The sequence below is a fragment of the Balaenoptera acutorostrata genome, chromosome 5, assembly GCF_949987535.1.
Source record: "Balaenoptera acutorostrata chromosome 5, mBalAcu1.1, whole genome shotgun sequence".
Lineage (NCBI taxonomy): Eukaryota > Metazoa > Chordata > Mammalia > Artiodactyla > Balaenopteridae > Balaenoptera > Balaenoptera acutorostrata.
In genome coordinates, this window is record NC_080068.1 from 76871934 (window position 1) to 76944022 (window position 72089).

Sequence of the window (72089 nt, forward strand, 5' to 3'; positions counted from 1 at the left end):
GCTTTTTTGTCTCCTTGCCAGTTGCCTTCCTCCCCTTGGAAGTCCCGAACTACTACCCCCAGCATCCTCTTTTTTCTTTAGCTGAAGATGGTATTCAGGGTGAGGGTTTTGGCCGTTTTGGAGAGTTAGTCAGTTTTCCTGGGTCTCTCCCATGTATACATGTTATTAAACTTTTGTTTGATTTTCTCCTGTTAATCTGTCTCGTATTAATTTAATTCTTAGACCAGCTAGTGTAACAGGGAAGAGCCAATTTTGACTCCATGTTGGATCTGTTTCTTTGACTTTAGCCTTTGCTTTTCGTTGCTTTTGTTATTAAAATCGTACATGATGGCCTGCCTCAGGGAACCTTACCCACCTGTGAATGGCTGCAAGAAAGAAGAAATTAACACATCCCCTCCCCGAGGCTGGCCATTCCAGGAGAAGTTTTGCAAGACTGATGGCCCTTTTTACTTTACTTCCTTCCCACCTCTCCCTCTCTATTCTGCCTTTTTACTTTACTTCCCTCTCTGACTCTATAAAAGAAACTGACATCCAGATGCCATAAGGTGGTTATTTTGAGGCACTAGTCTGCCATCTTCTCCGTCTGCCAGCTTTCCGAATAAAGTCGTGTTCCTTGCTTCAACACCTCATCTCTGATTTATTGGCCTGTCGTGCGGCGAGCAGAGAGCGAGCTTGGACTCGGTAACACTAGAACTTAGAAGGGTAGAGGAAAATTTCTTCCTCCCCGACGCTATAGTAGGCCTGTTTATTCTCTACCCTGTTGCCCTGTATACTCTTCTTCAAAATGTCTATAGATATTTGAAATTATATATGTATTTATTTTTTTATTTTCTGTCTCAATAAAAAATAAGCATCATGATGCTGGAATCTTGTGTTTTGCACACTGCTGTTTTACAGGGGATAAAACAGTGCCTGACACAAATAAATTAATCGAATGGAATGCATGGTGGTTTGTTTTAAAATTAATGAGTCATTTAACTGTAGTATTACTGTTGTCGAACCCAAGTTTGTGTGTCCGATGCACAAAGAGGCCAAGCAAACCAAGACGTAGGAGTTTGGAGCAGAGAAAGGTTTATTGCAGGGCCAAGCAAAGCCCAAACTCCCTGAAGGTTTTCAGGGAAGAGTTTCTATGGGCAAAATTCAGATGAAGGTCTGCAGGGTGTGTGACCTTCCTCTGGTTGGTAGTGAGGTAGCAGGTTGAGATTTCAAGAATCTCAATCATCAACCTTCTGGTTCCAACCAGTCTGGGGTCCACATGGTTTGTGCTCAACCTGAAGTTACCATACTCCGCCTGGGTGGGGAGCCTTAGTTCCTGTAGAAGAACTCAGAGATATATTGTTATGTATATCTACTGAGGAGGAACCAGGACCCTGCTTTATTGTTGCATTATTGTTTCTTGACTGCTCCTCCTTTGTTTCTGCATTCCCTCACTTCCCTAATTAGTAACTGTTTGAATCTGCCCTTCCTAACTCGGAGAGGGTCTGGGAGGCTGTAGCCTTTTTCCTATAAGTAAGAAACGGGGACATGGAAAGGCCCCACAGGGTCCTGCTCAGTTTCACTACAAAATAACTAATTCAACGGGAAATAAATTAGTATGTTCCCAATTTTAAGAGAATCAACACAGTCTTTTATGCTGATTGAGAAAGTACAACCAGATTAGTGAGGTCATAGTGATTAAATTATCACAAGAATGGAAAGCAATTTAACTTCCTATGACAAACATAGATTAAAACATTAAGTGGTTAAACATTAAAAAAAATGCTGTTCCTGGGCTTCCCTGGTGGCGCAGTGGTTAAGAATCTGCCTGCCAATGCAGGGGACACGGGTTCGAGCCCTGGTCTGGGAAGATCCCACATGCCGCGGAGCAACTGGGCCCGTGAGCCACAATTACTGAGCCTGTGCGTCTGGAGCCTGTGCTCCGCAACAAGAGAGGCCGCGATAGTGAGAGGCCCGCGCACCGCGATGAAGAGTGGCCCCCGCTTGCCGCAACTAGAGAAAGCCCTCGCACAGAAACGAAGACCCAACACAGCCATAAATAAATAAATAAATTTATTTAAAAAAAAAAATGCTGTTCCTTAAATATTTATAACCTCAAGATTACTGAAAAATCTGAATATTACTGGAAAGTTCTTATCCTTTCCTTATAAGTAGATTTTAGCAGAAATCCAGCTGTATGATATAAAATACATAAAGGCTTAACTTCGATTTTATGGTAACTATATGTTGCATTAGCCTTTACTATATTGCTAACTTAAATGCTTTGGATTCTTAAAGTTGGCCCCTAGTTTCAACTATCATTTTAATCAAGACTGGTCAAAACTGCATAGGATTTACTTTTATGTACAATAGGATTTTAATTTTTGTTTATATGTATTTTCTAATAATTCTTAGAGGAATATTCATTCCTTTTGTGATAAGAAACATTTTTTAAATACATTTTTTTGCAGGGTTGTTAAAATAATTTTAATAACAGCTGTGTGATGTGAAGAACATAATGCTGGTGTATAGCACAATTTCACCATGTGCTAGTTTTTTCCTACCCTCCTTTCCCCTGATATAGCTGGGCAATATGCCATAGTAATATAGCATTGTATAACTTGACTTAGACACTGTATTAATTTTAATAAACCTCTAGAAGACTTGCCAAAAGTTTCAAGAATAAAGTGAATCATGCTGTGTTATCTTTTTTAACCCTCACAATGCTGTATCACATAATAAGTTCTCCATGGACTTGTATTAAAATACTTCTGCACTTGTCTTGGTATTTACACCTATATTGTCATCATATATTTGTCTTGCTGGATAGGCTCCAAAATTTCCCCAAGTGCTGAAAATTGAGGCAATGTTTTAAGCAGTTAGGGTCGGGGAGCCCCTGGAAAAAGAGAATCAGGAATGGTTTTCTTGACATAAGAGATGACATTTTTGGCCTAAGCCACGGTGTGCTCTAAGCCTGGTCACAATGTTTGACCTTAAACAGGTCTTAGTAATTAATGATCTCAAGGGAATGCAGAAACAAAAGAAAAGCAGTCAAAAAACAATAGTCCAGTGATAGGGCTTCCCTGGTGGCGCAGTGGTTGAGAATCTGCCTGCTAATGCAGGGGACACGGGTTCGAGCCCTGATCTGGGAAGATCCCACATGCCGCGGAGCAACTGGGCCCGTGAGCCACAATTACTGAGCCTGCGCGTCTGGAGCCTGTGCTCCGCAACAAGAGAGGCCGCGATAGTGAGAGGCCCGCACACCGCGATGAAGAGTGGCTCCCGCTTGCCGCAACTAGAGAAAGCCCTCGCATAGAAACGAAGACCCAACACAGCCATAAATAAATAAGTAAATAAATTTTAAAAAAATTAAAAAAACAAAAAACAAAAAAACAATAGTCCAGTGATAAAACAGAGTCCTAGTTTCTCCTCAAGGGATATATATAACAATCTGATACTTATCTTTGAGTTCTGTAGGCACTAAGGCCTCACCTAGGTGGAGGATGGAATGATGATGAACTTTCCTGACCCTCGTGACTTCAATCAACTAAAGTTTGGACTCTGTCAACCTTTGCCCCAATTCTATACTGAATTCTCCTCTGCTCAAGCCCCTTCATGAACATGCATGTACCCTTAGCTAAAAAATTCCCCAATTTTGCTGTTCAGGGAGACACTGCTTTGGAAAGGATCCTCAGTGTTCTCCTTACTTGCTGCAAGTAATAAATCCTTCCTTCTCCCCCTCTTTGGCTTGGTTGTGTCTCTTGGATGGACACCCACCAAGAAGCAAACCCAGTTTTCAGGTACTGAAACAGAAGGGAAGGGGGCAGGGCACAACTTTTAAAAGAATGACATAGCCCGACGACACGACATAAAGTGATTAGAACCAAATAGGTCCAAGATGGCAGACAAGTTGATTTCCACTAGACCTTGAGCCTCAGTATACAGACGCTCATTGTAACACACCCACAGGCGCCATGACAGTTCCAAGGCCAACCATAAAGGTCAAAAAGTAGGCGGTGGCCCAATTCCTGGAAATCCCCACCCCTTCCCCAAAATAGCTGGAATACTCCTCCCACTCATTAGCCTATGCAATTACCCACCCTTATAAAAACTGACAATCCCATACCCTGGTGCTGCTTTCACCTTCTGAGATGGCCCACACTCTGTCTGTGGAGTGTGTTTCTCTCTAAATAAATCCACTTCTTACCTATCACTTTGTCTCTCACTAAATTCTTCCTGCGATGAGACATCAAGAACCTGAGCATCATTAAGTCCTGAGACCAGGTATGCGATCTCAGTTAAAAGATCATGGGTTCAAGTCCCAATCTGGGTTTTGGCTGGGTTTGAGTCCCTGCCCGTGGGTTCAAGTCCCAATCTGAGTTGTATGGTTTCAGTAACAGCATCAGTTTTAGAGTTCCTTAGGGGAATTTCCACTGACCCTAAATTCTTTGAGAAATCTCATCCTTCCTTTACTTTAATGCTCAAATTGAGACACATTCAGCAGGTGCCTATATGTACTAAACAGGTAAGCATCATGGAGCTTATTTTCTACTGGAGGAGACAGAAAATTTAAGAATAAACACATATAATTTCAAATAGTGATAGTAGTAGTAGCAATATTGATCATTTACTAATTGCCACACCCTCTATTTGCATTATCTCATTCATAACACCTTAGCAAGTTATAGATGAGGAAACTAAGGCACATCTCTCTCTTAACTACCAAACTTTACTTTCTAAGCCAGTGGGTTTTGTCCTTTGGAAGAAAATATAAGGTCTTTTGCTGTTTTCTGAACATTAGGTCAAGAGAGAGCATTTCCCCAGATTTTATATCCCATTTTTTTGTGTGAGCAACATGATATTAATTTGTCTGTTTCATGAGAATTTTTGATATAAATAGATGCCTAAATATAGGGAATACTAAGTCAGATAGATGGAACTAGAAGTAGGAAAATGGGAAGTGTCATTTGATTATTATCATTAACCACAACTCCTGCAACATTTTCCATTAACTCTGAAGAAGTTCCACATCTTACAGAAATTCCACATCTTACAGCTTCTATAGTTGAGCTGACTATTCCCTGGTTTCATCCTGTCTATAGCGTTGGGAAAATAGTGATTCTGATCATGAGACCAACTTAACTGTTTATCTGGAAAACTTAGATAATCCATTACAAGATAAAGTCAGTGGCTTTATCCTGAGGCTTACTGAGAACACAAATTTAATTTTGAACACGGATATATTTGTTGGTGTCATGATGTTTTTCCCTGTGAAGTTGAGAAAGGAGGGAGTTTGCCTATCTGAACACTTCAAAAAGAAAATGACCACACCAAGGGTGTCATTGCCTGCTATACAACCAAGGTCAGAAGCAATGGGGGTCTGCACAGACACACGTTGCGTGTATAGGCAAACCTCCTGTGCCAAAGCACAGGAAGTGAAATGTTGAATTGACATAGTTTCTGACCAGTTTGCTAACTTTCATCTCCATTTTTCAGAGAAGGTGACTGATTTTCCCAAGATCACTCAGCAAGGATGTGCTAGAACCTGGAGTCAGACTCAGGCCCTCCGACTCCAAGTCTGTGTTATACACTTCAGTGAAGGTGGTGGAGGGACAGAGGTTTATGGGTTTTCCCCCAGCATTATTCTATGAAGTTACTTGTGGGTTTTTTTTTTTTCTCAATTATTTGTGAAATAACCATAGAGTACTCCACTACCATTAAACTTAGGTTCACTCTTTGCCACTTCCATGCAAGAATAAAATGTCTTCTTGGGTGTCTTCAAGAAGAGGAGACATATCTCCATCGCCATTTGGATGTTTGCTTAGCCACCAAGCTTACTGACCTGTCCCAATGCTATGAATTTGGAGGAAACTTTTGAGCATTGAAGGGAGATGGTACAGCGACTAGAAAGAATTTCTGTGATATGTAGACTATGGGTCCCGTCTGATCCTACAGACCTCAGAGTTGGAATCACTGAGAGTAAATGAGATTGAGGCCTGCAGACTTGCCATGGAACACAACATGGGGCAAGAGGTATGTATGTTTCAGATGAATGTAGCTCACCGCTGCCAGCTGGGAGTGAGCTGACAGATACAGCAAGTCTTGCAAGGAGCTACCAAAGAATAGGGGCCTCTTGGGATCGAGTTTCTCCCCAGTGGGGCCTTTTGGGATCCCCATTCATCCTGACAGTGAGCAAGATAAGCCACACTGACCTACATAAAGGGGACAGCAACCTTACCACAGTTAGGCAATACTTAAGGTATTGCCCTTTAGTCTTCTTGACCTCCTGACCCCACCATCAGAAGAGCAAGCAGGCTTTCCCCTTAAATGTTACATGACTTTTGGTTACATTCCTAAAAGGCTCTCTCAGCCTCTAGGATATTTTCCCTCTCATTTAGGAAACTACTTGCTCTGTCCCCAGCATTCCACTCAATTTCCTCATCCACCACCTCCTCCCATCTTTCACAATTCTGCCCCTCCAGCCTTACCAGCCTGCCCGCCCCAGCTCAGTCCCGTGTTCTCCCGCCTAACCACATCATGCTGGCTTTGCAGCAGTCATTCTCAACCAGTGGCAACTTTTGGCAATGTCTAGAGACATTTTGGTTGTTACAACTGGTAACTACTGGCATCTAGTGGGTAGAGGTCAAAGATGCTGCTAAACATCCTACAATAAGCAGGGTAGCCTGTCACAACAAAGAATTAGACTCCTCGAAATGTCAACAGAGCTGCTGTTGAAAAACTCTACTTCTGCGTCACAATTCAAAATTACATATTAAAGGCAATGCCCACCAGCTTCTACCAAATGTGCGTGTGTGTGTGTGTGTATTTTCTTTTCTACAAAGATGTCCTTTTTCTTTTTTTTAATTTATTTATTTTTATTTATTTATTTTTGGCTGTGTTGGGTCTTCATTGCTGCATGCGGGCTTTCTCTAGTTGCAGCGAGCGGGGGCTACTCTTCGTTGCGGTGCATGGGTTTCTCATTGCGGTGGCTTCTCTTGTTACGGAGCACGGGCTCTAGGCGGGCAGGCTTCAGTAGTTGTGGCGCGTGGGCTCAGTAGTTGTGGCTCACGGACTTAGTTGCTCCGCGGCACGTGGGATCTTCCCAGACCAGGGCTCAAACCCTGGTCCCCCGCATTGGCAGGCGGATTCTTAACCACTGCGCCACCAGGGAAGCCCCTGTGTGTGTATTTTTTTAACTCCTAAATCCTCACATATGCATCTTGATACTGACAGGTTTTCCCATCCACCAGCTCTGTCCATGTCTGAAGCCACTTCCCCATTTCAGCATCACTGGTGGGAATTAGGGAGAGAGGAATAGGGAGTACTCCTCATCTTCTTGCCTCCAATATCTATGCAAGTGGGGATGGGAAGGTAAAAAGATACACGGGACTAGATTCTTGCTCTGTTTTATTCTCAGCCTCTGTGAACGCATCCTCCAAATATTTCAGCAGCGTGGGCATGCTTCATTACAGCTGCTTTGTTCCCATCAACTTCACTCCACTATCTCCTAACACCTCCAACATTTGTTCTTTCGTCTTTCAGTAGCTTGCTGGAAATACTTTTGCGTGACATCAATCTATATATATCAGATTTCTGTGAAATTTGACACTGATTATTTGATCTTTCTAAAAATATCCAGGCCTTTATTTTTAGCCTTTTTTTTAAAAGAGGTTGGATTGAGTCAATTCTGGTATTAATTTTGGCTATGCCATATTTACTTCTGGACACAGCAGTTATAGAGAAACTGAAATGGGAAGAAAAGGATCCTGTCCCTGCCCTGTTTCCTGGTTAAGAAAGAGCCGACTTTGAAGAAGGGAAGCCAAAGCATGGTTTGTAACAAGCTGAAAATATGCCCTTGAGAGCTGAAGCCTAAACTGTGCCCATGAAATGGTAAATAAGCTTGACCCTGGCTTTGGCTTATTTACAATAAGAAAAAAATCAATTGAAGAATTTCACATTCCTCTTTATACTTAAACAGAAGTAGACCATAAAGAGCCACTACACTTTCTAAAGAATTAGGACAAATGGAAGAATTTAATAAATAGAAAAGAATTAAACAAACAAAAGCAAAATTTAAAGACTGCAGCAAAACATTAAAAAAAAAGTTTGTTTTTTTTTTTAAAGCTGAAAACATTTTAGATGACTTCCTTGGCAGTCCAGTGGTTAAGACTCCGTGCTTCTACGGCAGGGGGCGCCGGTTCCATCCCCGGTCCGGGAACTAAGATCCCGCATGCCGCTCGGCTCCGCCAAAAAAAAATTGAGAAAATGTCAAAAGAATAATTACTAAACCCACATGGTTGTGACAGATGTTACAGTCAGAGGCCATAGTACAAAAAATAATTATTCATTAATTTGCACTGTAGCATCTGCTACATGTTATTTCAGCAACTGAATTGTGCAGAAATGACAGTGAATTCTAAACTTAAATATATAATAATTTAGCAGAGTCATTCCTGCTTTCAAAAAAAAAGGAAAAGGAAAGAAAAATTAAAGGTTATCGAAAAAGTGGTTATGTGGTGTCAAGACCAGTCGTAGAATCTAATATACCATTTGAACTGGGCAACAGGCTGCTCACCGACCTTGCTGCTGGATACTGTGGATTTCATGGTAATAGGCAAGACGCTCTGAGATGGCCCAATATCTTACACCCCTGCTGTTTTTTTGATAATGGGCTCACACTCTTATTCCTCTTCCATAAGTGAAGCATCACGTTGTTTACTCACTCCACCCCCCAGCCAAGGAATACAAGTCCATGATGAAACTGAGGCAATGGGTTTTGGCTGTTAGTTACCAGCATGTCAAATGAGAAAATATGCAACTGATAAAGCTTAGAAGCAAGGTCAGGAATAAAGAAAAGTAAATTTGAAAGCAGACAGATTGTTTAACAGTTGCTATTGGAAACAAATTCTGGATTAAACAAAGTTTTTAAAATTAAATTTAGGCCTCTTGACCTGGAATTTTTTTTCGAATGATAGAACTCAGTGCCAGTGAAGGACATTTATATTTTGTGGCTGCCCAGCATATTTTGAACACACTTCCAATATCTGGAGAATCTCCCACCTTGTGGGTTTACCTACCTCCCCAAGGTGGAAGGCTGGCACTTGCTTTCCCAGGCTCCTTTCCAGCTAGGGCCCACAGATGTGACAGAGGCTCCAACCAACCATCAGAAATCTGTGAGAGGCCTCAATTTGCAAGAAAATAATGGGAAGAACATGGCATCTCATGGAACACGTTTTGACGAGGGAAGAGATGTGAGGCAGAAATACACAAATTCAGAGGCAGTAGGGACAGAAGTCCAGGGGCGTGTCCCAGCAATAGTGACGACCGTGTCAATGGAAACTGAAATAGGAAGCTGCATCGTTCCTGGTTATAGAGCTTCCAAGCCTGAGTCTCCCCTCCTTTTAAAAAATGCTGTTAGCTGCCCAATATCCTTTCAAAAAAATCCTCTTCTGTTTAACTAACTGGGGTGGATTTTGTTCAAATTTTTATGTTAAAGTCCTACTCCCAATGTGACTGTATTTGGAGACAGGACCTTTAGGAGGGGATTAAGGTTAAATGAGGTCATAAGGGTAGGGCCCTAAGCCAATAGGTGGCTTTATAAGAGGAGGAAGAGAGAAATAGCCTTCTCTGTCTCCCTCCAAGTACACACATCAAAGAAAGGCCACCTGACCATACAGTGAGATGGTGGCTACCAAGAGGCCTCAGAATGAAGTCTACTTTGCTGGCACCTTGACCTTGGAATTCCCAACCTGCAGAACTGTGAGAAAATAAATTTCTGTTGTTTAAGTCACCTAGTTTGTGATATTTTGTTATGGCATCCTGAGCAGACTAATACACCATATAATGGAAGAGAAAGGTGGTTTACTCTATAATAAAGCAGTCTTAATGTTGGTCAATTTAACATACACACAAAATCCTAAAGGATGTTCAATCGCAGCTTCATTTTCAGGCCATGCAATCCAAACAACACAAAGTCCACAAGTACACAAGCCAGTGGAGTGTTTTCATCAGTTCAACTTGCCCCTAAGCTCCATTCACAGCCATGGAGTCTTAGTCCCAGACTCTTGGGGACCAGCATGTGGTAACACCAAGGTCACCAGAGAATCTTTGACAATCTCCTTCATACCTTCCATATCTGTGTTGTTGAATACACTAACCGGTAGTCATATGTGGAGAGTGAGCCTTTGATATATGGCTAGTCTGAATTGAGATGTGCTGTAAGAATAAAATATATATTGAAGGCTTAATATGAAAAAAAGAATGTAAAATTATTAATAATTAATAACTGTTGATAATGTTTTAGATATAGTGGGTTAAATAAAACATATTACAAAAATTAATTTCACCTGTTTCTTTTTACTGTTTTAATATGCTACTAGAACATTTATTTTATTATTATTATTTTTTAAATATTTATTTATTTAGGCTGCACCCCGTCTTAGTTGTGGCATGCGGGATCTTCATTGTGGCATGCAGGATCTTTAGTTGTGGCAGGCGAACTCTTAGTTGTGGCATGTATGTGGGATCTAGTTCCCTGACCAGGGATCGAACCCAGGCCCCCGGCATTGGGAGCAGGAAGTCTCAGCCACTGGACCACCACGGAATTCCCAACTACTAGAACATTTTAAATTATATATGTGGCTTGCATGTGTGCCTTGCATTATACTCCTATTGGACAGTGCCGCTCCATACACACATGCAGTCTCTTGGCTGCGTTGGGTCTTTGTTGCTGCGCGTGGGCTTTCTCTAGTTGCAGCGAGCGGGGGCCACTCTTCGTTGCAGTGCGTGGGCTTCTCATGGTGGTGTCTTCTCTTGTTGCAGAGCACAGGCTCTAGGCGCGCAGACTTCAGTAGTTGCAGCACGCAGGCTCAGTAGTTGTGGCTCACGGGCTCTAGAGCACAGACTCAGTAGTTGTGGTGCACAGGCTTAGTTGCTCCGTGACATGTGGGATCTTCCCAGACCAGGGCTCGAACCCGAGTCCCCTGCATTGGCAGGTGGATTCTTAACCACTGCGCCACCAGGGAAGTCCCTTAGTCCTTTTGATACATTCACTCTTTCCTTAAAGGCTCAGCTCCAGTTTTTCCTGGGTCTTGCCTTCAAAGGACGTTGTCAGTCTTTCTCTGCTCCAAGTGGTTCTGCTTTTGATAGTGATCAGGTTTCAAAACTTGAGTATGCTTGAGGTGGGGGGGTAGTCCTCACGGGGGCAGATTCCCAGATAAAATATCTACTGCAATTAGATCTTTCCTCATTCCACTGATACTTGTTCTCCTTCACTGCCTTAGGTAACATTTTAAAAACACTCTTCTACAGAAGAAAAAAAAATGATGAACTTTATTTGGGGAAATAAACTAACAACAAAAACACAAAAAACAAAAAACCTTAACCCTTCTATTAATGTAGGCTTTAGAATTCAACATTCTAGAAAAATGGAAGGAAGTGGTAGGGAAGAAAACCCAGTCAGTCCTGTCGTACATACATTAGTGATCTGGATCCTATATTACTCTCTGTTCTTCAAAAGTGGTTAAATGGATTACCCAAGGTCATAGGCCTGTATGAAGTAGTTAGTACTAAAACCTGGGTTCTGAGCTTTATTCTGTTCTCTTACCATTATATCACAATATCATGTAATCTCCAAAATTTAGTGACAATTCAAAATTTTACAGTACCTGGGTAGGGGAGAAAATGGGAGGCGGTCATTGTTACAAACATCAATTATTACTAAACAGTACCTGGAAAATAATTATAGTTATTTTCTGACTATTTGGGATATAAATAAGTGGGAAATTATGTTAACAACTATTCAATTTATTCAATATAGCACTCCACAGAATTGTCCTAAATTATAGATGACGACAATGACAGCCACAATGTTTTGAGCCCTTTATGTGAAGTACTATGCTAAACACTCTATATGCTTGAGCTCATTTTATCATTTCACAATGGATAGGATATTATTATCCCCATTTTACAGGAGAAACAGAGATCACACAGCTAAGAAGTGACTGAAACCAGATCTGTCCGATCTCAGAGCCCTACATCCTGGCCGTGCTCTACTGCTTTCCAGTGATCTTATCTCTGCTACTTCCTATGTGTCTCAGGTCATACCCATATCTAAAGAAAATAGAATTGTAATTCTGGGCATCATTCTCTGCACATTAACAGATAAATTTAGTTTCGAGCATTTCTTAGACTATTTTTGCATCCTTCTTAAGAATTCATTTGGGATCGTTTAGAAAGAGCATGTTTTGGAGAGGACTTTCAATCATTTACTGATTTTGAAGAAGTACTTCTGGAGAGAACTCTTACAATTACAGAGGCTGATCTGACTTTGCCAAGTAATAGCACTTTTGCTTTCTGTCCCTTGCATAAACTTTTATGTCCCTGGAATTGTGAGAGTTAAAAAAAAAAAAAATCCACCAGTCAACATAAGGCTTTGTACTTTAATAAGGGAAAAAGAACAACATTCTCTTAAAGGATCCAGAGTTTCTTTTTTGCCCTGAAAGGTGCTGACTTAAAACATGGCAATATAAATTTTAATCAACACTGACTCATCAAGTAGGACTTTGAAGGAAGTTCTTTAAATTCCAGGAGTCCAGAATCTCCTAAGGTAAAATGAGAAGCATAATATAAAATGTAGCTATTTGTACAAAACTTCACAGTGTACAAATATGTTCACCTCAAACAATCCACAAAATAATTCTCTACTGGCCATATTATACAAATGAGGAAACTGAGGCCCAAGGAAATTAAAGGAATGTCTGTCAAGATTGGAACCACCGTGTGTGGACTTTTTGACCTTTCTCCTGATGTTGTATGTATTTGTAACTCCTTGATTATGTTTTAACATGTGAGCTAGTATGTCACCTGAATCCATCACCAAAAAGAAAACCAGAGACATCCTGAATAAAAAAGAGCCCAGAATATGTGGCAAAGCCTTTATTTACTTTTCCCATGGAGTCTTTTATCCTATCATAGCACAGATTCTACCTCTCCACCATCACTTTCCCTCTCTGTTCATCCCTTCTCCCAGATCTTTCGCTATCTCCTGCCTCCCATTATCTTGGACTGGCAATAAAGGAGCCTTTAGTTTCCATCTATCTGGGAAGGAGGCTTTGGGTTCTTCAGATTTTTCAGAATGCAACACCACCAAAGGAACCTTTTTTTCATTTTTCTCTTGTTAATGCTGACTAGTTCTCAAATCAACCTAAAAAAATCATATTAAGCAGGAAAAAAAATTCCCCCCCTCACACACACCTTAAAATTTAGCAACCCCAAAATGGCAAAATGTAAAGAATTTTCAGAATGAGTGAATACACACAGGTAATCTATTCCAGCTCCTGGTAAACTTAGGGTAAGGGGTGGGAGCCAGAACAGGACACTGAAGGCAGGAGGTAAAGAAGAGGCCCCACCCAAGGAGGGGAATCTAACAGAAGTTTGCATAACAAACAACTGCATTTGAAGTCTAGAGACAGCTAGGAAAGTTGCCTTTTTCTACCTTGGTGCCAGGTGGAGGGAAGAAAAATTTTCCCTAAGAATTCATAACCACAAGCCAGTATTCATAACATTTGTGCCCTAAATTTACACTTCCTGTGTGGGGAAAAAAAACCTAGAGCTAAGAATTGAGTTTAAAGTGGTCCCACTGTGTTATGCCCCAAGGCACCTGGCAGAAGCAAATTTAAATCCTTTTAACCCAAAACGTTGTTGCATGCTCGAATTTCTAAAGTTTAATGGGGGAAAAAAAAAAGGCAGCAAGTGTGTATAAATTCCAAAATGGTAGAGTGGGAAAAATAGGTTGAAAAAAAAAAATCTAAGGGAAAAACCACACAAACAAAGACACAAGCAAGAAAGGAGGCAAAAAGAAACAGAAAAGGCAGAACAAATAGCACAAAATAAGACTCTAGAAATAAACCCACATATGTCAGTAATAACAGTAATTATAAGTGGACTAAACTATGCAGTTAAAAAACAAAGTTATCGAACCATTTTTAAAAGTTTAGCTATATATTATTGCTAGTCAAGTTTCAGTCAGGGAAGCAGAACTTTGTGTTATGAGACAAGGAATTTATATTGAAAGTAGATTTTATACAATTGTGGGAGGAGGTGGAGACCTCAATATCCAGAAAGGGGAGATAGATAATCAAAGATACTGACTAGTATATCCCATCTATCACGAAGTGGATATGGAATAGGAATTTGTGGAGAGTTCTATGGGAAGTTATTGCCCCTGTGAGTCTACCATCTCTCGGTCCACAGCCAAGCAGTGGAGGCCGACCTGGAGCAGCCTTCAGGAGGAAGAGCTGTAAGACGCACAAAGAGAAAAACAGGCTGGACCCTGCTGGGCATCTGTTGCAGTTACTCATCACCCTGTCTACAAACCTTCAAAGTAAAGGCCACTCCTTCACATCTACCTGTCAATTCTCACACAAATTCCTTTTGGGAGCCAAGTCTAACCCAGAAAAGGAAATTCTGGGAAAATGTAGTTCCCAGCTTGATTGAGCTGACAATAGAACAATCCAGAATAACTGTTTATAAGAGACACATCTAAAGCATAAAGAACAGGAGTGGGAAAAGACACATCAGGCAAAAACTAAGCAAAAGAAACCTGGTGTACTTGATTAAAATCAAACAAAACAGATTTTAAAGCAAAAGTCGTTTTCTAGAGTTAGAGGGCCATGATATAAAACGTTCAACTGGAAGATAAAATTCTAAAGTTACCTACACCTAATAATATAGCCTTAAGATACATAAGGCAAAAATTGAGAGGATTACCAGGAGAAATTGACAAATTTGTTATCATAGTGAGAGACTCTGACATACCTTTCTGAATAATAGTAAAAGCAGATGAGAAGAAAGAATATACGAGATTTGAACAACACTAATAAAAAGTGTAAAGGAAAAACAGTGTGCTGTGAAAGAGAAGCTGGGGAGGTATTAGGCATCATTTTAGATTAGAGGTTAAGGTTTTGCCAGGTGGATACAGCAGGACCATGGGGCAAGTGTTGAGGACACTGCCAAAAGAAAGGTTCAAATGATGTCAAGGTGCTTGGAGAAAAGGGAAATAAAGACAAGGATAAGGTGAGGAAGAGGGAAAAAGTAGGACTGCCTATGAAATGATGTTTCGCCCATTGGCTTTCCAAGTGTGCTGCTGGGCTTTTCACCTAAGCTGAGCTCTAGGCTTAGAGAGAAGTTCTTTCTTCTGGATTTGTCTTTCTGTGTCTCAGAGTATAGAGAGGAAAGGTGTCATCGAGTCACTCAACTAAGCCTTAGGCCACAGGGGCCTGAGGATCTCTCCTTACTTAAGAGGTGCCTACTCTCCTTTCCCTTCCCCTCCCCTCTCTGGTCAAAATTGAGAATTATTGGCAAGAGAGTATGAAGAAGATTGAAGCATTATAGGGTTCAAACCTAGGTATTTTCTCTCACAAAAGACATCTGAGTTGGGACAAGGCCTGTGACAAGGATGGAGCACAAAGGAAAGAGATAGAGAAGATCTTTAAGCCTGTTTTCGTCAGCAAAAGGAATGAGTCCTTGGGGTTAATGTAATCCAGCCCAACTCACCAGGCCCTGAAACCAAAAGGGTCTAGTACAGAACCCGTTACTATTAACAGCGTGAACTGGCCCAGGAAGAGACCACAAGCTGGTGGCCGATAGCTAGAGTGGGTCCACAGTGTGAGACTGGCAGTGCTTAGAACATTGTCTTACCTTGAACTTGAATGTCTTTAGGGGAACCTTCTGTCTCAGTTCAGTCTTCCCACTGCTCCTGACACTCCTGTCACAGGCCAATTCCTATTCTCGTTAGGAAACCTAAATACACTGGTGTTTGTGGCATTATCCCTTCAGTTTATTTTCCTTGGGTAACAGTAAATACTGAGCTGAAAACCTGGGATCCTGGCCATCTGTTTCTTTTTAAGAGCCTTGATCAACCTCAATAGCAACAATAAAAACCAAAACCAAACAAAAAATCCTCAAAAGATTCTACGTGACTTTGCACTGTGATTTACAACCAGATTTACTAAGTGGTTCATTACAACCCAAATTAATTTTGCATTTTTCAAAGGGCTTTTTTATATTCCATTTAATGGTAAGAATAAACAGTGAAAATATAGGGGATGGGCTACACACAATCTTAACTAAAAGATTATACGGAAATGACACTAAAATAACTAACCAGTGTTAAGTTCTACTGATGTCTGTGAGTGATACGTATTATTTCAAGGTTAAAAAAAAAGGGTATTTGGTGTAATTAATATGCAATACTTTTTTCTTGGCATGGTAGTTAGGAGATCCATTTATAAGAGAATCCTATGACAACCAAAAACAGTTCACTTATAGGAGAAGAGTATCTACCTCCTCTTATCCTTGCTCAAAACTTTGAAGACATGTAAGAGTGTCCAAGATGACCTCCTTAAGGTCGGACAAACAGCACATGTATGAGGCATCTCCTAAGTATCGAATCATTTATTCTATAAATTTTTGTTTTATTTAAAAATATATATTTATTTACTTTGGCTGCGCTGGGTTTAGTTGCGGCATGCAGGATCTTTAGTTGCGGCATGCTGACTTCTTAATTGTGGCATGTGGACTCTTTTTAGTTGCGGCATGCCTGCGGGATCTAGTTCCCTGACCAGGGATTGAACCTGGGCCCCCTGCATTGGGAGCGCAGAATCTTACCCACTGGACCACCAGGGAAGTCCCTATTCTACAAAATTTTAAAAAAGAAAGAACTAATCTTATGATACCCAAATTATGATGGTATCCCAAAGAACATCCATAAGCTGTCATAAGACTGTTTACTTAGACTATAAAAATGTGCACTCACTCAGTGAACGTGGGCTGAATGAGGGCTCTAATGATTTCCTTCACAAATTATCAGTCAGGAATTCCCGCTGACCTGTCTGTGGAAATTCGGTTTCTCAGTCATAAAACAGAGATAAAAAGTCTACTTGTTTCATAAATATAATGGAAAAATTCATTAGCTCACTTAGGCACCTTGGAAACAAAGAGTGATTATTAACCAATGAAAATGGTCTAAAAACTTTTTTTAACATTAAAAGGTAGAAATCATTAGTAAGAAGGCTTTTATATCCTTGATTGGATGTTTAATGTAAAAACCACTGGAAGTAAAATCAAAAGTCAAGCAATGTTTCTCTCCCTCCACCCCTTGCTCATGGCTTTTTATTACAGGCAAAATGAGAGCCAATAGAATTATTTTTCCAAAAACTTGCCACCAAGGGGCACTTTGCTTGTACTGCAATTAAAATGATTCTAACGTTTTAAAATTTGAGAATCTGATAACTACCATTATATAGAAAAGTGTAGGAATGATTTTATAAACTAACTTCAAAGTTGCTTGTGCATTTTATTATAGAAAGGTTAAAAGATATGGATGTTATCAAAAGCATTTCAGGGACTTCCCTGGTAGTCCAGTGGTTAAGCCTCCGTGCTCCCAACGCAGGGGGCCAGGGTTTGATCCCTGGTCAGGGAACTAGATCCCACATACCGCAGCTAACAGCCTGTACATGGCAGCGAAGATCTTGCATGCCGCAACAAAGATCTCGCATGCTGCAACTAAGACCCAGCACAGCCAAATAAATAAATAAATAAATAAATATTTAAAAAGGCATATCAGTACTATATAAATATGTATAGTTAATTATAGCTGCACAAAACCACTTTAGAGCAAGTATAATGAACATAAAAGTTCAAATGGAGTTGTAATAAACCTTACAGATTCTTGATTTTTTTAAGTTAATATTCTTTCTGTTAAGAAAAAAAAAGAAAGAAAAAAAGTCCTCTGGTAGGTTCTAATTATAAGGGTAAATGTTTAATTACTCACTTTGAAAGAATATTTTATTCCCAGCAATATATCCATATAACTAAAAATATCAGAGCCCAAATTATTTTTCTAAAAACTGTTCCAATATTTTTGTAAGAAATGTTCTGCTTTTATTTTGAAATTGAAGATCATCCTCAGGAAAGGAAAATATAAAGTTCATATTAAAAACATCAGTTCAAAATAAGTCTAATAATACAGTAGGCCCTAAAGGGAAGTTTTTAGCCTTTCAGACAAAGGGGTAAAAGGTAATTTCTAAATACCTCAAAAGATGAACTATATACTTTGTATATTACTAAATGGAACTGTAAAACATGAACGTGAGAATTCACAGTATCAAGGACCATTATTTCAGATCAGAGAAACCTGCATATACAACTGTATTTTTTATGAGTTAATGACAAAAAAAGATACCCATTTTATTCTGGATCACTTCAAGTTTCATTTCTTTGTCTTGAGGGTTTGTGGTTTGTTACTTAAATGAAATGGCCTATTACTCTTGGAAGTCTAGGAATAAATAATTGTAGAGCTCCAAATTTAAATAATTTAAATGAAAAAAATACTATAAACTACTCTTTTCTTTTTAAAGGCTATCTTTTTTTTTTTTTTTAAAGGCTATCATTTTTTAAAAATTGGGAATAAATTGACCTGAATTCCACTATTTAATTATTTGGAAATATCTATAGTTTTAAAGGCAATTTAATAAGAACAATGGTTCTAATGTTATTTATCTCCATCTTTGGTTAACAGCACTCCCTTCCTTTGAAGCACTGACCTAACCCCTCTCTGTTTCCGGTAAGACTGCCAAAGTCCCACACTCTCCATGTTTTCAAGGAAAAAATCCTTGGATACACTATCTCCTTTAGGAGGGAGAAAGTGAAGTGAGAAGGGAAAATCTTCCCTACCTCTTTCCCTAAAGGGTGGTGGTCTCTGTGTCTTTCTCTGAGGGCAGCAACACAGGGGAAAAAGTCTTCCTTTTACTGAAAAACACTAGAATTTTCCCTTTCCCTCATGTTATGCTTATTGTTATAAAACTGTGTTAAGCCTTTTTCATGTCAGAGCGTTACTGTTAGTCAATCACTTCTAGACACCCAGTCTAAAAGACCTATGTTAATTACTGTTAATTTTTTAATACTGATCTTAAAAAGGATCCTTATCTTTTAGAAACACAATGTAATTTTTACTTAGTGGTATAGAATAATGTGAATTATTTAAACTAGAAGAAAAAGTAAATAGAGGTGAAAGTAGACCGGGGTAGCCATGGTGGAGGATTTAATGAGGGCTGGGTGATAATAATATGGAGGTTCATCATACTATTCTATTTTTATGTATGTTCAAAACTCACCATAAGAAGTTTAAAAAAAACCAAACCTTTGTTGACAAATCGCCTGTTTAGACTGATAACTCTCGAGGATCTTGGCTGACTTTTTTTTTTTTAATGTTTATATTACTTTTATTAAATTTTATTTGCCTATAATGTATACATCAGTAGTATAATGCATGATGGAAAATTCATGATTTATAAAATGGTACATAATGAAATTACCCTCACCTTAGTCCCCAGGGTAGCTAACAAATCTATACACAGACATGCAACTATACATCTGCTTCTCTCTTAATTTTATATCTCAAAGATTTTTCCATGTCAGTACATCACAGAGCCTCCTCATTCTTTTGTATTGTACTCTGGATATGTTATTTACCTATGCCATTACTTAACCGTGTCCACTGAAAGGAAAACAAACACTATTTCTTCCTTTACTCACACTCATAATACTTAAGATGCCAGATGTGTGGGTTTTCCTACACCAAGCAATGCTGCGATATTCAGCAGACACCAATTGGGTGTCCTACAGTTCAGTTCAGTCTGACACTATCCATCTGATCCCACAAGTTACGGGCTCAGGCTCATGGTGCTGCCCCCACTTCAGACGCCAATTGCAAGTCCCAGGTTGTCACCTACCTACTCTTCTGACTGGCTGGCTATAAATCAGCATTCCTATAATCACCACCTCAGGTTTGATCCTTTGCTAGAACAGCTCACAGAACTCAGGGAAATGTGTTTACTGGTTTATCATACAATAAAGGATATAGATGAACAGCTAGATGAAGAGACATCAGGAAAGTCCAGAAGGGTTCCAAGTGTAGGAGGTTCTGTCCCCATGGATTTGGGTTGCACTGCCCTCCCAGCACGTGAGTTCGTTCACCAATCTGGCAGCTTTCCAAAGCCCACAGTTCAGGGATTTTCATGGAGGCTTCATTATATAGGCATGATCAATTATTAACGCCATCTCCAGCTTCTTCTCCCAGGAGGAAGGTGGTGGTGTTACAGAACTCAGGTTCTGCTGCTCGCCGCTGGAATGCCAATACTCAAGAGATGAAAGTGCTGGTTGGAAAGGAAAAGTTGCTTTATTCAGGAAGCAATCCGGGGAGAAGCCGGACTGGTGTCCAAAAATCAACTTTGAAGATTCTGCTTGATCATGAAAGTTTTTTTTGTTTTTTAATAAATTTATTTATTTATTTATTTTTGGCTGTGTTGGGTCTTCGTTTCTGTGCATGGGCTTTCTCCAGTTGCGGAGAGCGGGGGCCGCTCTTCATCACAGTGCGCGGGCCTCTCTGTCGCGGCCTCTCCCGTTGCGGAGCACAGGCTCCAGACGTGCAGGCTCAGTAGTTGTGGCTCACGGGCCTAGTTGCTCCGCAGCATGTGGGATCTTCCCAGACCAGGGCTCGAACCCGTGTCCCCTGCATTGGCAGGCAGATTCTCAACCACTGCACCACCAGGGAAGCCCGACCATGAAAGTTTTTAAAGGGAGAATCATTTGGGGAAGAGGGATCTGACTTCCCCTGTGCACTTTCTTCTGATTGGTCTATGGTGAGGTAACAGAGCCGTGTTCAAGGAATCTTGTGCTCAGCCTTAAGTTACCATTCTCCACCCAAGTGGGGGCCATTGTTCCTACAGAACTCAAAGGTATTGTTATATTCCTTAAGGAGGAACCAGGACCCTGCCCCACAGCTGCACGATTGTTTCCTGACTGCTCCCCCTTTGTTTCTGCTTTCCCTCTCCTTCCCTGATAAGCAATGGCTGACCACTTCTTTGAGGATTCACTCCATTCAACCAGGCTTGGGGAATGAGATGACCTTTCCTTCCCCAAAGCTCAGAATTATTTCCTAAACAGCTTCAAATATTCCCATATGCTCAGGGAAAGAGCATTATGAATTAACAATGTACATGTTCCTAAGAGCCTATACCACTGAATCTTTAGGAAATCAATTCTCCTAACACTCAATTTAATGAGCTATCAAACACTTTTCCCCTTACACGGACAACTCATTTACGAATTCAATATTTATTCACCTCTCAAAATTGCCTTTATACAACTGATTTCCATAATGCCTCTTAGACTATAATCTCTAAGTGGACAAGGATTTAACTCGCTTGTTCAGTGTTCTGCTTAGTACCAGTTATTAAAACTGCCACATAAAATATCTGCCAACTCTAAACATCTGGAAGGGAAATATATTCCTCTATGTTATCCTGCGTTGATTTATGACTCTGAATATACTGTATATTGTGAATCATTTTAGGGTCACAAATAACTCATCCACTAGGCTGTAAATTTCACTAGACAAAGAAGTACAGGAGAGCAAGCAAGCGAACAGCTGAGAGATGCACTATAATTTTTCTTTTCTTTCCAGTTTCACCTTAGACCACATTTTTTTTTTCCAGTCTCATACTAGATCACAAAATTACACCAGTTCTATTGTTTGTGATGAGCTGAAGACAAAAAAAGAAGTTCAAATTCACCTTATTCTAACAATAAGGCAAGGAAGAGCAATGGAAAGCTAAATTCTAATTGTAAATGTTTTTTTGCAACATAACATTTTAAAATCAGCTTAAATCCAGAGAAAATTTTTTTTATTATGCAATTTGATTTTTACATCAATAAAATCTTAGGTATAACAATACAGATGAGGGAACAACAATTTAATTTGTATTGAAATAAATATTAGATATACAAAGCACATACAGTGAAAAAGGGTCACAATAAATTACAAGTGGAGACATTATTTTGCTCAATCACCAAAGAAAGCCCTTGACACTTCCAATTTCACACCATCAAATTTATCATTCTTGCTGATTTAAGCAGAACACAAAACAAATATGGATCCCAGGGCTTACTTTCACAGGTACCAGCACAGATAATTTAGTACGGTGATTCAATTTGAGAATCAGTAGGGACCAGTAAATCACTGCATAAAAGAAAGAGTGAATGAGGTCCTTTTTCCTTAGTGTCAGCAGGCTAGGATTATTATGTTTATTAGATTTTCTTGAAAGGAGTTCACATTTTCTCAAATATTCAGGAGCAATATTATGTCCCCTCTGAGCCCTACATTAGCATTTATGTGCTTTGATCTTGAATACAGGGGAATGATGAATTTTTCAATTTATTTTATAAATTTATACAGTCTGGATAGTATTGGCCTGAAGAGTATGTAACTCCCCAACCTGTATAATATTAGATATTAAAAATGGATTCAAAAGAAGTTACTAAGAAATGCTGACATACTGTGTATACAAATTTTTTAGTTCAATATATCCCATTATATAGAGCACCAGAAGTTAATGCATTTATATATCAAGCAGTTTTTTATGACTTTCTTTCTAATCCTTGTGACCCTTTTACATTTGTTCCAATATATACACATCACAAATGTTATCTGCCCAAGACTTTGCCCATCTGGTCTCAACTTACAGATATATACGCAAGCAAAAATTCATATCAAAAGCATTTGTCTTAAAGTTACAAAAGAAAATAGTCTAGGTTGGAACTAAACTGTCATGAACCAAGAAAAAAAATGGTTAGTTTAAAAGTACTGAGCATATCAAAAAAGTAGCTCCGGAAAACTATGATGGAAAAAGTGAAATGATTCTTGGGCCTTTCCTTCTTCTGGAATGTGAGCTAATTTTTAGATTCCAGCAAAGATACCTAATAATAATTTTTCTCTATCATTTTCTAAGAAAAAGAATCTGTTTTAGACTAAAAAAATACTGTACTTTACCTCTTGTCACATCAACTCAAATTCAGTGCAGGTCAGTTTTCCTATTTGCACTGCACAACAGGAGAGAGACTACTCTACATTTAATCCCTCACACAGGGATGTGTTCCTTTCTAAGAACCCTCCCGAATACCACCTCTGAAGATAAACATATCATAGAATAATTACTACCAGGAAGCCTCCCAAACTTTTAGTAGCTCCTTTCTTATCCTGAATATCAGATCCAATCACAACTTTCCACCCAGAATATTATAACAGGCCTGCTCATTGCAACAATCTCTGGAAATAACTCCTGGATTTATAAAACATATATGCCTTTGGTATATTATCTGTTGAGCTACACTATCATATATTCTCTGTAGAATTCTCTTAACTCTAGAGAAATTCCACGAGATGATAAGTGAAACTATCAATAGTTGTCTCTGCAACTCAAACTGAATTTACAAATCTAGGTACCATTCCTAATATCCAAAAATTTCAATATGCTTTTGTATTATTGTGAAAAGTCTAAATTTTAAGAGATGGAACTAGTTACACCTTGTACACCTACAAAATGAACATGAACAAATTTTAAGTACCATTTTTCTATATACCTGAAATGAAGGAGAAAGAGCAATTTTATAATTGATGTGTTTAGGTAATTTAGGCACTTATGAAAACAAAAACAAAAACAGCAGAGAGATCATGATCTGAATAACACCAATAATTGTGGCCTATTCTACTATTTACCTAGAAAGCAGATATTAACAGGGTACTTCTTCCAGCTTTTGAACATTTCAATATTTTTAAAATGTACTCATAGTAAATGCTTACTAAATATTTACTGAATATTGAATAATTACATATTAAAGAGTCATGGAATTCAGGTCCTTAGTTTTATGCTGACTCAGGATTTAGTGGCATTTAACCTTCCAACATGGCACGTAAAACAGCTGAGGACTACTTGAGGAAAGAGTGCCACCTACTGCTCATAAACATAACTGTGGTTACTTTCTCCCTTGACGTTTTCATTACAGAATAAAAATCAGTCTCAATTTGGGTGACAGCAATGAGGCTAGCAGATCAAAAGGGGATTTGGGTAGATGGGTGGATGGGAGCTTCAGAACTATATTAATTAAAACAGGTTCCTTAGCATTAGATAAGGATCTTTACCACAATCCCTCAAAATTAATTTCATTCTTATCTCAAACTTAAAGAAAGCAAAAACTCTCAGTTCTGCTCGCAGCATTATATACACACCTATTTTCCTTTTTAGGATGAATAATATTCATGTCCTAAACTCACAAACCTAGACTGATTTTTGATCCTGATTTTTAGGAGGAAAAGAAGTATTCTGATATCTTTACAATTCTTAGTTATACAACAGACCATAAATCCTTCACAACTTCTGGTTTAATGTTAAGCATGCCTTGATTTTCCCCATAAGGGAGGTTCCCAAATAACTAAATTCAATTTTTTTTAAAAAAAGGTTAGCTTTCTTTCTTGCTTACTTCTTCTAGGAGCATCTACCTTCGTGAATTTTACCCCAAGAAAATTTAAATACAAATTGTTATTTATGAAATTTCTCTTTAGACTGATGTTAAATAGTTAAAATTCATGAGGAATCAAGTATACAAATGGAATATAGAATCTTTGTTAGAAATAAAGTAGATTTTGTTCCACCTGTCCAAGAAGGTTTAATATCTAAAAGTGCTAGAAGAACAGCATCACTATACCACTTCCTAAATAATTAGATATTCTGGATGTTAAATCAACTTTTTTTTAAACCTGTAAGTAAAAATAAATTCAGCTATGCAGCCAAAACTTCTCCTAGTACATTCATTCTATATACTCTATTTCCTTAATTTTAATTGATAGATATGCAAGTTACCCTATAATTTCAGATGTCAAATTAGCTAGTTGTATGTATTCATACTGCAAAATTCCTAACTACATGTTCATGCTAACTAAACATCTAGTAATGCTCAAATTGTAAGATTTATTTTTTTATGAGTTTAGGAGTATTTTGTTTATAAATCAAGCCTTCCTTTAAAGAACATAAGCATATCAGAAATATAACTCCATTATGTGATAAAAGCACTGACTTTTGAAGCACAGAGGGTTTTAAATTGTAATAGTATTAATGTTAAATTCTTGTTGTTAAACATGAATTATTTCCTTTAGGAAAATTCCTTTGACCAATAGTAATTTTCAACATAAAGAGGAAAAACTAAAAACAGAGGCATACTTATAGATCATTCAAAGAAACATCATGGTAGAAACAGAGCACACAAAAAGAAAATTAATAAATGGAAAAACTGGTGAAATGTGAATAAGTTCTGTACCTTAATAGTTAATAGCATTGTCCCAGGGTTAATTTCTTAGTTGTGATAAATGTTGTATAGTTATGGAAGCTGTTAACACAAGGAGAAGCTGAGTAACGGGTATATAGGAACTCTCTTTACTATTTTTTACAACTCTTCTACAAATCTAAAATTATCTCAAGATTTAAAAAAATTGTAAAAGCAAACAAAAACACCTAGTAACTTAAAAGTATGCCTTCAGCTGCCAAAATTTCTTGATACAATTCAAATTTTTAAAAACGTCATTAGAAATCAATAATATATTGTTTACTTAACCTTATAATTACTTTATTGCTCTAGAAAATTTAGCTTTTAAAACCATCAGATAGTGATACATAGTGATAGTGAGACTGCCCCACCCCTACAATCAACTGTATATTACGAGGCTTCTCTAACTTAGTAGATAAATATTACAAAATTACAAAAATAGCTGGTGACAGTTGAGCTATCAAGTAGGTATCACATTTCTATAGATCAAAAAGTTGAATAAAAAGAAAACTGATGTTACTGGTAAGTCACTGAGTATACTGGAGAAATCCAAGTTACATGCACATAGAAGAAAACTGGTCACAAAAAACCGTTAATTACTCTGTATTTACATTTTGCAAGGTTTTAAACATTTCCAATCATGCAACAATAAAGATCAGAATGAATTTTAAAAAGGAGTTAATGGAAGCTCAACGAACACATTTAACATATTATACAACTCAAATCACAGTTGCATAATACATCCAATCCCCCCAAATGCAGCTGTGCATTACACCACCGAAACACACACTATTCTCCCCACAATTCCTCCCCTGGCTCCATTCCCAGGCAATAACCTTTCCTATAAACCTTTCTATTTAACCTTTTAAGTCAGATTTGATGGGTAAGTATGTATAATCTTTGTTATTTCAGAACAGATACAAAGTTTAGTCATACGCTCAATCTTCAGTTACATTCCTTTCAAAAGGCATCTGAATTGCTGCAACTGTCTATGAAAATCAAGCCTAAGAAACCGAGAAAACTGGCAGTCAAGAATCTGATCTAAATAATTGTATAAATTACAGTAATACTAAAACCTATGTGCCCACATTTCTAAAAGAAGGATTTCCTATTTGAGAAATGTTACTCAATGGGTCTGTGAAAGGAAAAGTGTCCGACTACTGTATTGCTCTCTGATGTAAAACGCTTAGGTGACCACAAATATTTACCCAATTGGTTAACAAGCTTTCAGTTGGGCCTTTAAAAAAAAATATTCAAAGCCACAGAAGTAATTATGAAAATAAAATTTTGGAAGGTCATAGTATAAGATACATATAGAATTCCTATTATAACAGTATATCCAAAATAAATCTGTCCTAACAAAGCAGCACAAAATCAATTTAAAAGCAATTTGAAATTAAATACAGTGGGAAGTGTTTTTGTTAAAATCATCAGCCAAAATTACTGAATGGCAAAAGAATACTGTCTCAAAATATACTGAATTTACATGTTAATGTTACTATAATGAACTCATGCCAGATATAAATTCAGGTTACCATTTAGATGAGATGAAAACAAATTTTAGAGCTATTTTTACCAGAGAAATAAATGTACTTCATGATAAAGGCACAGCAGCATCTAAAGAATTTTTGATACATTTATCACAAGATTCAAACTTCCCTAACTATTAACAATACATTACAATAAAGTTTCTCAGAAAGTGTTTAAAAGGCTTGATTTAACATGCCAGGAAAATGATCATTTTTCTTTCGAGATGCATTTATGTAAATTATGTAAATTGCATTGAGGTCAGTTTTACACCTGGAATTAACCATCCGTAGCAGAAGTACCAGCAGCTAACAATGCTTATTTATATTATATATAACTTAGCTGGATGTTAAACTATGCAACTGTTGGTGCCAGTCTGCTTATAAAGGCAATGCTCTGGAGACAAAGTCTTCTCACAAACAGTGGGCAAGCAGGTTTCATTATTAGATGTTCAACAACAATCCTCAGTTCATTAAACAAGGTCCTGCAACATAAAATAGTTTTCTTTCAGGAACCCAATGAAAAAGCAACGTAAGACAAGAGCAAATGCTAATGAAGGACTTCCCCACAGCCATTAAAGAATTTGAAGAAGTAAAAGAAGTAACCAGGATGCACTGTAGGGAACATACAAAGTAAAATTCCCCAAATCAACACCTGTTTCCTTTTTTTGGGGAAAAAAATTATTCAACAAAAGCATTTAATAAATGGCTCTCTCTGAGGGCTGAGATTAGGGATGATCTGTATCTTCTTTACAGTTGAGTCACATAATTTTCACGTTTGACTTAGGCAAATTCAACTAGTTCTAAAAAAAGAGACCAAGAAAGTGAAAATTATATAATATGAGCAATCCTACCTACTATTTCCTTAAAAGAACATACTGCCTCTTAGAGCTTTCCTCATCTGAAAAATGGGGTTATGTACTTATTGGAGTCATAGTGAAGTTTAAATGAGACAACACAGAAGATGCTCAATAAATGTTACCTCCCAACTGGATCATTCCATTGATCAAATAAGCTCTTGTTTGCCTTCAGACTAAATCCCACCTCCTCAACATCCCATGCCTTCTGCAATCCTGTCTCATTTGAATTTCCTGCTTCATCTCCTACCACTCTCTGCCATGATGCCCATGTTACGCTGCCTGTTTTGAGCCCAGGCTGGTTGTGGATCACGACTTTGCCTTAACTGTGCCACTTGCCTATGAAGTACTCTTTATTACATACTGTAATCACACACACATCACACATATTGTACAGGTTAGTAGACACAAAATCATGTATACTGTACTGTAATTTATAAGTGCTTTAAAGAATCATCAAGGATAATTTTGGCTGTTCATAATTTTTATGTGCTGACTCACCCTACATAAAGACACAACTTCTACCTTCTTGTATGCTCTGTGTTATTTTTATGGTTAGGAGAAGGCAATAATCTGTTTTTTAAAAGGATGTAATACACTCTCACACAAAAACAGGAAGAAAATTTGGAAAGATGCACATTTATCTAAAAACCTGCCCTTCCTCTTGTATCTCCTATCTTTGTGACAGCCGCATTACTCATGACTCTCCAAGGTTCCCAGGCCAGACACCTGGAGGTCTTTTTTATCTTATTCTTCTTCCCTAAGCCCCAAGTTCCAACCCTCCTAAATAGCTTACAAATTTATCCCTTTTTTTACCACTGAATTAGTTCAGGCTCTGGACTTCTCTAACAGTTTCCAAATTGGTCTTTTTGTCCTTTTGGTGAGCCTGAAATCCATCTTCTGGAACAGTATTTCTAAATCAGACCTTATCGTGTTCTCAACCCCTCCACATTATAAACTTCAAATGCTCTTCCTACCTTAGAATAAAGTCCAAACCCTTCCACACGATCTAGTTCCTGTCTCCCTTTCTGGGCACAGATCTTCACTACTTCCCTATATACTTCCTCAACTCAAGTGACAACTACTGGCATGCCAAGCGCATTCAGGCACCCACATGCCAGAACTCAGACTTCAGAAGGCTTGGCCTTCTATTACCACCTCCTCCGTGAATTCTCTCATCTGTCTCCCTCTGCACTCTGTGCCTTCACAGCACCTTCATCATCACACTGACTTATGTAGCTATCTAATTCACTCAGCTCTAAGTCCCTAGAAAGCAGGTATTTCAATCCCACATTAAACTTGTTATCATCAACACACAATCACTGTCTTCAGAATAAATGAGGCTAATGAATCAAGTCAGAGGGCATCCTGAAAACACTCTAGTTAAACCCCTTCAGGTTACCGATGAGGCATGCCTCATTCTCGTATTCATGGTTCTATCCCCGGCATAAACAACAGCACTTTCAGTGGTGATGAAAATGTCTATCTGTTTGTCCCATGCAGCGGCCATCAGCCACACATGGCTTCTGAGCGCTTAACAATATGGTTAGTGTTGACTCAGGAACTGACTTTTAAATTTTATAAATTTTAATTAATTTAAATTTAAATGGTCAAATGTGGCTAGTGGCTGCTGTATTAGCACAGCTCTGCACAATCTACACTCGACATGAACAAAGGACTCATACCACTAACTTGAGAATAAATGTCGTGATAAGTGAACATGGTACAAATTGGCTATATAGACTGTCTCATAACCCTTAATAAAAAAAAGTATAGTGTAGAAAATGTAGTTTTATATCCTGCTTATCAATATTTATAAGCCCAAATATTTTCCATTACCTTTCCACTGTTTTGATTAAAACGTGTGCTAATGCGAGATGTTTATTAGCACATATTTGTGTTATCTTATAGCACTGCTATCCTTTCTTTTCTATGCCGCTGAACACTTCTACATTTTTTTTTTTAAATAAATTTATTTTTATTTATTTATTTATTTATTTTTGGCTGTGTTGGGTCTTCGTTTCTGTGCAAGGGCTTTCTCCAGTTGCGGCGAGCGGGGGCCACTCTTCATCGCGGTGCGCGGGCCTCTCACTGTCGTGGCCTCTCCCATTGCGGAGCATAGGCTCCAGACGCGCAGGCTCAGTAGCTGTGGCTCACGGGCCTAGTTGCTCTGCGGCATGTGGGACCTTCCCGGACCGGGGCACGAACCCGTGTCCCCTGCATTGGCAAGCGGATTCCTAACCACTGCGCCACCAGGGAAGCCCAACACTTCTACATTTTTATAGGTGATGATATGATTTAAGGATATGTGGAGAAAACAGAAGCAGAGAAGAAGAGGAAATAAAGAAGCAGAGAAACACAAATCTACTGATGAAAACTGGATGCCAGGGTAGGGAACCAGAATATAATGTCTAAAATGAATACAAGAACCAGAAAGAAAAAGGGAAAAACTCATGGAATCAAGTAAAATTAAAGGTTTATCTTTGACTAGGAACTCATTAAGAACCTATGTCTAGGGCTTCCCTGGTGGTGCAGTGGTTGAGAATCTGCCTGCCAATGCAGGGGACACGGGTTCGAGCCCTGGTCTGGGAAGATCCCACATGCCGCAGAGCAACTGGGCCCGTGAGCCACAATTACTGAGCCTGCGCGTCTGGAGCCTGTGCTCCGCAACAGGAGAGGCCGCGATGGTGAGAGGCCCGCGCACCGCGATGAAGAGTGGTCCCCTCTTGGCACAACTAGAGAAAGCCCTCACATAGAAACGAAGACCCAACACAGCCATAAATAACTAAATAAATAAAAATTAAAAAAAAAAAAAAAAAAAAAAGAACCTATGTCTAAAGAAAATAACCTCTATTTTAGGAAGTACTGTGAAAAAGACATTGTCTGTGAGAGCATAAAAACCCCTTCAAAGGAGAATCAGAAGCATAAAAAAAGAAAAATAAACTATTTATTAAGAACCTAATAGAATCTAAGCACTTTTAAAAACACTACTTCATTTCACCTCCAGAAGGTTTTTCTCTCTGTCAGTGAAGAAATTAAAATTTAAGTAACTCGCCTGAAGTCATAAACCTGGCAAATGATGGACCAGCATTCAAATTCAGTTTTTACTTTGCTTGTGAAAATATAATAGAGATCATGCTAACACACTCACTGAATTTCTGGCTGAATTCTATTACATGATGAATTTATTTTAAACGTGAAAACAAAAACTATGTTAACATTAGTATCTGAGTAACATATTTAAGAAGCTATTAAAAACAGCTATTCAGGGACCTCCCTGGTGGCACAGTGGTTAAGAATCCACCTGCCAATGCAGGGGACATGGATTTGAGCCCTGGTCTGGGAAGATCCCACATGCCACAGAGCAAGTAAGCCCATGTGCCACAACTACTGAGCATGTGCTCTAGAGCCTGTGAGCCACAACTACTGAGCCTGCGCGCCTAGAGCCCGTGCTCTGCAAGAGAAGCCACCACGATGAAAAGCCCGCCAAAATAAATAAATAAATTAATGAAAAAAAAAGAAAAAAAACCAGCTATTCATTTTTGTTTTCTTCTAATTTTTGAGATCAGAAGGCATAATTTATTGTACATTAATTTAAGCCTCCGTTCCTCAATATTATGATAATTTACTAAAATATTTCTCTGCTTCTTCATTTTTCCACTCCAAACAATTCTGCACAAGGCTATCCTTCTTACCCTGAAACTCAAGAAGTTTTATGATATGGCTCCAATATACCTTTTAAATCTTTGCTCCAACCACTCACCATTCAAATTTCCCTTATAGTCAAATAGGTCTATTCAATGCCCCTTAAACTCTGCTTTTATCTTCTTGCCTCTGAACTTGTTCTGTTTTCCCACCTAAAATACTTTTCCTTATTCTGTCTATTCAAAGGCTTTAATCCTTCTAGAACAAATTAAAATCTCTATTTTGTGAAACTTTCCTGAGCTCTTCTCTCTTCTGGCTCAATGATATCTCCCCTGTTGTGGACTATAGTACTGATATAGTAGAATAAACATCACAATTCATCATAGATTGACACGTGAATACCATATCCTAAACTACTGCTTCCTTTCTTATTATTTGACATGTGTTTTTGTTTCTTCAACTAGGAAAGTGCCTTGAGAGTGGGACTTATGTCCTACACATTTTAAAACTCCTTAAGCTTTAGCACTGTTTTAGAAGTGGTCGAGAAAAGTCTAGTCTTAGTGTCTGAAAAGAAGTACAACCACCTCCTCATCAATCCTAGGTAGTTCTAAAGCCTAGAACTTAAATTCACAAAAACACTGCTTGCTTCTAAATTCTAACATAAAAGTTAAACAACTCTTAAAAGTTACAAATGCTGTATTTCACAATACTCTTAACAAATAAAACAGGTTTAAACTAATCACCAGCTTACCGACAATACGGATTTCTTCGAGAGGAGTATCGAAGAGTAAGGAATCTATAGTATATAAAAGGCTGGAGCAAACTTCCTTGACCACTGAAATAAACAAATACAAGGGCAATAAATACACATCATCAATTCATATGTATACTCTCAAATTTAAAGGCAATTTAATCGGAGAATGTGTATCTTCATTCATCAAATGGTCACAGTAATATCTATCATATCTAAATCCAAGTTATTCATGTATTCATGTAGGTATTACTTTTTAAAATTTTTTAAAAGCTTTTAAATAAATCAGCAAATATTAAATAAATGCTTCAACAATTACCACTAATAACTGATAATAAAGTTTTAAAACTTTATAAGATATTTAAAATGAAAAGTAACTTATTTTATATAAGCAAATAAGAAAACTAATAAAACCACACAGGGTCACTAGTAAATTTACATAGCCTACACTATTTATTTTTCTTGGTTTAAAAAACAATGACAATACCTCAAGAGTCATATATATGTTTATGAAATTCTAAGTCTGGATTACTTTCCTAGGAAAAACTATCTTAAGATATTCACTAAAATAACTACAGATAAAATGGAGCAACAAACTAACATGGATAGTTAGGTAGCAGGGCTAAGTAAATCATATGTTTGACAGACTTGGTATGCAACTACTTAAAATCTTGACTATGAAAACTACACAGTAACTCTGAAGAAAGCAGAATATAAAGCTATACATATTACAACTATATTTTAAAACTTTTTTGGGGAATAAATGCATTAAGATGCTAAATATGGTTTGTTTTTTAGGTTAAATTTTTTTAGTCCCACCCCTCACCCCCAACCCCCATTTTTTTTTTTTTGGCCACACTGTGCGCCTTGCGGATTCTTAGTTCCCCAACCAGGCATCAAACCTGGGCCCCTGCAGTGGAAGCGTGGAGTCCCAACCACTGGACCACCAGGGAAGTCCCTGTTTTAGCCTTTTTTCCCCTAAACTGTGTGATATTACTGTCATAATAAAAATTTACACGATTACAAACTTATAATTAAATGTTATATCCACCTCACATAAAACTTTAACTCTTTAAATTGAGAAATTCACATATTACAGAAAATGTAAGTAGAAAAGAATATTCAATGAAAAACAAATTTTCCATCAGCCAAGTTAGTTTCTTCCACAAAGTCATAGCAGTCTCTAATACATCCTTCCAGAAATTTACATAAACAAGTGTATATAATGACTAACATACAGTGCTCATTTTGTAATGCACTGAACCATTTAACTCTAGGAGGGAAGTGGTATTATCATTCTGATTTTAAAGATGAAGAAACTGAGGCAGAAAGAAATATACATGTCTTTAAACACACACACCCCAAAATATAAATGGGGAATACCCTACACAGTTCTCAACCACTTTTAAACTTATTATATCTTGGAGATCATCCCCTATCACAACACATAAATTACCTCATTCTTTTCACAGCTTCAAATATTCCACCTTATGCATGTACTATTAGGTAACAGGCTCTCTACTAATGAATAAAACTACAACGATCATCCTTTTACTTGTCTTTGCACATGTGTGTGTGTATATGTAAGATAAACTCATACACTACATGTATAAGAAAATTCATAGAATGTTCACTTTTAAATACAGAGCTTTATGCATTACAGCTACAAGTTTAACTTAATAAAGCCTTCTAATATCAGACTGTGCTTCTACCATGAAAGGTAGCATTTAAGGAATAATGACTTAAAATTGTTTTTAATTTTACAGTTTGTGTTGTGGTCAAGTGACACACTTGAAACATTAATAGCTTTTCTTATTAGGGATTGAATAAAACTTTATTACTTAATTTTAATTTTTTAGAATAACAAAGTGATTCCCCTATTTAAATATTTTTGGTAAATTCTCATTTCCTTTACAATCTTAAAAATTAAAATCAACTTGTATATAAGTGTTTAAATAAAAGATTAAGTAGCACAATTGACTTAATATACCAATATAGCCAAAACTTGGTGCTCCAACAAAAAATTTACTACAGTTCCAAAAATGAGGCTTTTTTTTGGGGCAGGGGGCTGTGTTGGGTCTACACTGCTGCGCATGGGCTTTCTCTAGTTGTGGCGAGCGGGGGCTACTCTTTGTTGTGGCTCACGGGCTCTAGAGTGCAGGCTCAGTAGTTGTGGTGCATGGGCTTAGTTGCTCCGCGGCATGTGGGATCTTCCCAGACCAGGGATCAAACCTGTGTCCCCTGCATTGGCAGGCGGAGTCTTAACCACTGCGCCACCAGGGAAGTCCCCAAAATGAGGTTTTTGTTTAAGTGTGCCTGGCATCTCAGCATTTCATTATAATTCTCTGAAGCTTACCTAAAAGGAGAACAAATTATTTTGTTTATTAACCAGAATCTGGAGGTTTCAGATATAGTCACCAATTACCTCCACATAAAGAGTTAGTTTTGGTAGCTACATTTTAACTTTCACCCAGGTACATGAAACAAATCACAGAACCTCGTGTGACTCAAGACCAGATGACCCAAGAAACAGAAAAATGAGCAAGAAAGTAAGAGGGCAAAAGGTTCCTTTTACCAATTAAAATGTTTAAGTGTATGATCAGGATCACAAAAAAGAGATGAACTAACTTCTAGGGTGAAAATTTCAGAGTGGAATAATCGACAAGTAGAGTTGCATCAAATTCTATACCTAACATTCATGGTACGTTACAACTAGAAGGATTTTTGGCAATTACTTATTTCAACTACTACTAATTTTTTAAGTGTAGAAAATCAAGGCCCAGAAGGCTAAGTTAGTGGTCAAATCAACCAGAATCTAGCTCCCAAACACCCAATAAGAAGTCTTCCCATTGTATCATTCCAGGACCCTATTTAGATTATATTATCTAGTTTGGAACCCCACAACTTAAGCAACATGTGGTGATCCTGGAGTTTTCAGAGGAAGATATTATTTATAAGAATGGTACAGATGCATTTATGAGGAAATCTAGAAAACTCTATTACCAGCTTAAAGAAAGACTGCTGAAGAAAGGAGTAACTGTCAGGTATATAAAAACCCTACTAGTTAACCAAGGTAATGAACATTAAAATGAAATATTTCATAGACAAAAACAAGTTTGTTACAAATTAATGAGATTATGGAAAACAGGTAATACAGACCTATTAGAGGACAATTTGGTATGGTCTGTTAAATATAAAATGCACCTAGCTTAGACTCAGCAAAAGTACAGACTCACACAAAAGTATAAGCAGACAGGTAAAAAAATGTTTACTGCATCAACATTTGGAAAAGTAAAAATTTGGAAACAAATGGCCATCAACAGGGGAATGGGTAATAAAATGTAGCATAATATGATGGAACACTATACAGCCATTAAATGAAACAAACCAGAAATATGAATGTCATATAAATAGGTCACGAAAACATACTGTATGAACGAAAAAAGCAAGATGCAGACAATTGATGCTTTTGATGTAAAATAAAAACTAAACAAAAGGACTTCCCAGGTGGTGCAGTGTTTAAGAATCCGCCTGCCAATGCAGGGGACACGGGTTTGAGCCCTGGGCCGGGAAGATCCCACATGCCACGGAGCAACTAAGCCTGTGTGCCACAACTACTGAGCCTGCACTCTAGAGCCCACGAGTCACAACTACTGAGCCCGTGTGCTGCAACTACTGAAGCCTGCACGCCTAGAGCCCATGCTCCGCAACAAAAGAAGCCACCACAATGAGAAGCCAGCACACCGCAACGGAGAGTAGCCCCTGCTCGCCTCAACTAGAGAAAGCCCGCGCGCAGCAATGAAGACCCAATGCAGCCAAAAATAAAATAAATTTATAAAAAAACCCCCCAAAAAATAAACTAAGCCCTGCACCCATAAAATAATAATATATATTTTCTATCCATCTGTGTAAGTACTTTAAAAGAACTACATACATGTACACGTATCAAACTCCTTAGCTCTGGGAAGGAGAGGACAGAATGCAACTAGGCTTCACAGTCAAATGGTATTTTAGCTTTTATTTGTAATGTCCTATTACTTGAGAAACTGAAAATTGAAAAAGCAATAATCTGGGCAGAAATGTGGTTTTAAAACTTAAATGCAAGAATATAGATAGAGAGGTCAATACTATCCTGATGTTCTATTTTTAAAAGGAAGGCTTTCTTTATTCATGCATTCCTTCTATAATTAACATACAAACAAAATATGGAGGTGGCAGTAAGCAACTAACAATACCAGACCTTAATTTTTCAGATTTTTCTCTAGTATGGGACAAATCATCTCAATAATGTTAGAATGGACTAAACTAGCCTTCCTAAGATTCTTTCAAAATAGTTATTCTGAAATTAATTTTCAGAATGTTAAATGATAAATCACAAGGAATAATAAAGAAGACAAATGCCTAGGTTTACCATAGTAAACTACAGGAGTTTACTATACTCTCAGGTTCTCTACTATCATGTGAAAAGATGATTGCTAAGATCCATCTAAGCTCTGAATCTCAGTATGTACTTCAACAGATGTAAGCAGGATAAAATTTGAGTTGACACATTTATTATGTTCACTTAAACACCAGCCTCCTAAAATAAATATATTTTTATTCTTACCTAAAAAGCATAAAAACTGTAGCAGGCATCAAGAATATTTCATTACAAGCAATGAATTTCAGAATATTCTGTTGATTAGTGCTTAATTTATCCAAGAGAGACCTCAGCAGAGGTAAACTATTTGAACCCTTTGCCTAAAACATAAGAAAACAAACATTAGAAATAACAAAAGCATTTTCGATCAATTATTTTCTTTCTTTAGATAAATTGCATATCCAATACACAATACAACCAAAAGACAATTATTTGAAAATGATGATATAAAAATTTACAAATTATTTAGGGACAAAAGTTAATGTATTTTCCTGCTTTATTGTATTTTCTATATTTGTAGAGTTAAATAGAGAAACAACTTCAATAAAAGTCCTTTTCATTCATAGACACTTTATCTTCCTTAAGAAAGATTAGATTATTTCAAGAAAAGTAGTGGTTATTTCCCTCCAACCATAACAAAACCTGGCTACCCGGAAATACAGTTAAAGTATCTGTGACTCCTTTGTTGATTAAAGGTAGAAATTACAGAGTCCAACTACTGCTGTGATCTGAGAACTACAGGGATAAATAAGGAGGCCAACACAAGGCAAAATTTTGGATATTTTAATTCAAATTTCAGTGCATATGCAGTCAATCTGCCTGGCACACTGAAGTTATTAAGCTTAATGTTCCAACCCAGTAATAAGAAAAAATTTTAGGAAAGTAGCAGTTCTGAACATCAGTGTAAAAGAAATTTGGTACACTCTACACACGCGGTATGTTAAAATTACTGACAGAACAGAGATCTCTGACAACTTATCAAATCAAAAAGACATGATTTTTTTTTTTTTAATAAAAAGATCTATTTCAAACTTCAGAAATTACTCCAGGAACTGGGGGGTAAACTTAAATACAACTCCTTATCTACAAAATGTACTATTTTATTGAAACTTAAACAGTAAAAAATACCAAAACTTTCAAATCACAAATTTAGAGCAAGTTTATACGGAATACAGGACCTTTTTGTGACAAATGCCCAAATGTCTTAAAACTCAAATTTGTGTCAACTATCTGTAAATCCAGGAGTCAAAAACAAAAAACAAAGCCAGGACAGTTTTACTTACATCGAGGACCTTTTTCGTGTATGTGGCAGCATGAAGTAAAGAAAATAACAAGACTGGGAAAATACTCACTGAAGAAAATAATTAAGGAAAACATTAAAAATTCATCAAGCACTTTGCAAAACAGGCTATGTATTATGTTCAAATATACAGATCTAAAATGGCATCTGCTAAAATGAGTTCAGTGATGGCTTCTGGTCTACTAATACACTTTATAAAATGAAGGTTTTTTTAATCTGTAAAGAAGAAAGTCAACTTTCATTTCTTAAACCTCATAGTTCTTTTTATGAAGAAAATAGTGAAAAAAGCTTTTCCACCTATTCCTAATGGATAAAATATTGCAAACATTGGCTAAATTAAGTTGAAATCTAGGCCATCTCAAAGCGTTAAGTAATACAGCTTTTAACCCTACAATGGCCATCCTGGACAGAATAACTTAGCCTTCAAATACCAAAATAGTCTTCTATACTGCTTTCATCAACTCAATGGCTTAGGAAAGAGTATAGAGTAATGGTTTAAAGAGTAGTTCTCAAATTTTCCTCAACTAAAGATCTTTAATTCTTTCTTTCCTACAAGGACCCCATTATTTTGAGATATTGTTCCAATCAAGCTTTTACAGTTAATGTGTTCTCAATCTGTACAAATAAAAAAGACAGTGTATATTTGGTTTTGTATATAATCAATTGAGAGTCTCATCAGTTTAATTACAGACATGAGCAAAGAATCCTTATACTTGAGTTTCACTGTTTGGCTTTATGTCATAGATAAAATATACCATTTTCATTCAGCTTTTTGAAAAATGGAAATTGCTCAAAAGACTTTACAACAATTTCTGCTAGGTTGATAATAAAAAAACCCCACTTGTCCAAGTTATTTCCATGAAATGATATAGACAGTTAATTATGAAGGGCAAAAATACTTGTCCTAAAAATAGTAGCAATTTCTAAGAAATAAACCATTATATTTTTCTACACCAACTGAAAGCTTGGTGTGAGGGAAATGACCACTACAGCATAACCTGAGTATCAAATTCATTATAACCATAACTCATCATTTAAGACCCAAAGGTTCCTAAGTTCCAGGTGGCTAGTAAAACACTGACCTATAGCCAAGTACTACAAGAATCCTAACTCTCTAATATAAATGTTCTCTGATTAATATCCTAATTCTTCTGTGCCACTCATAAAAATTAAGTAAAATGCCAATTTCCTGAGTAGTAGAGATCATACACACACACACACACACACACACACTCACACACACATACAGTTTTACACTTTTAACAGAATCCTTAATTCAGAGTCAAGATATCTGGGTTTCACTCTTGGCTCTGACACTGACTTCATTTCCCAAGGCCGAGTTCCATCTTCTGTCATATGAATTTGCAGCGATCAAACCTAGGGATTTCTAATGAGTCTTACACCTCTAACATTCCATAGTTCACAAATCCTTGATAAGAGATTCATAACCTTAGCATTCACTGTTACGTTTAAACTATTTACAAAACACAAGGGGTGAAAAGTGTACAATAGAAAAAGGACAATACAACACCTTTCTAAGAGCAAAGATCAGAACATGACTTTGGGATCACCTTTATTAACATAATACCCAAGTACTTTAGCAATCAGATTAGTATTTCTTGCCAATTAATAGTTTATGTTATTCCCACTGCATACTCCCCCCTCCCCTCCCTGTAAGAATTTAAAGAACATTAAATCCTTAATCTCCAACATTCCCTAGAGATGGCCTAGTAAATAACTAATTGGATAGAAAAGGCAGAGAGGTTGTCTTCACTGTCATGAGTCATTTGGCACCGTCTCAGGATTCACTCAATAAAACTGTCCCAGAGGTCAGTATTGATGTATTCAATTTGCTCTACATTAATTATCTAGAAAACAAAGCTTCTATCATTTGTTTTTCTTTTCAAAGAAATTTTAAGCTAGTAAGGGCAGAAATATGAACCTCTATATAATTTCCCATTATATCTCAGAAAAGCAAGAATTTTAATATTGGTGATTATAAAGGACCTCAATGAATGTGGCTGACAAAAGCAGGTCAACCCGATGATATGCCAAACAAATGTGCTTATCATTTACAGTTGTAGTACAACAATTACCTAGTGAGTTTTACCTACATTACTACTCACTTGCCAATGTGATGCCACCAAGTTACTTTAAACTCTTCGAGCCTCAGTAGCCTTATCAATAATATAATGCTCACCATAATTTTTTTCAGAGTGTTGCAAGAATTAAGTATGTCAAGTCTGTATATACTGGCAAAATAGGTGCTCAAAAAAATGCCACTTTCCTCCTATTCTCTTTTCCTTAAAACTTATAAACAATCTATTTAAAATTTGATACTTCATGAACATAGAAAATATTATCTAAATAGGTAGTATTTAGTGTTAGAAATATATTTTATTGTGCTTTCCATTATGTACAGTTGTATCATAAATATTCAAGAACACTTAAGAACAGTACTTCTGAAAGTACAGAATACCTCCCTGAGGGATGATTCATGGGGGGGCAGGGGTGGGGGGTGGACAACCGATTAAAATGATTAAGTTTAGGGAACACTGATAACTCTTAGGTCTCACAATGCACACTACCATATCAAAGGTCCTACAGTAAAGAAATCTATTTAACAATGTTTAACCTATTGCTTCCCAAACATACCAAACTGCAGAATCCCTTCCCCTCCTTTTTAAGAATACCTACTTTTATCCCACAACATATTTTTGAAATGTATAAACATACAAATTCCAAATGAGTTATTTAATTCTCACTGGCTCCAGAGAGTTTCCATGTGTCCTTATATTCTACTCTATCCATAGCAAATACTAATTTCTATTTATTTTATTAATTATCCCATTCTCAGCTTAAGTAAGTTATTTCTTGATTAATTTCCATTTGTTTCTAGCTCACTGGGAGTTGAAAGAAAGAGCTGAGGATTTCTCTTTTCTTAAGGCAAGGCATCTGGGCATTTTCCCAAAGAATGTGTGAGTTAAATGAAGGAAACATATATTAAAATAAGTCCTCCATAGGCTTGTGCTTTGAATCTGAATTTTAAAATATCCATTGCTAATAAAGAAGCTTACAAGAGGCAAGATCAAAGATACAAAGTTTAAAATTCCCAATCAGCTCTTCAAAATTTGGACTTCACATTTCAGAGTCAGAAATTCTTACACTTAATGTATCTTCATGCACATGAAGCGCCAACAAACCAACCAACCCAGGCTTCATGGAACACCCTCATTGCTGAATCCTTCCTGCAGCAAAAAATAATAAGAAGAGATCTCCTATAAACTCAGTAGGCAATTTCACTGTCAAAAAGGTACAAAAGGATACTTGTAACAGGGTAGGAATTGACAAAGATGAGTGAATACAACAGGTAGTGGCAGCTGTCCTCTAACAAAGCCTGGGCCAGGAATGCTCTGCTTAACTGGAAGTGTGGTAATCTTTGGTGCAGCCTCAGAGCACTAGTCAGAGCATTTGCCAGCAAAGCACGTTGGTAAAAGCTTGCTGCTTCATGCAACCTGCAAATTACCAGGAGAGAGGTTATCATGAGATGTAAACAACTACCTTGTCTCTTCCTCCTTTGTGAATTGCATCATAATTGCACAATACCTAAATCTATTACTTGTCAACAGAAAAAAAAAAAATTGCTTGACCCTACTATACCTTTTTAGAAGCATCACTTTATATATATACCCAACTGAATTTTTATTTATTTATTTCTATTGAAGCATAGTTGATGTACAATACACAACTGAATTTTATAAAGCAGTCATTCTTCCTTTTAACAATCAAAAATGCAAAAAAACATGAACTTATCTCATCCCCACAACCATTTTCTCTCAATTTTCAATGTGATGTTACTTTTCACAAAACACATGTTATAAAATATACCTCCAGTTGGTACTACTAGAATATTAGTGCCTTAAGGATGAGACCTGTGTTTTATTTGTCCCTGAACCCCTTGCAGTTTAACAAGTGTGACACCTAAAAGGTATTCCAGAAAAAGTGAACAAGTGAATACCAAAGGCAGAAACATGTATAATACATACCCAAGAAGAGGCAGAACAAACAAAGCAGAGCAGTAAACTGTGAACAAGCGAGAAAGCCACATTGCCGTGTCCAGTTTATTGGCCATCAAGAATTGCTGAATGTAAAAAGAAAAATAGTGTAGTAAATTAAGCTTGCAAATTATGTTTTTAAGGATGAATATTATGTAGTTTTATTCCTATTCAAAACGTCTCAATGCCCCTGTAGCAATTGTTTTTTTAAGATCATTAAGTGTAAACTCTTAGGGCAACTGTTTCATGTCTATGTTCAGTAACAAAGCCAAACTCCCTATAGTTTTTTTTTTTTTTTTAATAAGTTTGTTTGCGGTGGCTTCTTTGCTGCAAAGCATGGGCTCTAGGCGCGCGGGCTTCAGTAGTTGTGGCACTCGGGCTCAGTAGTTGTGGCTCGCGGGGTCTAGAGCACAGGCTCAGTAGCTGTGGTGCACAGGCTTCGTTGCTCCGCAGCATGTGGGATCTTCACGGACCAGGGCTTGAACTTGTGTCTCCTGCACTGGCAGGCGGATTCTTAACCACTGCGCCACCAGGTAAGTCCCCTCCTTATAGTTTTGATATGGAAAGCATAGGAAGTACTTAAATAGAAAAATACCAGTTGACATTTAAAAAAAAAAGACTAATTAGGCAAGAAAAGTTTAACTACAATTGTCTGTATTCCTTCAACACTTGTAATACTGGCTTCACCTACTTTAAAAGAATATTAAATAAGAACTAATTGCTCTCAAGAGAACCATAATGCCTATTCTTAGAAAAAAATCTCAAATTCAAACAGGCAAGTCTCAGGTCTGAGTAAAAAGGCATCACACAAAGCCAGTTTGGACTAAATCAACCTTACAAAGGAGAAATGTAAAACCATGGTAATAGTCACTTAGCCTCAGGATGATTTGCCAGCGTACACACAAAGGCCTGGCATACTGTAGGGGCTCAAAATATGGCTGTCAGGTGTTAACGGCACCTGACATTGTGCCATTATTCACACCTCCGATTTTATGACTTTCTTCATCCTCTTGAAGCTCCCTGACAAGTCTTAGCCTTGTTTCTGCGGATTTCCCTGGATTAAACTTCCATATATCACTTTCTTCTCCACTTTTTCCTCATTCTATCTTTTCTTTTACTTCATTTTGCCAACAGATGTGTCCATTATCACGAGTGCAATAACTTAAAATCGGTTTTCTCATTCAAACTGTATTGTGTATTCAAATTCTAAAGTGGCTTTTATATTTTTTGATAGAACCTACACAAACAATTTTTACATCAAGACCCAATACAGACACATGTGAGTATATAAAATAAACAAAAACCTCACAAAAACAATATTTATCTTTACTATGTGTGATAAATTTTGGTATTTTGTGTTCTATTTAATGTTTTATAAACAGTGTTTCCATAAAAAGGATTTCAAATCTCACTAATAGGTCTTATCCTGGAGTCTAAAACACTGCTCAAAGCAATCTAACTTATCATTTGAAAGAAGATATAAAAAAAGCTTTGGGGAAAAATGCAAGTATCTTTTGAAATTCAAGGATGCTTTTAATTTTATTGCATGCTTTCTAACAGCATGCAGGTAATTTCAGACATATGCCTCCACTTCATTCTACCCAATTCTACTACTGTTACTTTTCTAAATTGAAATGATCACCAGTAAGTCAAGCGGAAGCATGAATCCAGCTTACAGTGCTCAGTTTCTCTACAAATATTCAGACTCTACATAATAGTTTGAAATTTAATTTTAGAACATTTCTTTAAAACCTATTTGTTTACGATGTTCATTTGGTGATAAATCACTGAACTGTGCATTTCATCTTGTACACTTTTATGCATGTGCATTTTACTACACAAATAAAAAAAGGTTTAAAAAGCGTATTGGTTTACATTTTAAGAGTGAACTGGGCTTCCCTGATGGCGCAGTGGTTGAGAATCTGCCTGCCAATGCAGGGGACACAGGTTCGAGCCCTGGTCTGGGAAGATCCCACATGCCGCGGAGCAACTGGGCCCGTGAGCCACAGCTACTGAGCCTGCGCGTCTGGAGCCTGTGCTCCGCAACGGGAGAGGCCGCGGTAGTGAGAGGCCCGCGCACCGCGATGAAGAGTGGCCCCCGCTCGCCGCAACTAGAGAAAGCCCTCGCACAGAAACGAAGACCCAACACAGCTAAAAATAAATAAATAAATTTATTTAAAAAAAAAAAAAGAGTGAACTGACTATGTTACAAATAATTCAGGCAAAAAATATAATGCATCTTTGGGTGAAAAAACTATTGAGGTGAAAAATTATTCACACAATCTTAAAGTATCATGACATAGAACACTTTTTATTTACAAAGGGAAACAAGTTATCTTTACAATAGAGAATCTGGTGGACACCACCTTCACCAAATGATCAAACTTATCTCCAATGATGAGATAAATCAACATAAAATGTTTCCTGATATATATAATGCCCTGAGAAGAACGGAATATCACTTATTTAATATTCCTACCAAAATGTTTAACCTGAATCTAGTCATCTGTAGGGGGAGGGGGGGAGGGAATCAGACAACTCCAATTTGAGAAGCGTTCTGCAAAACAACAGGTCTCGACTCTCCAAAGACAAAAATGGGAGAAGGACAAGGGAACTGTTCCAGACTAAAAGGGACCAAAGGCCAGGAAACGCAATGCACACTTTCTGATTGGGTCTGGATAAGGAGGAAGCAGCTCTAAAGGACAACTGAGGAAATCTGAATATACATTGTGTATTAGGTTGATAACATTATCAACGTTAAATTTCCCAAATTTAACTGCAAAAATTGCTGTGATAACTGCACTGTGGTCATGTAGAAGAATACTGAAGTACTCATGGGTTAATGATCATGATGTAAGCAACTCTCAAATGGTTCAGCAAAATTAAGGGAAAAAAAAAAAGAAAGTGTGCATATAAAGAGACGTTGCAAATGTTTGAAAAGAAAAACGTCACTCGGCTCAGTTCACATACTTAGTGTTTAAAAGCAGAGGACAATTATGCTTCTGGTACAAGAAACTAGTAAGCAGCAGATCTGCATCTTAAAAATAAAGTTACAAAAGCATAATAACATTTCTCTTCGTAAAACGACGAAAGGAAAAGAAAACGACCGCTCCCCTCTTTCGGCTTAAAAACGGGCAGAACAGTTCTGGGCCAACACGCGTGTGCGGAACAAGGCGTGTGTCACGCCTCGATCTCAGGTGGCATCTTCAACCTTAGGACACAGGACAGGGACCGAGGGGTGGGAAGAAGCAAGAAGGCCTAATCTCCGCGGCATACAGGTGGGCATGCAGGTGAGGGCCACCTGCTCCAGGCCGGCCTGTTGTCGCTTCAGAAACAGAAACCTGTAGCTCCCTCTAACGTCTTCGCTCACGGTCGGCCCTCTCCCCACCTCCACCCGTACCAGTAATCCCAGTCCTGAGAGCAAGGAGCCTCTGGAACGCCTCGGACCCGACTCCCAACACTTCCTGCTCCTTCCTAACTTGCAAATCAAGCCACACGGCCCTGCCCGCTCACTTACCACTGCGCCCGCCCCTTGGGGGCCGTTCGGGGCCGTATCCGCCATGGGGATCTCACGCGTCTGGGACGCTGCAATCGGAAAGGGAAAAGAGCGAAGGAAGGTCAGCGCCGGGGCCGCGACACCGGGAACTGGCTTTCCTGCTCCCGGCGGGAGTTTCCGAGCCTCCACAGAGCAAAGGACTCGCCGCTTCAGTGCAGCGGACTGTCCCGCGGGTACCCGCAGCGGCCGGGAAATACCTGTCCGACACCACCAAGAGCAAAGCTGGGTTTCTAGAAAGAGCGGAGCGAAGGCGGGGCTTCGGAACAAGGCCCAAAGGGCCGAGCTAAGGCCGCCGGCTCCAGGTTATTGTCGAACCCGGAAGTGCTCCCTTCACTTCCGTGGGGAAGAGGCGGTGACGCAGAGGGGAAACCCGCAGCGGTGCCCTGAGGCATGACGGGAAGTGTCGTTTTTCTGGCTTCGGCTTCCCGTGTCGTGCACGCCCGTTGCTCTGTAAGCTAAGAAGCGGGTCTGGCCAAGCAGCTTTTGTCTCATCGTCACAGCTCAAAGATGGTCTTCCCTGCCCATGGAAAACCACAAAGGCTCTCTACTCCCTGATATAGAAGCCTCAGAAATGTCTTCTTTGCTGTTTTGTTCCAGGGGCTCACGAGGCCCTGTGGTGCTACTTCTAACATTAGTTATTTCAGCAAGCATTTCCTGAGGCCTGCTGTGTGACAGGCTCCATACTTGACAAGGAAGATAAAAAGATGGTTGTGACACAGACTGCGGGGGAGATAGGCAAGATGAAATCACGGCACACTGCTTGTGTCCTATGCGGAGAGGCCGAGTTAATCACAGGAGGCCCTAATCAGAGGGGTCTGGGAAGGGTTCCTGGAAAATCTGTTTCTGGCCCTAGGTTTTGAGGTAGTTCAAGGAGAAGGTAGCTACATGAGGGAGGGGATTGCAGACGGCAACAGAAAGCGCGTGAAGCAACAGGACAGAGAACTTATTCAGTATAACCACAATGAACATGCCATTGGAGGCGGGGATGGGCGTGGGAGGCGTGTGTGTGTGTGTGTTCAGGGGAGGATGTGCATTGTGCAAGATCTGGGTTAGAGAGGCCAGCAGGTGTGCTAAAGAGAGGATCTGAACTTGACCCAAAATCCAGAGAACCATGGTACAATTTTAAGAAGTGTGACATTGTGAGACATAAAAAGATCACTCTGGAAACAGGATAAGAGGATGATCAGAGAGGCAAATCAAAAGCCTGGTGCTTAATAGGGAGGCCATTGCATATATATAGCAGAGAAGTGATGGGATTCTGAACCAGGCAGTGTTATGCGGGAAGAGAAGAGGAAAGATGACTTGGAGAGGCCATCCAAGATTTGGTGACTGACTAGATATGGGTGTGCTGGAGAAGAAAGGTCATCTTTTGAGACCTAGAGAAGAGCTGTAGAGAAGGAAGACTTAGAAGAGCAGGACATTGAGAATAAAATCTGAGGGGTTTGGGGGAGGAAACTGACTAGAGATTTACAGGCAGCTGGTACCCCACTTGAAAACCATGACTCTGTAATACTCTGACTTCTCTTAGATGTGTAGATTTCCACCAGTAGCCATGAGTGGTTTAGGAGCTAGTCCGCTGTAGCTGACAAGTCAAATGGTGCCATCTTGAAATCACAGTAGGGGCTTCCCTGGTGGCGCAGTGGTTAAGAATCCGCCTGCCAATGCAGGGGACATGGGTTCAAGTCCTGGTCTGGGAAGATCCCACATGCTGCGGAGCAACTGAGCCCATGCGCCACAACTACTGAGCCTGCGTGCCACAACTACTGAAGCCCGTACGCCTAGAGCCCGTGCTCCGCAACAAGAGAAGCCACTGCAATGAGAAGCCCGCAGACCGCAACGAACAGTAGCCCCCGCTCTCTGCAACTAGAGAAAGCCCACACACAGCAGCAAAGACCCAATGCAGCCGAAGATAAATAAATAAATAAATAAATAAATATTTTTTTAAAAAAGAAGCTACAGTAAACTTCTGTTTTTCTAAGGCCACTGCCCAAGTTCAAGTCCTCAGGATCTTCAGCCTGAATTACCCATCTAAGGTAAAATGCCACATCTTCTGCACTCCTCACATATCATTTACTCCATATTTTTATAGCATTTATTGAAACCGTTCACCTCTGATTGGGACTTGAACCCACGTGCCGGGATTTGAACCCAGCCTAAACCCAGAATGGGACTTGAACCCACAGACTTTTAATTAGAATCAGTCAACTCATGTCTGGACTTACTGAGGCTCAGGTTCTTTGTGTCTCAGCGCAGAAGGAATTCATCGAGAGGCAAAGTGATAGGCAAGAAGTAGCTTTATTAATATAGGATGTTTGTGAGAGATGCAAGCAGGTAGGTGAGGGGGCTCTGCCCCAAGGATAAAGTGGGCTATATTTTTATAATCAAAGGAAAGTGGAGGAGGGAGTAAAGACCCCCTTCTTCCTCATTCTTCGAGTAGCCGTCAGGTTTACATCAGTAGTTCCTCCTTCTTATGGAGCAGGAGAGTGTCTGACCTTATGAGGTCAAACTAGGACTGTCATAAGCGTTTATTCAAATCAGCAGAGGGGTGGTAACATTTTTCTTTCACTTAATGACCTGGGGCATATCTCCTGCTTTATAGTTAAGCAAGCCTGCTTCGTTCCACGACGTTTCTTTCTTTTTTATTTTTTAAAATTTATTTTATTTATTTATTTTTGTCAGCATTGGGTCTTCGTTGCTGTGCACGGGCTTTCTCTAGCTATGGCGAGCGGGGGCCACTCTTCATTGCGGTGCATGGGCTTCTCATTGCAGTGGCCTCTCCTGTTGCGGAGCACGAGCTCTAGGCGCACGGGCTTCAGTAGTTGTGGCACACGGGCTCAGCAGTTGTGGCTTGCGGGCTCTAGAGCACAGGCTCAGTAGTTGTGGTGCACAGGCTTAGTTGCTCCGCGGCATGTGGGATCTTCCCGGACCAGGGCTCGAACCCGTGTCCCCTGCATTGGCAGGCGGATTCTTAACCACTGCGCCACCAGGGAAGTCCCCACAATGTTTCTTGAACGATTATTAACTTACAGTGGTCTCCCAAAGTTCCCTAGGTTTCCCTATCTATAATCCCCTACTGGGACTTCTACAACTACCTGTATAACTATCCTATTCCATCCCGATAGTTATCACTCTCTAACGTTTCTTATAATTATTTGTGTACCTACCAGGAGTGCATGTGTATGTGTGTGTGTGTGTGTATATATATATGTGTGTGTCTCTAAGCTTGATCTGCCATAACAAAACATCAGGCTGGGTGGCTTAAACAACAGAAATTTATTTCTCAAAGTTCTGGAAGATGATAAGTCCGAGATCAAGGTGCTAGCAGGTAGAATTCATTCTGAGGCCTCTTCTCTTAACTGGTAGGTGGCTGACCTTTCACTATGTGCTCACATGGCCTTTCCCAGGTGGGTGCATGTGTAAGGAGAGGGAGGGAGGGAGGGAGAGAGAGACGGAGAGAGAGGGAGAGCTCTTCCTTTTTTAATAAGGCCACCCTGTCCCATCAAAATAGGGGTCCACTCTTATTACCTCACTTACCCTTAATTACCTCCTAAAAATCCTATCTCCAAATATAGTCACATTATGGGTTAGGGCTTCAACATATGAATTTTGGAGGGACACAGTTCAGTCCATATATATGTTTTACTGATTTAAAGGATCCTCTTATTACAAAAATACTAAAATATAAGTGTCTTCTATTGTAAATTCCATATAGCCAATTGATTCTCACAGAATACTGTTGATTTTTGCTGAACTCTTGTATACATAGCAACATATGGTTGCAATTGATGAACCAGTGTAGTTCCATGAACGTTGCTTGATATTTTTATTAAGCAGTAAGATGAAAGTGACATATATTGAAACTTTACTCTTTCAACAATGATGTGATCAGCTTCTTTGCTGACTTGAATAATAGTTTCTGAATATTGGAAGACCGCTTACTCAGTTTTTTAATGCTATTCACAATGTAACAGCTACAGACATAACACAGTTTTAAGTTTAATCTATATTATTAACATTCTCTTCATCACTTTTAAGTCTAGACTATCAACAATACAATAAATCAAGCCCTGATCTATGGTGTTTGCTGATACTTCCATGGTGTAAATGCTCCCACCATGATCAATTTCAAACTGTCAACATAATGTCACTGAACATGTAGTTGGGAAGAGATGAGCATTACACGCCATTATATAAGATTTCCATTGTGTAGATACCATAGAAATAAATAAAATATCTAACATTGATAATGGTATACAATATAGTGATGTAGTAAAAATAATTAGGAACTGAGTTTTGAATAGTATCATTTTTAATATAACTTATTGTAAATGTATATAATTAAAAATTTTAATAACAGTTGTGCATAGCAGCCAACTCACCAGTTCTTAAGAACTTGACAGTCAGCTTTTGCAAGCCAATATGAGCTGGGTCCTACATACCACTATGTGTCTTTGTTTATGACATTCCCTCAGCCCTTTCCTCCCAGTTCCTTTAGGTATTAGAATTTTCCTTAGTTAAAAAAAAAAAAAAAAATTGAATCTTTTCCATGGAGCAACATGGCAGTTAAACCTTAATCAAAAGATTAAATTTAGCACCATGAATGTAGTGGGTTATCTTGACACTGTCTCCTGATATGGCATAATATTCACAACATTCTCTAAAGAAATTCTTGACAGATTATCTACTCCAAATCAAATACAGCCCATCTAGACCTAACTTTCAGTTTACAGAAAATGTAAAGAGAGTAACAAGTTAAACAACACCATGAGACAAAAATCAAAATGCAGTACCTTCTACAGAATAACTGGCCTGGACCCTTCAAAAAGTAAGTATCAGGAAGCAACCTAAATGTCCATCAACAGAGGAATGGATAAAGAAGATGTGGTACATATGTACAATGGAATATTACTCAGCCATAAAAAAGAACAAAATAATGCCATTTGCAGCAACATGGATAGACCTAGAGATTGTCATACTGAGTGAAGTAAGTCAGACAGAGAAAGACAAATATCATATGATATCGCTTATATGTGGAATCTAAAAAAATGGTACAAATGAACTTATTTACAAAACAGAAATAGAGTCACAGATGTAGAAAACAAACTTATGGTTACCAGAGGGGAAAGGGTGGGAGGGATAAATTGGGAGATTGGGATTGACATATACAGACTACTATAAATAAAATAGATAACTGTAAGGATCTACTGTATAGCACAGGGAGGTCTACTCAATACTCTATAATGGCCTATATGGGAAAAGAATCTAAAAAAGAGTAGATATATGTATAATGTGTAACAGATTCACTTTGCTGTACAGCAGAAACTAACACAACATTGTAAATCAACTATACTCCAATAAAACTTTTTTTGAAAGTAAGTATCATTATAAAAGGTGGGAGAGTTATTCCAAATTAAAAGCATGTACAAAGTCATAATAGCCAAGTGCGTGGTTTGATTGTCTAGATTCTAGATTGGGAACTAGCAATAAAAGAAATTTGGGGACAATTATAGACATTTGATTATGGAATGGATATTAGATGACATTATGTGATTATTGTTAATTATTTTTGAGGGGTGTGTGATTTACAGGTAAAGTTTCTGGATGTCTACAACTTGTATTCAGAAGTTTCAGAAAAAAAAAAAAAACTAGGTAGATGGATGGACAGATAGAACAAAAGCAAATGTAGCAAAATGTTAACAATTGTTCAATCAAGGTGGAAGATATGAGTATTCATTCTTATTCTCTGATTTCATATCTGTGTTCAGATTTTCCATATTAAAAAGTTTAGAAGGGACTTCCCTGGTTGCACAGTGGTTAAGAGTCCGCCTGCCAATGCAGGGGACATGGATTTGAGTCCTGGTCCCAGAAGATCCCACATGCCGCGGAGCAACTGAGCCGGTGCGCCATGACTGCTGAGCCTACGCGCCACAACTACTGAGGCCCGTGTGACTAGAGCCCATGCTCTGCAACGGGAGGGGCCACCACAATGGGAGGCCCGTGCACTGCGCAAAGAGTGGCCCCCACTCGCCGCAACTGGAGAAGGCGTGTGCAACGACAAGGACCAAATGCAGCCAAAAAAAAATAATAATAATTAAAAAAAAAAAGTTTAGAACAGAAGGGATTTTGTTATAGCAATATAATGCCTTCTGAGTTTTAATATGCCAAAAATCATACAGTAATTTATTATCAGGTATTGTATATAACGATCAATCAACTGACAACTCAATTTGGTCCTCCACTGGTATTGAAAACAAGTAATTGAAAGTGAACAGCAGCAGAATATGCCACTTTGCTATAAGGGTTATTTTAAGCTGAAGGCAATTGAGAAGCAGTAGGTACAAGCTCTCTGCCCTCTCCTCCATTTGCCTAAAAACAGAGCATAAATTTGTAAAGTTCTTCCCCCTCCTCTCTCTACCAGGAAGGACAAAAGTTACCCTTACCAGCCCAGACATGGCACCAAAGCAATCTATTGTACATAACAAACTTTACTAACTAGCCCTTATTTTCCATTAGTTCCCGTATATATTTGCCTTCCCACAATTTACCACCCTAGAAACTCAAAAGTCCTTTTCCTTTATTTTGTCACTTCTCTTTTGTTGAGATGCTACATAAGCCCAAGTTCTAACCAACTTGCTACATAAGCCAAGTTCTAACCATTCCCCATGTGTATGAATCATGTTAATAAACTTCAGTTTGTTTTTCTTTTTTTTTTTTTTTTTTTAAATTTTATTTATTTATTTATTTATGGCTGTGTTGGGTCTTCGTTTCTGTGCGAGGGCCCTCTCCAGTTGTGGCAAGCGGGGGCCACTCCCCATCGCGGTGCGCAGGCCCCTCACCATCGCGGCCCCTCCCGTTGCGGAGCACAGGCTCCAGACGCGCAGGCTCAGCAATTGTGGCTCACGGGCCCAGTTGCTCCGCGGCACGTGGGATCCTCCCAGACCAGGGCTCGAACCCGCGTCCCCTGCATTGGCAGGCAGACTCTCAACCACTGCGCCACCAGGGAAGCCCCAGTTTGTTTTTCTTGTTACTCTTTTTTGTCAGTCTAATTTATAGGACCCCACAGTGAAACTAGGAAGGGTAGAGGGAAAATATTTTTTTCCTCCCATGCAAAAGTCACCCAGATTGCAAAAGGATTTGTTTACATGGTTACTGAGTCAAATTTTTTCTCAATATCTAACCTGATATTTTAAATTGTCCCTTTGTTCAGTGCTCTAGAAAATTTGACAGCTACTGAGACTCAGAAGATCGAGTAAGATGCCTTTCAAAATGTGAAAAGGAGGTCAGAAAGAACCAGTGTGACAAGTTCTCAGAAAGATAACTTTTAGGAAAACAAGTACATGGAAGTTATGGTTTGGTCCATGCCATTAAAAGTATCAGTGCCAGTATATCTTTTAGAAAACCTTTTCGTACTTTCAGGGGTACATGTGTCACAGAAGTTAATTATTTGCCATATTTACTTTATATTGTTTCTTTTTTATAAAACAATACGTATAAAGTTGAAACCCATCCCATTCCATTATCCTAACTATCCAGAGCTACCTCTTCACTGAACTTACTATATTCTTTCTGTTCATGTTCTTATACTTGTCTTGCATATGTATTTATTACCTAGGTACATGGAGAATAAAATACAGTACAGTTTTGTATCCTTCTACACTTTTAATAGATGGTACCATACTTCATGTATCCTCCTGGAAACCTACTTTTTTTCAGTCAACATTTTGCTTAAGTTGTATCCACGTTAGTCCACCTAGACTTAGTTTACTTATTCTAGTGATAATTACTATATCCTACAATATTTATGAATTACCAAAATTAACCTCAGTGATGAACATTTAGTTTTTTCCCTTTAAAATCAATTCTGCAGTGAACAGCTTTGCCTGAGCGTTTATTTAGAGTAAATATTTGAAGTGGAATGGGTAAGCCATAGGGTATCTTCAACCTTGCTATAAAAATAATTGCAGGAACTTCCCTGGTGGCGCAGTGGTTGGGAATCCGCCTGCCAATGCAGGGGACGCGGGTTCGAGCCCTGTTCCGGGAAGATCCCACATGCCTCGGGGCGACTGAGCCCGTGCGCCACGGCTGCTGATACTGTGTTCTAGAGCCCACGAGCCACAACTACTGAGGCCTGCGCGCCTAGAGCCCGTGCTCGGCAACAACAGAAGCCACCGCAATGAGAAGCCTGCGCACCGCAACGAAGAGTAGCCCGGGTTTTTACTGAGCTCTGACCGCCACAGCAACAGTCAGCTCTACCCACCACCAGAGCCTCCCATCAAGCCTCTTAGATAGCCTCAACCACCAGAGGGCAGACAACAGAAGCAAGAAAAACTACAATCCTGCAGCCTGTGGACCCAAAACCACAGTTACAGAAAGACAGAGAAGATGAAAAGGCAGAGGGCTATGTACCAGATGAAGGAACAAGAAAAAACCCCAGAAAAACAACTAAATGAAGTGGAGATAGGCAACCTTCCAGAAAAAGAATTCAGAATAATGATAGTGAAGATGATCCAGGACCTCGGAATAAGAATGGAGGCAAAGATTGAGAAGATGCAAGAAATGATTAACAAAGACCTAGAAGAATTAAAGAACAAACAAACAGAGATGACCAATGCAATAACTGAAATGAAAACTACACTAGAAGGAATCAATAGCAGAATAACTGAGGCAGAAGAACGGATAAGTGACCTGGAAGACAGAATGGTGGAATTCACTGCTGCGGAACAGACTAAAGAAAAAAGAATAAAAAGAAATGAAGACAGCCTAAGAGACCTCTGGGACAACATTAAACGCAACAACATTCGCATTATAGGGGTCCCAGAAGGAGAAGAGAGAGAGAAAGGACCAGAGAAAATATTTGAAGAGATTATAATCGAAAACTTCCCTAACATGGGAAAGGAAATAGCCACCCAAGTCCAGGAAGCGCAGAGAGTCCCATACAGAATAAACCCAAGGAGAAACACGCCGAGACACATAGTAATCAAAGTGGCAAAAATTAAAGACAAAGAAAAATTATTGAAAGCAGCAAGGGAAAAACGACAAATAACATACAAGGGAACCCCCATAAGGTTAACAGCTGATTTCTCAGCAGAAACTCTGCAAGCCAGAAGGGAGTGGCATGAAATACTTAAAGTGATGAAAGGGAAGAACCTACAACCAAGATTACTCTACCCAGCAAGGATCTCATTTAGATTTGATGGAGAAATCAAAAGCTTTACAGACAAGCAAAAGCTAAGAGAATTCAGCACCACCAAACCAGCTCTACAACAAATGCTAAAGGAACTTCTCTAAGTGGGAAACACAAGAGAAGAAAAGGACCTACAAAAACAAACCCAAAACAATTAAGAAAATGGTCATAGGAACATACATATCGATAATTACCTTAAACGTGAATGGATTAAATGCCCCAACCAAAAGACATAGACTGGCTGAATGGATACAAAAACAAGACCCATATATATGCTGTCTACAAGAGACCCACTTCAGACCTAGGGACACATACAGACTGAAAGTGAGGGGATGGAAAAAGATATTCCATGCAAATGGAAATCAAAAGAAAGCTGGAGTAGCTATACTCATATCAGATAAAATAGACTTTAAAATAAAGAATGTTACAAGAGACAAGGAAGGACACTACATAATGATCCAGGGATCAATCCAAGAAGAAGATATAACAATTATAAATATATATGCACCCAACATAGGAGCACATCAATACATAAGGCAACTGCTAACAGCTATAAAAGAGGAAATCGACAGTAACACAATAATAGTGGGGGACTTTAACACCTCACTTACACCAATGGACAGATCATCCAAAATGAAAATAAATAAGGAAACAGAAGCTTTAAATGACACAATAGACCAGATAGATTTAATTGATATATATAGGACATTCCATCCAAAAACGGCAGATTACACGTTCTTCTCAAGTGCACACGGAACATTCTCCAGGATAGATCACATCTTGGGTCACAAATCAAGCCTCAGTAAATTTAAGAAAATTGAAATCATATCAAGCATCTTTTCTGACCACAACGCTATGAGATTAGAAATGAATTACAGGGAAAAAAACGTAAAAAAGACAAACACATGGAGGCTAAACAATACGTTACTAAATAACCAAGAGATCACTGAAGAAATCAAACAGGAAATAAAAAAATACCTAGAGACAAATGACAATGAAAACACGACGACCCAAAACCTATGGGATGCAGCAAAAGCGGTTCTAAGAGGGAAGTTTATAGCTATACAAGCCTACCTAAAGAAACAAGAAAAATCTCAAGTAAACAATCTAATTTTACACCTAAAGAAACTAGAGAAAGAAGAACAAACAAAACCCAAAGTTAGCAGAAGGAAAGAAATCATAAAGATCAGAGCAGAAATAAATGAAATAGAAACAAAGAAAACAATAGCAAAGATCAATAAAACTAAAAGTTGGTTCTTTGAGAAGATAAACAAAATTGATAAGCCATTAGCCAGACTCATCAAGAAAAAGAGGGAGAGGACTCAAATCAATAAAATCAGAAACGAAAAAGGAGAAGTTACAACAGACACCGCAGAAATACAAAACATCCTAAGAGACTACTACAAGCAACTTTATGCCAATAAAATGGACAACCTGGAAGAAATGGACAAATTCTTAGAAAGGTATAACCTTCCAAGACTGAATCAGGAAGAAACAGAAAATATCAACAGACCAATCACAAGTAATGAAATTGAAACTGTGATTAAAAATCTTCCAACAAACAAAAGTCCAGGACCAGATGGCTTCACAGGTGAATTCTATCAAACATTTAGAGAAGAGCTAACACCCATCCTTCTCAAACTCTTCCAAAAAATTGCAGAGGAAGGAACTCTCCCAAACTCATTCTATGAGGCCACCATCACCCTGATACCAAAACCAGACAAAGACACTACAAAAAAAGAAAATTACAGACCAATATCACTGATGAATATAGATGCAAAAATCCTCAACAAAATACTAGCAAACAGAATCCAACAACACATTAAAAGGATCATACACCACGATCAAGTGGGATTTATCCCAGGGATGCAAGGATTCTTCAATATACGCAAATCAATCAATGTGATACACCATATTAACAAATTGAAGAATAAAAACCATATGATCATCTCAATAGATGCAGAAAAAGCTTTTGACAAAATTCAACACCCATTTCTGATAAAAACTCTCCAGAAAGTGGGCATAGAGGGAACCTACCTCAACATAATAAAGGCCATATATGACAAACCCACAGCAAACATCATTCTCAATGGTGAAAAACTGAAAGCATTTCCTCTAAGATCAGGAACGAGACAAGGATGTCCACTCTCACCACTATTATTCAACATAGTTCTGGAAGTCCTAGCCACGGCAATCAGAGAAGAAAAAGAAATAAAAGGAATACAAATTGGAAAAGAAGAAGTAAAACTGTCACTGTTTGCGGATGACATGATACTATACATAGAGAATCCTAAAACTGCCACCAGAAAACTGCTAGAGCTAATTAATGAATATGGTAAAGTTGCAGGTTACAAAATTAATGCACAGAAATCTCTTGCATTCCTATACACTAATGATGAAAAATCTGAAAGAGAAATTATGGAAACACTCCCATTTACCATTGCAACAAAAAGAATAAAATACCTAGGAATAAACCTACCTAAGGAGACAAAAGACCTGTATGCAGAAAACTATAAGACACTGATGAAAGAAATTAAAGATGATACCAACAGATGGAGAGATATACCATGTTCTTGGATTGGAAGAATCAACATTTTGAAAATGAGTATACTACCCAAAGCAATCTACAGATTCAATGCAATCCCTATCAAATTACCAATGGCATTTTTTACGGAGCTAGAACAAATCATCTTAAAATTTGTATGGAGACACAAAAGACCCCGAATAGCCAAAGCAGTCTTGAGGCAAAAAAATGGAGCTGGAGGAATCAGACTCCCTGACTTCAGACTATACTACAAAGCTACAGTCATCAAGACAATATGGTACTGGCACAAAAACAGAAACATAGATCAATGGAACAAGATAGAAAGCCCAGAGATTAACCCATGCACCTATGGTCAACTAATCTATGACAAAGGAGGTAAAGATATACAATGGAGAAAAGACAGTCTCTTCAATAAATGGTGCTGGGAAAACTGGACAGCCACATGTAAAAGAATGAAATTAGAATACTCCCTAACACCATACACAAAAATAAACTCAAAATGGATTAGAGACCTAAATATAAGACTGGACACTATAAAACTCTTAGAGGAAAACATAGGAAGAACACTCTTTGACATAAATCACAGCAAGATCTTTTTCGATCCACCTCCTAGAGTAATGGAAATAAAAACAAAAATAAACAAGTGGGACCTAATGAAACTTCAAAGCTTTTGCACAGCAAAGGAAACCATAAACAAGACGAAAAGACAACCCTCAGAATGGGAGAAAATATTTGCAAATGAATCAACGGACAAAGGATTAATCTCCAAAATATATAAACAGCTCATTCAGCTCAATATCAAAGAAACAAACACCCCAATCCAAAAATGGGCAGAAGACCTAAATAGACATTTCTCCAAAGAAGACATACAGACGGCCACGAAGCACATGAAAAGATGCTCAACATCACTAATTATTAGAGAAATGCAAATCAAAACTACAATGAGGTATCACCTCACTCCTGTTAGAATGGGCATCATCAGAAAATCTACAAACAACAAATGCTGGAGAGGGTGTGGAGAAAAGGGAACCCTCTTGCACTGTTGGTGGGAATGTAAATTGATACAGCCACTATGGAGAACAATATGGAGGTTCCTTAAAAAACTAAAAATAGAATTACCATATGACCCAGCAATCCCACTACTGGGCATATACCCAGAGAAAACCGTAATTCAAAAAGACACGTGCACCCGAATGTTCATTGCAGCACTATTTACAATAGCCAGGTCATGGAAGCAACCTAAATGCCCATCAACAGACGAATGGATAAAGAAGTTGTGGTACATATATACGATGGAATATTATTCAGCCATAAAAAGGAACGAAATTGAGTCATTTGTTGAGACGTGGATGGATCTAGAGACTGTCATACAGAGTGAAGTAAGTCAGAAAGAGAAAAACAAATATCGTATGTTAATGCATGTATGTGGAACGTAGAAAAATGGTACAGATGAGCCAGTTTGCAGGGCAGAAGTTGAGACACAGATGTAGAGAATGGACATATGGACACCAAGGGGGGAAAACTGCGATGAGGTGGGGATGGTGATGTGCTGAATTGGGCGATTGGGATTGACATGTATACACTGATGTGTATAAAACTGATGCCTAATAAGAACCTGCAGTATAAAAAAACAAACAAAACAACTAATACTAAACTTTCATTGGGTTATTTGTATGGAAATATGTTAATATAAATGTTTCAGACATTACATGAAATTTCTAAAAATCTTATATTTGTATTTGTATGGAAATATGTATGGAAATATGTTAATATAAATGTTTCAGACATTACATGAAATTTCTAAAAAAAAAAAAAAAAAAAAAAAAGAGTAGCCCGGGCCTGCCGCAACTAGAAAAAGCCTGTGTGCAGCAACAAAGACTCAACGCAGCGAAAAAATAAATAAATAAATATTAAAAAAAAAATAATAATAATTGCAAATTTACTTCTCTGAGTGGTTGTACTTAGTGTATGAGAATATCCCTAATCCCTGCCAACACTTTTTTTTTTAAAAATAAGAGTGCAGAGCCTTTTTTTTTTTTTTTTTACTTATTTATTTTTGGCTGCATTGGGTCCTCGTTGCGGTGCACGGGCTTCTCATCGCGGCGGCCCCTCCCGCTGCAGAGCACGGGCTCCAGGCGCGTGGACCCCAGCAGCTGCGGCACGCGGGCTCCAGAGCGCAGGCTCAGCAGCCGCGACGCACGGGCCCAGCCGCTCCACGACACGCGGGATCCTCCCGAACCAGGGCCCGAACCCGCGTCCCCTGCACCGGCAGGCGGACTCCCAACCACTGAGCCACCAGGGAAGCCCTTGTTATTTTTAGTTCTCACCACTCTTACGTGTATGAAATGGCATATCATTGTTTTAATTTGCATTTTCCTAAGTAACAATGAGGTTGAGCATCTTTTCACAACTTTATTGGCCATTCAGGTTTTCTCTTCTTTTGCCTCTCTTTCTATTGTGTTGTTTGTCTTTTATTATTATTATCCATTATTATTTGTTGGAGTTTTAAAAATTTATGTTTAAATGTTAAAATTATGTTTTGATACCAGTCCTTTGTTATGAGTTGAAAAATTTCCTTTCACTTTCAAAGCTGAATCAAAATACTAAGTGAATACAGGGGGGATGGATGGAGGAACAATCTGTCCCACAACCTTAGACCCCAAGCTGAACTAGAAACTGCCAGGCCTGGCTCCATGAAGCTGCTAAATTAAGATAAATGAAAAGGGGGCACAAACCAGGTTGCTTTCCAAATCTTGCTGATTTATGAAAGATGATATTCCCCATCAAAACTCTGTTTAATAGTTTGACTTTGTTTTCCTGACTGAATCAACTTAATCATATTATTCTAACAATTGAGTTATTTTGATTTCATTCTCTTTGCCTCTTCTGTATTCTCAGATGTGCTGAAAATACACTAAAAAGGACCACAGATCTACATCTACAAGTACAGCCTACAATGGAGGTTCTAGAAAGATTTCAAAGAAGAAATAATTTCTTTTGAATGGATAAAAATAAGGAGCTAACTACCATTCTTACAAATGGTGCTCACTTTTAGTGACAGATTTTCTTTTTCTATTGTCTTTCCCTGGAGCTTAAGCCTCTCAAAGTCAGACTGTATTTTCTTCATTTCTGTGTCATTCCCCCAGACTTCAAACAAAACTATAGACGCTGATATGGATCCCAGGACAGTGTTTCAGGAAATTTAGGGACAGCATAAAATATACTGAGGTCATAGTGGGAGAAGTTGAAACCACTTTGCCAAGACATTTGGTACCGTAAGAGCTTTCGCTGTTAATGTTGACTATTGAATGCATGACATCTATCATTTTTCTTCTGTGGGAAGTATTGTGAAAAGTTTTGTGATTTGTTTGATGTATGAATGATATTTCACCCCCTTCTTTGTTTTTGTTTTTTAACAATTGGAATTTGTCTTTTTTTTCCCTAGTGTATTTCTTTTTTTTTTTTTTTTTAATTATTTATTTATATTTATTTATTTATTTATTTATTTATGGCTGTGTTGGGTCTTCATTTCTGTGCGAGGGCTTTCTCTAGTTGTGGCAAGCGGGGGCCTCTCTTCATCGCGGTGCGCAGGCCTCTCACTATCGCGGCCTCTCTTGTTGTGGAGCACAGGCTCCAGACGCGCAGGCTCAGTAATTGTGGCTCACGGGCCCAGTTGCTCCGTGGCATGTGGGATCTTCCCAGACCAGGGCTCGAACCCGTGTCCCCTGCATTGGCAGGCAGATTCTCAACCACTGCGCCACCAGGGAAGCCCCCCTAGTGTATTTCTTTACTTTCTTCTTTGATCCATCTGTTTGGTAGTGTTAATTAAATAAGGAGGCCATTAGACCAAGGTGGTTCTAATACCGTATCAGCCTACTAAGCAAACCAAAACCTAAGCCTGTTCATACCTCAAGGTTAAGAAATCAAAACCTAAGGACAACCAGTTGCAAACAGCCAACTAGGCTTTTCCAAATAAGGCAAACATTTAAGCTGTAGCCAATCAAATAGTTCCCTTGCTTTGCTTCTGCCCTTCTTCTATAAAAGTCTTTCCCCTAACTCCTGTCAGTGGAGCTTCTAAGTACTTCTGGTTTGGCAGTGCCGGATTAGAATTGATTTTTGCTGAAATAAACTCTTAACATTTTTAATATACCTCAGTTTATCTTTTAACAGTAGTGAGATAACTTCCCAAATCTACATGGTCATCTTAGTCAGGACTCTCTTTATTGCAAGTAACAGAAATTAAGCCCAAACGGACTTAAGGGGGAAAAGGGACAAAATATTGATAATTGGCTACTTTGAAGAGACCAGAGTTAAATGATCTTGTAACAGGCATGACTGGACTTAAGAGTACAAATGATATCAAAGGAATCTGTGTTCTGGTTTCTGCTTAGCTCTGAGTTGACTTCATTGTCAAGCTGATCCTTCCTTAACTCCAATTCATATTCCACCAGGTTAGCAAGACCAGCCCATAGAAAGTGCTTCTTGCCTGGTACTTTCAAATAATGGTCCAAGCTTGATTCTCAGTGGATCAAGTCTGGTCCTATAAATTCTTAAACCAATCAGTGAGACAGAAGGACCAGGCTTGGGTCATTCACCCACATTTGTTTAAATGGAGTAGTAAGAGGAATATGTGTGGCATCAGCCTCATCTGAAACTCCGAGTGTGTTGCTATGAAAAGAATGAGGTATGAATGCCAGGAAAGCAAAAACAATATAATTCCACTTCAATCATCATTTTTTTAGCTCATGCTTTTTATATTTTTGCTTTTTTTTTCAGTGCCTGTCAATCAGTTTCTACTTGGTAAGAGTTTCCATAGGATGAGGGTCAAGTTCTAAGTGTTACCCAGCTTATTTTAATTGAAAGAAAGAAAATTCTGCTGTAACACAAACCCTGTAGCTGAAGCAGTTGGCTACCAAGAGGCCATTACTCCATTTGGCTAGAAATTGGCTGATGGAGCAAGAATTGATTCCAGAGTTATTGATGATTTGGCTCTCCCCAGTTTTCAAGGGGAATTCTACTGAACCATCAAGTCATCAATTTGCTCATTTCTGCTTCCATCAGTGATTAATGATCCTGTGGTTGGATAGAGCATTTTTGCAATTGCTAAGTGCTGAGTCACTCATCTCATTAGGAATACATTCCTACTTTTATTTGCTGCCCCAAAGTAAGCTCCATAAGCTCTGCAGTTACAGTGTGAGGTCTTAATTTGTGTGTGTGTGTGTGTGTGTGTGTGTGTGTGTGTGTGCACGCACATGCGCATGCGCCTGCCTTTGTCCTTGACTAAGCTATTTTTAATCTCTGTAATTAATCAGCAGTGTTTATTATTTTAGTTTTCTATTACTGTTTAAAGAAATTACCACTAATTCGGTGCCTTAAAATAGCACAAATTTACCATCTTACAGTTCTGGAGGTCAGAAGTCCCACATAGGTCTCCCTGGGCTAAAATCAAGGTATCTGCAGGACTCTATTCCTTTTTCGGAGACTGTAGGGGGAAATTCATTTCCTTGCCTTTTCCAGCTTTTAGAGGCTACTCCATTCCTGGCTTCTTGAACCCCTTTTCCCATCTTCAAAGCCAGCAATGTTGCATCTTTCTGACCATCCTTCTGTGGTTAACAGCACCCTCTGACTGTTTTGCTTATCCTCTTCCACTTTTAAGGACCCTTGTGATTACATTGGGCTCACCTGGATAATCCAGGATACTCTCTCTGTACTAAGGTCAGCTGATTAGCCATCTTAATTCTATCTGCAAACTTAATTCCCCTTTGCCATATAACCTAACATATTTACAGGTTCTAAGGATGAGAATGTGGACATCTTGGAGGTAGGGCGAGACAAGCACTATTCTGCCTTTCACATCCTCAGACATATAAAAAATTCTGCCTGGGTGGAGGTGGGATTGACTTCTCTACCCACCCACTCCTGTAGAAAAATCCAGTTCTGCTTCCATTTGTAAATTCATCCAACATTTCTTTACTCCATATAAATTTGACTTCTCCTTTGAACCACTTTTAAGAAATTTCCCAGTTCTCTCATCACTTAATGAGCTACAGAAAATCTTTGACATGTGTTTACACATAATTTCTTATTTTATAAATATTATACATTAATAATATGTCATAGTTTTACCTTGTTTTGAAAATATATCAGACATTTAGCTACTAGAGATAGAAATTAAAAAAAAAAAAAAATATATATATATGTTGGGCTACACCCCGCAGGCTCGGAAGCCCTGCACTTGCCCAGCTTCAAGACGGAAGAAAGAGCATGGAGTTAGCAACAGAGACTTCAGTGGTTTAATGGACAGGGGGATTTACATGTCTGAAGCAAGGTCCTGGAGCGACACCCCTACCGTGGACAATGGGCAGGACGTGGCAGTAGTGTTTGCTCCTGGGGGGTGGAGGTGGGGAGCGTGGAGGGGATTGGGGGTTACCAGTTATGGGGGAGTTGACATCAGGTTGGCTAATCGGTTACCAGGGAAACTAGCAGAGGGGTACGCCCCTCACCACCCCTTTGATATGCTATCTTGGTGGCTAAAGTTAGAACAATCTTTAGCTGGGGCCTGGGGCAAGTACGTAGGAAGGTCGGTCAGGTGAGTAGGGTGAAGCAGGCATTGGTCGAGCAGGGCATGGACAGAGAGCAAGAGAACAGCCATCTTGGGTGGCCTGATCATATATATACACACTAGAGATGTGTTCTAGGGCTTCAGAAAGTGAGGATATCCACCACCTCTTCTATCTTCTTATAAATTTCAACATGGGCAGGAGATGGACCTGGCTGGGACTGTACTGCCTACTGGTTGAAAGTCAAAGATCAGGTTACTTCCCCCGACATGTGAAACTCACGTTTTTTTTGTTTTTTTGAGGCACAAAATAAGATCATATTTATTTTAATGCTGAAAGAAACTCATGTTTGTATAACAATCAATTCAAGGGAATTGTTTCAAATCATCTGTTCATTACTCTAGCTGGATCCCAGAAGTTTTAAAATCTACATCTTAAAGCTGACAATTAGCTATCACCCTACCTCTAGTCATTGACCGACAAATAGTGTTTCGGCAAGATTAAATGAAAAATTTAAACGTTTCTGGGTAAAAGCGTAAAGTCCAGTTACTCTTCACAAGGATGTTGGAGAGTTCTCTGTTCTGATGAGTAGCAGTTACCTTAGCTCTATTTTCTTTCATCTCAGGCACCTAAACTCACCCTGACAGAGTAACTTACTTTACCCTACCTATTGAGACACAGCATCCCAATAGATCAAAATTTCCAGTAGTCTAGAAGAAACAAGGAAAATCCAAGACAATAAACTCGACCTATCCTTATTACTGTGAAAATTAATAAAGGGAAAGCTCACTAAAATGGAGTCAGGAGGCCAGAAGGGGGAGCTCTCATGCACACACCACTCAACATCAACACTGATCCCAGTAGGAAGAGATGTACTTCGCATCTCCAGCAGAAAGTGACACTACTTTACCATCATCAGCCAGAGGAAGAAAGGTATTCTCCTTGCCTGGCAAGAGCTCATCCAGTGACGGACTGTCCCAACTCAGCCGATGAAAGGCCACTGTACCTCGAACTCCCAATTTCCTGCAATGTACTTTTTGTTTATAACAGGTCCTCCTAACTTCCCCTTCTCTTCTATGAGTTTCCCCTCCTTCGTTTCAAAGGGCTTGCATGTAGTTCACCATAGTTGCATGTCCCAAATAACAATTCTTTGCTGCTCCTGCATAAACCTGTTTTGCTGGTCAAATAACTGGCTGTTTTATTGTTTTAGGCTAACATTACCAATCCAAATCCTTTTCATTTGCTACTTTGACACAGAGGAACTAGACAGTAGATCTATAGATTAAGATTGTACTACCCATCTGTGCTTTAATTATAACAAAATTTCAGTAAAATAAAAATGAGTAATAAATGATGATGATGATAATAATAGTAAAATGAGTATCACATAATGGAATTTGTAGGCTTGTTAGAAACCTGAAAAAGTCAGTTTGTGTTCTAAATGGTATTTAAGTGTATTTATCCTTTTGATCAGAGTCCAAAAGAATAATTTTTATTTCTTTTTAATTTGCATATCTTCTCTCCATTAGTAACGAAAATAATTTGTATTTTAGGTGATAGACTTACTATGCTTTAATATTTTTTCATTATGAAAATAATATATGCTTATACTGGAAAAAAAAATTTTAAGTAAGAGGAAAAGTTATTTACAGTACAACCATCCAGACAACCATTAGCTTTTTTTTTTTTTTTTTTTTAGAAATTCACGTTCTTTTATTTATTTATTTATGACTGTGTTGAGTCTTCGTTTCTGTGCGAGGGCTTTCTCTAGTTGCGGCAAGTGGGGACCACTCTTCATCGCGGTGCGCGGGCCTCTCACCATCGCGGCCTCTCACCATCGCGGCCTCTCTTGTTGCGGAGCACAGGCTCCAGACGCGCAGGCTCAGTAGTTGTGGCTCACGGGCCCAGTTGCTCCGTGGCATGTGGGATCTTCCCAGACCAGGGCTCGAACCCGTGTCCCCTGCATTGGCAGGCAGATTCTCAATCACTGCGCCACCAGGGAAGCCCAACCATTAGCTTTTATTAATGCCTAAGTGTTTGTTGGACTTTTCTCTTACATTGTAATATTCATCCATATAAAATTTTTTTTATATTATTCTTTTCACATAATACAATAAGCAAGCCTATGTCATTGTTACTTAAGTTTTATTGGCTATAGTATTTCACCAGCTAGGTATTCCATAGTTTAAGTAATATTGTTATATTTGTTATCTTTATGGCTATAATAGGAATTTGACTGTTATGGTGGCTTAAAAGATATTTATTCATTTTTTTATTACTGCTTGATAATTAAATAATTCATATAAGAAGAACAAAATTCTGTAGTTAACATTTTCAAAATATAAAATTCAGATTTTTTTTTTTTTAAATTGAAAAAATTCTGCAATAGAACCTTAAAAACAAAACAAACAAACAGGGACTTCCCTGGTGGTGCAGTGGTTAAGAATCTGCCTGCCAATGCAGGGGACATGGGTTCGAGCCCTGGCCCGGGAAGATCCCACATGCTGTGGAGCAACTAAGCCCGGGCGCCACAACTACTGAGCCTGCGCTCTAGAGGCTTTGAGCCACAACTACTAAGCCCGTGTGCCTAGAGCCCGTGCTCCGCAACAAGAGAAGCCACTGCTCGCCCAACTAGAGAAAGCCCGCACACAGCAGTGAAGACCCAATGCAGCCAAAAAATAAAAGAAGTTAAAAAAACCTTTAAAACTCAACGCAAATCATTAGACTATTTGTCCATGAATTCATCTACAGTTTTAAAGACAATAAGAAATTCTCCTTCACCTTGACATCAGTATCATTGTTACCCATATTGCATAACAATAGACATATATTGATCACTGACCATAAGCTTAGTAAGAGCAGCTTGTAAAAGTAGGCACTGAGGGCCTCCCTGGTGGCACAGTGGTTGAGAGTCTGCCTGCCAATGCAGGGGACACGGGTTCGAGCCCTGGTCTGGGAGGATCCCACATGCCGCGGAGCGGCTGGGTCAGTGAGCCACAACTACTGAGCCTGCGCGTCTGGAGCCTGTGCTCCGCAACAAGAGAGGCCGCGATAGTGACAGGCCCGCGCACCGCGATGAAGAGTGGCCCCTGCTCGCTGCAACTGGAGAAAGCCCTCGCACAGAAACGAAGACCCAACACAGCCAAAAAAAAAAAAAAAAAATTATAATAATAATAATACAGGAAAAAAAAATAGGCACTGAGCATATAATACAAAAATAAAATGGAAGTCAGTTTCAAGCACTAGTTCCTTCCATTTTATTCAGAGCTGTTTTTTCAATATTCATTCATTTATTCATTGAATATTGAAGGATCACTAACTAGGTACCAGACATTGGAGAGAGGATAGTTAATAAAAGAGATGAGGGCCCTGTCCTCTTATAGCTTTCATTCTAGGGCTGGCTGGGTCGTCTTCAAACTATTTATTCTGGCATATTCAATGCCCTCTGGGATCTGGCTGCTAATGATGAAGAATCAGAACACTGTGCTGAGTTACTCAAAAGGCACTGCCCCTCTCTTGGCACTCATGTCCTCTGTGGTAGCTAGTTAATATGAACATGACCACTCCTACTCCTAGACTTGACGTTGTAAAGGGAGGTAATGTTTATGGAAGCTCAGGAAAAGAAAGCCATGTGGAGAGGCCTGTCTTGGCAGCAGCTATAACCTTTGGTCTAAGAGGCAGCCATTCTGCAGCAACCCCACAGGGAGAAAGCCAGGGATTTAAAAGAAAAAAAAAAACAACAACAACTCTGTTCCTACCTCCCTCTGATCTTCTACCAGGGATCCGCATTGGCCAAATCCAAATTGAAGCTAAAGAACAAGGGTGACCATTGATGCAGCTCATGTAATCAGCTTCCCAGGGCTAAGAACTGAGCAGAGAAAGGTAGAGAGTGGATCTGGAGGGACAAAGAGAAGATATTCAGCACAAACCCTATGAAATGGGTAGTGTTATTGTGCCCATTTTACGGATGTGGGAACTGAGGTACCCACAGTAATGTGCCCATTAGATAATGGGGGGGGGCAAAACTGGCATTTAAATCCGGAGTCTGTGTATTTACTATCTATACTGCCATTCTTTCTCCGTATCTCCCAAATAGTGCCATACACAGGAGAGGTCCTCAGTAAATACCTTTTGAAAGGAAGGAAAAGGAAAGAGAAAATAAACGAAACTATTTGTGAAGAATTCAAGTTAGCTCTCTAGAAGAATATCCTGGGTTAACAAAGGCAACAGATGCTCATCTGGCAAATTTTCATGAACCAGATAAATCCTGGTTTTTAAGGATTGCTCAAGTTTACTCCCCCTGAAGGTGAGGGGTGTGAATCAGAGAGGCTCTATCCAAGGCCCTGTCTTCATGATTCTCTCTAATCAAAAAAACCTTTTTTACTGTGGTAAAATATACATGACATAAAATTTACCGTTTTTTAAAAATAAATTTATTTATTTATCTTTTTTTTTTTTGGCTGCGTTCGGTCTTCGTTGCTGTGCACGGGCTTTCTCTAGTTGCGGCAAGCGGTGGCTACTCTTTGTTGTGGTGCGTGGGCTTCTCTTTGCAGTGGCTCCTCTTGCTGAGGAGCACAGGCTCTAGGCATGAGGGCTTCAGTAGTTGTGGCATGCAGGCTCAGTTGTTGTGGCTCACAGCCTCTAGAGCTCAGGCTCAGTAGTTGTGGCGCACGGGCTTAGTTGCTCCGTGGCATGTGGGATCTTCCCGGACCAGGGCTTGAACCCATGTCCCCTGCATTGGCAGGCAGATTCTTAACCACTGCACCACCAGGGAAGTCCCAAATTTACCATTTTTAAGTGTACATTTCAGTGGCATTAAATACATTCACATTGTTGTGTAACCATTACCACCATCCATCTCCAGAAATTCTTCACCTTCCCAAACTGAAACTCTGTACCCACTAAACAATAACTCCCTATTCCTCCTCCTCAGCCACTGGCAACCATCATTCTTCTTTCTGTCTCTATGAATTTGACTATTCTATGTACCTTATATAAAAGGAATCCTATTGGTACAGCCACTATGAAGAACAGTATGGAGGTTCCTTAAAAAACTAAAAGTAGAGCTACCATATAATCCAGCAATCCCACTCCAGGGCATATATCCAGAGAAAACCATAATTTGAAAAGATGCATACACCCCAATGTTCATTGCAGCACTATTTACAATGGAATATTACTCAGCCATAAAAAGGAACGAAATAATGCCATTTGCAGGGACACGGATGGACCTAGAGATTGTCATACAGAGTGATTAAGTCAGAAAGAGAAAGACAAATATCATATAACATTGCTTATATGTGGAATCTAGAAAAATGGTACAGATGAACTTATTTGCAAAACAGAAATAGAGTCACAGTTGTAGAAAACAAACTTATAGTTACCAAGGGGGAGGAGAGTAGGATGAATTGGGAGATTGGGACTGACATATATACACTACTATATATAAAATAGGTAACTAATGAGAACCTACTGTATAGCACAGGGAACTCTACTCAATGCTCTGTGGTCACCTAAATGGGAAAGGAATCTAAAAAAGAGTGGATATATTTATATGTGTAACTGATTCACTTTGCTGTACAGCAGAAACTAACACAACATTGTAAAACAACCACAAAAAAATACTGATCCCCAAAAAATTAATAAAAAAATAAAAGGAATAATACACTATTTGTCCTTTTGTATCTGGTATGTTTCATTTAGCATAATGCTTCAAGGTTCATCCATGTTGTAGCATGTATCAGAATTTCATTCCTTTTTAAGGCTATATATTGCATTGTACATATATACCCCATTTTATCTATTCACCCATCAATGGACATTTGGGCTGTGTCAATCTTTTGGCTATGGTGAATGACACCACCATGAACAGTGGTGTACAAATATCTGTTTGAGTCCCTGCTTTTAATTCTTTCAGATATATACCCGGAAATGAAATTGTAGGATTATACGGTAATTCTATGTTTAATTTTTTGAGGAAATGTCATACTATTTTCCATAGTGGCTGCACCATTTTTCATTCCCACCAGCAGTGCATATGGGTTCCAATTTCTCCCTATCCTTTCCAACACTTGTTGTTTTCTGTTTTGTTTTGTTTTTAATAGTAAACATCCTAACGGATGTGAAGTGGTATCTCATTTTGGCTTTGATTTACATTTTCTTAATGATTAGTGGTGTCAAGCATCTTTTCATGTGCTTATTGGCCATTTATATATCTTCTTTGGAAAAACGTCTAGTCAAGTCTCTTATGGCCTGAAGTGTGTCCCCCCCACCAAAAAAAAAAAATTCATATGTTGAAACCCTAACCCTTAGCTCCTAAGAATGTGACTGTATTTGTAAATAGAGCCTTTAAAAAGGTAACTAAGTTAAAACGAAGCCATTAGAGTGGGCCCTAATCTAATCTGACTGGTATCCTTATAAGAAGAGGAGATTAGAAGACACCAGGTAGATATCAGGGATGTTTGTGCACAGAGAAAAGAACACAGGGAGGAGATGCCATCTGCAAACCAAAGAGAGAGGCCTTGGGAGAAACCAAAACTGCAGACACCTTGATCCTGGACTTCCAGCCTCCAGCACTGTGAGAAAATAAATTTCTGTTATTTCAGCTACCTAGCCTGCGGTATTTGTTATGGCAGCTCTGGAAAATTAATATGTAAGTCCTTTGTCCATTTTCTAAATTGGGTTGTTTGATTTTTTGTTTTTGAGTTGTCAGAGTTTTTTTATATATCCTACATATTAATCTCTTATTAGATATATGATTTGCAAACATTTTTCTCCCATTCAGTGGGTTGCCTTTTCACTCTGTTGATAGTATCCTTTGATGCACAAAAGTTTTTAATTTTAATGAAGTCCAATTTATCTATTTTTTCTTTTGTTACATGTGCTTTTGATGTCATATCTGAGAAATCATTACCAAATCCAATGTCATGAAGCTTTCCTCTTATGTTTTCTTCTAAGAGTTTTATAATTTTAGCTCTTACACTTAGGCCTTTGAGCCTTAAAAGTTATTTGTTGAGCACCTAATCTATTTACAGAATTAGGTATTGAGGGGGTAACAAAAAATGCTTAACTTTGTTTTTAGTAGGCAATGTGTGATACAGAAACTAATGCAAATAAGAAAGGAACATGTGCTATAAAAAATTACCAATCGAGTGCTTTTGGAAGTTCCATAGGAATGACAGCTCAGGGAGGATTTCATAGATGACATTTGAGCAAGTACTTGAGAGATATTTAGATTTGAACTTACAGAGATTGGGTAGGTGAGCATTCCAGGCTGAGGGCATATTGTGAGCATGCACGGGAACTAGTGGTAGTTCATTGGCTAATGTGTGGACTATGTGTAAAAGAAGAGCAAGAATTAAAGCCCAAAAGACAGGGCTTCCCTGGTGGCTCAGTGGTTAAGAATCCGCCTGCCAATGCAGGGGACACAGGTTCGAGCCCTGGTCTGGGAAGATCCTACATGCTGTGGAGCAACTAAGCCCACACGCCACAACTACTGAGCCTGTGCCCTAGAGCCCGTGTGCTACAACTACTGAGCCCGTGTGGCACAACTACTGAAGCCCACGCACCTAGAGCCTGTGCTCCGCAACAAGAGAAGCCACCGCAATGAGAAGCCCATGCACCGCAACGAAGAGTAGCTCCGGCTCACCGTAACTAGAGAAAGCTCACATGCAGCAACAAAGACCCAACGCAGTCAAAAATAAATAAATTAAAAAAACAAAAAACCCAAAGACAAGCCAAATGCATGCATGGGAGAGAGAACAAACCAGAAAATGGTTAATTAAATCTAAGACATCCCTACTGCAAGGGTTCCAGGTTACCTTTCTGGGCTGTTAACCAAACCTGGGAAATCTATTGTTCTGCATAGCTTGTAGACTAATAAGAACATCTCTTCCTGCAAAATGAAATTTTATTAAAGAAAAAGGAAACCTTTAACTATTAGGTGTTATGCCACGGATAAATTTCTGTGATCCATAGTCTCACCTTGTCCCACAGTAAGCTAGGGAAGGGTCAATCATATTGGCTTACTCTGGCCCCAAGCGGTTTAGCAGCACCTCCTGAGTCTAATAATGTCCCTGTATTCTAGTTGAGCTGCCACAGGAGGCTGAAACCTGACAGCATTGCCTTAACAAGGCATAAATGGTTTTCCACTTCTGTAAATGAGGGGCAGATTCTAGGTCTTTGGCCTGGATCTTCCCACACACTGCTATTTCTGGGTACATCTCCCAGTTCAGCTTTCCACAGGCAGTACCTAATATTTTGGGAGAAACCCATGCATTTCTTTTTAGATGTACAACAATTAGCATGTTTCTGAAAGTAATCTACAAAAGGGATACATTTTGTTTGCAAAAAATTTCAGCATAATAGATAAGCAATAATAATAATTATTAAAAGCTACCATAGGGAGTTCCCTGGTGGCCTAGTGGTTAGGATTCTGGGCTTTCAATGCCGTGGCCCAGGTTCAGTCCCTGGTTAGGGAACTGAGATCTTCCGAGC

At 38.7% G+C, this 72089-nt stretch overlaps 1 protein-coding gene across 2 annotated transcripts; it reads right to left on the reverse strand.

Moving 5' to 3' along the window:
* Positions 1–21705: 21705 nt before the first annotated feature.
* TMEM33 (transmembrane protein 33) lies at positions 21706–45633 on the reverse strand. Of its 2 annotated transcripts, XM_007178761.3 has the most exons (8): positions 45502–45633; positions 45266–45333; positions 41740–41834; positions 41021–41208; positions 37677–37744; positions 36580–36713; positions 31974–32057; positions 21706–27205 (listed from the first exon to the last, which is right to left on the reverse strand). In XM_007178761.3, the coding sequence occupies exons 2-8, from the start codon at positions 45308–45310 to the stop codon at positions 27076–27078; spliced, it is 744 nt and encodes a 247-aa protein (XP_007178823.2). In that variant the 5' UTR covers positions 45311–45333; positions 45502–45633; the 3' UTR covers positions 21706–27075. The 2 variants fall into 2 exon arrangements, with proteins under 2 accessions (XP_007178823.2, XP_057402784.1); XM_057546801.1 differs by having other exon boundaries at positions 45266–45628.
* Positions 45634–72089: the final 26456 nt, after the last annotated feature.

Bases quoted from the DNA above. Each gene is read 5' to 3' on its own strand.
- TMEM33 (XM_007178761.3), bottom strand. From the start codon at position 45,310: ATGGCGGATACGGCCCCGAACGGCCCCCAAGGGGCGGGCGCAGTG. The intron at 37,745-41,020 runs GTATCCTTTTGT...TATTTTCTTCAG, and splicing joins CAATTCCTACCCTGTTACAA to TGAGTATTTTCCCAGTCTTG. The intron at 27,206-31,973 runs GTAAGCTGGTGA...TTTATGTTGCAG, and splicing joins CGAAGAAATCCGTATTGTCG to GACCTTGTTTAATGAACTGA.